Source organism: Mercenaria mercenaria, chromosome 12 (assembly GCF_021730395.1).
Source record: "Mercenaria mercenaria strain notata chromosome 12, MADL_Memer_1, whole genome shotgun sequence".
Lineage (NCBI taxonomy): Eukaryota > Metazoa > Mollusca > Bivalvia > Venerida > Veneridae > Mercenaria > Mercenaria mercenaria.
The window spans coordinates 81801079-81873167 of NC_069372.1; the positions used below are offsets into that span (position 1 = coordinate 81801079).

Genomic DNA, 72089 nt, shown 5'->3' on the forward strand with positions numbered 1-72089 from the left:
GTCTATGTTTGAATTTTCTTGTGTCTTCGTATCATATAGTCTTTTATAAAAAAAAAATGTTGTTTCTTTTAAAATTTCTGTTGCATCTGTGATTGTTTTGTTGTTTATTTGGAGCTTTTGAACATTTTTCCTTTCAGCATGTCTTTTTTTCTAAATTTGCAAAGTATTTTGTATTTTTTTCATTCATTTCTACTTGTACAGCTTTTGATCTTAGCATAATACCATTTATTTTTTTTGTCATAAAGTGTTTGCAATTCATTTTTCTTTTCATTTAGTTCTTGTGAGTATTGGAGTACATTTGGTGAATTAAAGATTAAAGTTTCTAGAGTATGAATTTCATTTTGTAGTTTTTCTTCTTGCTCCCTTTCTTTCTTTTTCTTACTTGTTGCATATTTGATGGTTACATTTCTTATGCTACTTTTAATAAGCTCCCACAATACCTCAGGACGTGCATCCTTGTTGAAATTCACTGTGTTGTTTATACAGTTTATTATATTTGTAGAGTAAACTTCATCCAGTATTAAACTATTATTTATTTTAAAATAACCAGGGCCTCTTTTTTGAACTATAGGATTTATAGTCAATGAAATTAATGAATGGTCACTTTTATATCCTTGTTGTATTTTACTACATTTAATTATGCTCCGAAAGGTGTCAGTTACCAAGAAATAATGTAGTCTGCAAAATATGAGTGGTTTACTATTTGAACTCCATGTATATTGAAGTTTTTGCGGGTTTGATACTCTCCAAATGTCAATTAAGTGAAATTTTTTAGTATACTCATTAACTTAGTTCTGCATCTTGTGTGGGTATTTGACAGTCCATTTCTTTTATCAAGATCATTATCTAAAACTGTATTAAAATCTCCGCCGATTATGATTTTTTTATCATTATTTAATTCTAGATATGTAGTTTTGAAAAAGTAAATAAATCATCCTTATTTGGGCCATATATGTTAATAAGAGTATATTTTTCCTCATTTATTTTAATATCAAGTGCTAACAGTCGCCCTTTGACTATATTTGTAGATTCTGTAACTGCAACTTGGTAAGTACCATCTGGATTTATTAATATGGCTACACCTTGACTATTTGAGTTAATGCCACTTAGGAACATTTCACCCTGCCAATCTTTTCTAAACTGATCAATTTTATCTTCAGTTAAATGTGTTTCCTGCAGCATAGCAATTATAGATTTCTTTTCTTTTAACCAACAAAAGACCTCTTTTCTTTTCTTCTTATCTGCAAGACCTTTGACATTAAGTGAACAGATTGTGTAAGACATATAGATTCTTGGATTTGTATGTGTAAGATGGTACAATCAAACATTTAAACCTTAAGTTTGTAGTATAGTATTTCATGATGATTTTCATACATAAAGAATAAGCTGTGTTTGTTTAATAATAAAAAAATACTACTTTTCATTTCAATTGCAAAAAAGGACCAAATTCCATGATTTTTTTTTTCAAACTGCAGTCAGGTACACATGAAACGATACCAACAAAGGAAGTCATAATAAAAGATTTTACTAAATCTTATAACTTAAAGACAAAAAAGTGCTTTTATTTAATATAAGTTTCATTAAATTCAAGTTTTTTTCGCTGTTAACTATATCCAAAAAGTTGTCATAGCTCTGCATTTGAAAAGTACTTTCTATCAAATTATTCTATTAAAGTGGAGAATTCATAATTATCTGTTTCTGTAACAGTTAATATGTGTCTAACTCTAAGCCAATATGAATATAAAATCACACTGTCATACATAATTTCAATCAGCAATAAAATTAGGTGTTTAACTCTACATGCAACTGAATGATAAAATGTTCTCTCCATTCTACATCAAAATAGAAGTCACAGTTGCTATAATAATACGATATACCCTTGAAAAAAAAATTTGTATATTGCAAAGTTTAACTCTATATGCAACTAAATGATAAAAAATGCTCTCAATTCTACCTGAAAATAGAAAGTCACAGTTGCTATAATAATACAATATACCCTTAAACAAATATATTGTTTTATATATTGCAAGATACATTTCTATCAAATTCTTTCCTATAAACGAATCAGTAAAATAGTTTAACAGAGTATAGCACGGACCAGTGTGCTTAATTCTACATGTAAATTTGAACAGCACAGTTGCTTTAGTAATACACTACACTCTTGAAAAAAAAATATATTGAATTATCATTCTGCATTACAAAATACATTTCTATCAAATTCAATTCTATAATCAAATCTGTAAAATAATTGTTTAACTTTATATTAAAAAACAGAGTGTAGCATCAGATTAAATAAGATATTTTAATCAAAAGTATGTAAGTTGTTTAATTCTACATTTAAAGTGAAATAGCATTTTATTTCTATCAAAAGTTTCTCCACAATAGCTAGACTAAGGTCTATAGAGAAAAATCAGTTTCAATATTTGCACATATGCAATCTTTTCTATCACACATTTTAATTTATTTTTAGTTAGGCTAAACCATTTTTTTCTTAAAAAACATTTACAGTATGTAATTACAAGAAAACGTAACATACTTAGCAAATATTTAGCAAATATCAGTAGTCAAATTATATAGGAAGTTCATGCTTGTCATTTGTAAAACAAAATCCACTGGTCACTGGTTGAAGATATGATATTAAAGGTAGTTTACCAGTTTTTTTTATTAATTTCTCATGTCTCTTGCTGGCCACTTAAGATTAAACCAAGTATCATATTCACGGAAGTGCACTGTATGTATATTTCCCACTTTATTTTTGTAGTATATTTGACCATTCCTCGTCCAGCCATAATCAACAAATTCCTGCTGCTTACGCTTAACACTCATAAGAACATTATGGTTCACTGCTGTTAAGTCATCTTTAACATAAATGGGTTTCCTTAGTGATTTTTTTGTTCTCATGATTTTTTCCTTCACTAGACGGGAGGCAAATTTTACTATTATTTGTCGTGGGTTTTTACCCTTCTTTCCCAGGCGGTGACACATATCAATATCCTGTTTAACTAGGTCTAACCCTGGAAGATTCCTGTTAAAGGTTTCAATGACTAGCTTGGTAGTCTCCTCTGGCGTTTCGGAATAAAAATCATTTTTATCGTCATTGCTTTTATAGATTACATCTTCTTCCTGATTTGTTTCATCAGCAACGGAGCTGTGCTCTGATTCTTGATCATCAGAGTTATCTATTCTTGTTTGTGTTTTCTCTTCTGTTAGCCCACTAATACGTATATTATTTGCTCTGCTGTACTGTTCTACATTGTTTTTATATTCTTCAAAACTAATTTCACTGTCCTTTATTTCTCTCATCAAATTTCCACTATATTCTTCTTGTTTTTTAAGGCGCATTTCCAGTGAATTTACACTTTCTTTTAGTTCATCCATTTCTTTTTCTTTTTCAAACAAATTGGACTCCAACACTTCAATTCTATGGTTAACAGAATTTAATAGCTCATCTTTCATTTGTTTTACAATTTCTTTTATCATTGATTTAATGCTGTCATCATCCTTTGTCATAACATTGGCAAGTTTTTTGTTTACTTCAACAATATGATATGCTATATCTTGTAGTTGTGCTTCTGTAGTTTCTTTTTGGGCAGCATGTTTTTCTTCAGTTATGTTTTTTGCTTTTTCTTCTTTTGTTTTTTTTGCATTTTTTGCTGATGGTTTTCCAATAGCTGAATCCTGCTCACTACCTGTACTACTTAATTCACTTCTGGTTCTTTTCCTCTCAGAGCCTCCTTCGTTATTTGACATTTTTGGTTATTATTTAATATTTTGGCTAAGCACCTTTAGTGTGTACAACAAATGTTAAAGTCTTGCATGAATACACACAGCTATCCTTTATGATTTCAAATCTTTTGTTCTACATTATTTCATAAAAAAGTTCATCTTCTCCAAATTTATTCTAGGTTTTGATATACAAAAAGTGTACCTCTGAATGTTATTCCTTTATAGTCCAGTTTTCAACACTTTATCACTTGATAGCACAGTTTTATTTTGAAAAATAAGCTCTGCATAAAGACATGTGTCTTCTCATTAAGGGGACACAACTCAAGTCTATAAGTTTATAATATTATCTTAGTACTGATGGACTGTGGTGTGTGAATTGTCAAAACATAACTGAACGTTATTGTCTGAGCCGCAAATTGTCAGCAATACCCTTGTGACCACTCTAACATATCCAATACAACTGATAAAGTGTTGTAAAGTAAAATACGCAAGTGGCAAGTTATGCTTTACAGAATACTTAAAAAGGAAAATAGATTTTTTTTTGCCCGGATGCCGTCATATCACGTTGCCATAAGGACTAGCATTTACTTATAAGTTTTGTCTATAGAACATTTTATTGACATATCAACTGAAAACTCCTTTACCTATAATATCTGAAAGTTTCATCATTTTTAGTTATTTGTGAAAAAAATGAGATTACTTTTCCGGGTAATTATTGAACAGCCCTTGAGTATGTTTCAAGAATTTAAAAGTGAATGTCTTTCATTTAATCATAGTAATAGTTTAAATAAGTTGTAATGTACATACCATTCCCTATTATGCATCACTTTATTTTTTATATTCATTTTTTACTGCAAAGCCTTCCTAGTTTTGAGACATCATGCATGCCAAAACGTTATTTATTTTCTATGATTTTCTGCCTCAATGGGGAGAGCACACATCTACGGATCGCGGGGTCGCGAGTTCATTCCCAGGCGGGGCAAATGTTCTCCGTGACGATTTGATAAAAGACATTGAAATCATTCGTCATCCACCTCTGATTTAGTTGTCACTTACTTGCGGAATACAGGTTTGTACTGGTACAGAATACTGGAACACTGGTTAGGTAAAGTACCCGCCGTTACATAACTGAAATACTGTTGCAAAACGTCGTTAAACCTAAAACAAACAAACATCTATGATTTTCTAGAAGGTTCCATCAACAGGATGTTAACATTATTTTAAAGTCTGTTTTTTTTTCAAGATCTTTTTATTCTTAGTGATACATGGATCTTCCGTAATGCTATCTGGGGTCAAAACCTAGGTAAGATCATAGTGGAAACTTTCCAGTATTTTGATAACAAAATATTACCAGTTTGGGCATTTAACATTTGATGGATTTACATTAACATTGTGGATACAAAATATCTTTAAGAAGAGGATTTATATTATTTGGATATACTAAATTTGATCAGGGCATGATTTTGGACTATTCTTGCATATTAGAATTGGACTTTATGGATAGTTAATATTTTTATGGTATTTGTTCTGTTAATGTTGAGTTTAAGGTCGCACATACACATTTATAGGTCATAGGGTGACTTTCCAGATTTGAGGAAGACCACAGGTACGTACACTATTTCATCACGGACGGGCAACAGGGTAGTTTGAATTGTTACTTTTAATTATAAATTTTGTTATTGTTATAGTTCCTTTTTATTTTGAAGGGTTTAACGTCGCTCCGACATAAATATAGGTTATATGGCGACTTTCGAGCTTTGACGGTGGAAGAAGACCCCAGGTGCCCTTCCGTGCATTACCTTATCACAAGCGGGCACCTGGGTAGAACCACCGATCTTCCACAAGCCAGCTGGATTTGTTTTTCTGTTACTTTATTAAGTATTGTATTTTAAAATATAAAAGTAATAATAAATTCATATCTGAATCTGCAAAATACACATTTTTATTATACAATAAAAAAGCAGTTTTGTTACAGATAAATTAACACTAATCAAATGCATGTTAATGTTTGGATACATTTATATAACTTTTTAATTCACATAGTAATTATAAAAACAAAACAATCAAAGCACTGAGAGCACTGATGTGGGCAGCGGTTGACAGCTTCTGGTAATGGGTATGAACAGTTAGCATAAGTTTGGTGATTCTAGTTAAACTATTTTTGATTAATAAGCATTTTCAACCTTTTTTTACCAGATCTTGACCTTTGACATACTTAACTCAAAACAATAATATTTACAATATACCCCTCCTCCTTCGAAGGTGGGCAACTAATTTTCAAATTAGAAGATGCCCATGTCTCCCCCAATGCATAGTTTTAAGAAGTCGCAAGAAGTCAATAGAGGATAGGAGCCAAAGACAAAGAGACACTGATTGTTGGTTGCAATAGAGATCTACTTAGCATGTCCAGTCACCCTATGAAGTTTCAAAATTCTGGGTCAAGTGGTTCTCAAGTAAACCGTTTTCCATGTTCATGCCCCTGTGACCTTGGTCTTTGATCGGGTGAGTCAAAAATCAGCAGGGGTCATCTATTCTGCATGTCCAATCATTCTATGAAGTTTCAACATTCTGGGAAACGATTCTTAAGTTATTGATCCAGAATGAGTTTTTCTATCTTCAGGCCTCTGTGACCTTTGCCTTAAGTCAAGTGACCCCAGAAACATTAAGGTTCATCTACTCTGTAATTTCTATCATCGTGATTGAAGGTTCTTGGTCAAATAATTCTAAAGTTATTGGTTGGAAACTGTTTTCAAAGTTCTTGTTCCTGTGACCTTACTTTTGATCAATTGTTTAAAAAATCAACAGGGGTCATCTACTCTTCATGTCCGACCATCCTATGAAGTTTCAACATTCTGGGTCAAGTGGTTCTTAAGTTATTGATCAGAAACGGGTTTCCATTTTCAAATGAGATCTCATCTTGGTTAAAGCAGGCTGTGAATATATTATACATAAATAACATAGATAAAAGACACTTCAGAATAGGTCTTAAAGTAAAAGCAACCATACAAGAATATTTGAAATGAAATTAAATGTTTCAGTCGATTTTAAAACAACCAAAACAACTACTGCTGTCTCCAATATCAGTACACATCATGATCTTCAGGTTGCATTCAGTCATTTTTCAACTGTAGATTAATGTAATATCCCTCATAATCACGACAACATGCATGTTTTAGTGTTGTTATATTTTCTGGTCCTTTGGGATCAAGGAGTCCATTCAACATATGTGTAATAGAGTTCCGCTTAAGCCGGTGCTAGAGGTCATTACCTCTCATGAACAGACTCAATCAAACCGAGTCTGTTATTATTCTTCTTGGTTGCATCTACATCTACATCTACTGTGTACTGCCCAACAATCAATTCTGATTATAGCTGGGAGGCGCTTTGTCTGGGACAGACTGTTAAAAGATGAGCAAGCTCATTAGGTGCAAAGTTATTTGTTTGTTTGTTTTGGGGTTAACGCCGTTTTTCAACAGTATTTCAGTCATGTAACGGCGGGCAGTTAACCTAACCAGTGTTCCTGGATTCTGTACCAGTACAACCCTGTTCTCTGCAAGTAACTGCCAACTTCCCCACATGAATCAGAGGTGGAGGACTAATGATTTCAGACACAATGTCGTTTATCAAATAGTCACAGAGAACATACGGCCCGCCCGAGGATCGAACTCGCGACCCCGCGATCCGTAGACCGACGCTCTACATACTGAGCTAAGCGGGCGGGTCTGGTGCAAAGTGAAAAAGAACTACTATTACTAAGATAAAAACATAGATATAGATTAGAAGGTTACAGTTGCCAGCCTCTCAGAGAATAGAATCAAACTGGGGCTGGACTGTATATGTAGGGGGAAACCATTCTAGGAACGAATTGTTCTTGGAAAAAAGGAGTTTGAATGGTATTGCGTGTGAGATTGTGGGATCAAGTGGTTCAGGTCCCTTGTAGGTGTGAGGTGGTTAAGGTCAACTGCAATAAGGTTCTGCCTTATTTTTAAAAATATCATAAGGGAATTTTGATGCGGCGTTGTTCAAGCGATTAATATCATTAAGCATTTGGTTGACACTGCTTGTTTGACCATAGTTGTTACATGCGTATCGAACTGTAGATCGTTGTACACGTTCAATTTTGTATGTGAGGGCTTTTTCCAAGGGTGCCATATAGTGGAACAGTATTCAAGCTGTGGGCGGACATAGCTGTTGTAAGCTGTTTCTTTTACTTTTCTGTTGTTTGTTTTGACATTTCTTTTGATGAATCTAAGTGAATTATTTGCTTTCGATGTGATGTTATCAATGTAATTGAGACAAGAATATGTTCCATTAATTTAGAGGCAATACATGTTAAGGATATGGGCCTATAGTTACTAGCCTTGGATTTTGGACCTTTTTTGTTCTATGCTACAATACAATACAAATTTACAATACAAATTTTATTTAAGTCAGTGCATATATATAAACAGGAAAACATTAGCTATGTATAGCTATTTACCGATATAACCCAAAGTTGTATTGTTAAAAATGCAAATATTGAAAATAGAAATTTTTCAAAATTAGTTTGAATTGTCCCAAATAATTTCATTGCATTCTTCGGAACCCCGCTATTGTATAAGGCGAAAAATTGGTTGTTTTCGGTATCCCGAACTACCCTAAATTTTTGGCCCGACCCTAAATCTTTTTATGGCCTTTTTTCAACTTTTTAACAAAAACTTGCATAACTGCACGTTTCTTGCTTTAAACACGCTCAGTCATGTTAGAAATCAACTTACTGATGCTCTAAAGGCATAACCCCCTTATTTGCATTCATTTTTTGACACAAAAATAATTTCCGAAAAGTCTAAAAAAGAATTTAAAAAAACAAAAAAAAAAAAAAGAACCCGACCTACCTACCTTACTTTTTTTAGCATGTTACCGGAAACAAAGAATTTTTATGCCTAATTATCCGAGAAGAATCGTACGCCAGTACGTAATTTTTTGGGGACGAAAACACCGCGAATCTACCGGCGATTAAAAAGCGAACTTGTTAAAAATAATGTTTCTTTCGAATTAATTATATCCTTTAATGATATGTCAATCACAAACACCATCTAGAATGTAAAATTAAATCAAATTGAAGTGCATATGTTCGTATTTTCGGGAAACAGTCGTGCAAATAAAAATTATTTACGTAAATGTTATGAAAGGATCGTATCTTTCTCTATGAAGAATAAATACGATAACACCTCTTCTGTTGATTACATGCAATATATCTTTCTATAAACCCATTTCTATGCTACAAACTTCGACGGATACACGGGTGCAATCCGTTCAGTATCGTCTCGAAATAGAACGCACGCTGTGGTAGTTAGATGTTTTCTGATCATATGACCAAAACAAGCTTTTAGGTGTTGTTAAAATAAAAAAACAAATTCAATGAACTTTTCAAGCAGGAACTGAGTTTTAATTTAAAATGTTTTCAAAAGACGCAACTTGATTTTAATTAAGCGGATGGTGCTGAAGCATTGTACTATTTTTGTAGGTTGTTTATAGTTTATTTTGGTCACGTAATGAAGAATGTGATCAAAGCAAGCATGGTCATTTTCATACGCTTTGTTTTTGTTATATAATACAGATTACGACAAATATGTACTTAAGCAATGCATTTTTTGATAAAGTTGAATCTCAGAAGCTTTCTGAAAGTTATAAAGACTTTAATTACGTAAAAATTTTAGAGGACATGGAACTACTTGTTGTTCGGTTTCGGATAAGCGACCGAAATTTGTGGTATTTCGCTGCCCACAATATGAGCAAAATGTACGAATGCGCATCGCAACGCACGTATGAGCTTTAAAACGAATGTGTTAACTCCATTTTGAGACCTCTAGTTGTGTTTTGTTGTAGGCAATGAAGTGGGATTTTCTAAAATATCGATACTCTAAGATTTCTTAATGCCGTCTGTTGTTTTGTTGCTTGAAGTTCTGTTGCTGGACCCTCGAACAACTGGACCTTGGTCGATAGAATGACAAAAATATGTTTGATCTATTTTAAGAACAATATCTCTAAAAGAACTTTAAGGAGACTTATCTTTCTTGTATGTAGAACTCAAATTATCTTCCGGCGGATCGACCGACATGAGTATGAAATTATACTCACACACCTCGTTGTGGCTTGACCGGGATTCGAATCCAGGACAGTCAAGTGTGTTACCACTAGAAAACCAGGCCATTCGTTCCAATTACTGGCCCGATACATGTTTTATTGTTTAATTCAATCTGCAAATTCTATACTTGATTCTCCAAAGTCCAAAAGGCGTAAATATATTACTAATAACTTTCTAAAACCTATGGATGAAAAACATCACCGGTTACAATCCAGCTGTTACTAACTTCAGTTGTGAACATTTGATCGAAAACATAATTATATCTCAATGCATCGGCATGATATACACCGGAACAGTAGTTTATTAGCGCGTTTGCCTATGAAGATGCCCGCCCGTGACTGATATTAGGCAAAGTCTTCCTCCGCTATAAAAAAATGGGAAGTCGCGATATGACCTGCAGTTGTGATGGCAGGACGTTCATCCCAATAAACAAATAAATAAAAATTAGCACGTTTGTAATGCATCATAGATGAAACTGATTTGTAACCATAAACACATCATGCTGCAAATTTACTAAAATGGGTTCTGGCGACTCGCTAATGCATTCGTAACGGCAGCGTTAACTGTTCTTGTTATTACATTCTCAAAGTGCTCTTCCATTTCTCTAAAACGTCTCTCAATCTGCTCCCAAGTGAAAGTTGGTACAAACGACTTGAGTTTAGTAACTTTCAGTTCTTCAAGTATAGCTGTAATAGGCGTGACAGCACACGAATTGTCGTTCAGTACTCCTACTACCATACCAATGCACCGTAAATCATTTTCTTTGCCAGTATTGTCTCTCATAAATACAAGAGCCCCATGAATCTCCTAATTTACTAAACGGAAGATTAACGTCGTTTGATTTGATATGATATTGGTTATATAGTGTTGTTGTATACTTTGTGGTTTCTAATTCCATTTCACTGTGGAACGGTATCTCTTTGACAACTCCATTGTCGAACTGAATTTCTCCATATGTTAGCCCTGTTACGACGCCGAATTTTTATACCTGTTGTTGATTAGGTTGGACTCCTTCCTTTCCCCAGACTTTACCAGAGTCGTACCGAATTCCTGTAAAAACAGTGTCATAAGATGTATCTTATATTTGTTCACTTAAATTATGAATTAATATTGCTTATATAAAACGTTTTTAATCGCAATAATAATAAATTGAAGAGATTTGCAATACATGTATTTTTACAATATGCATGTATTTGATAACATTAGGCGTAAAACAATGTTTGTTTCCGGTATATGGACCTACCCAAAATTTTTGGCCCGACCTTAAATGTTTATATGGCCTTTGAGAATCTTTTTTTTCTTCAACTTTTAGGCCACACCAAATTGATTACTTGGTCAACGGATTTCCCTCTCAATTTTTTTTTCATTATAAAAAAAAATGTTGTTATTTTTAAATCAGCTTCCGCTCGCTTCATTTTTTTTTCAATCTGATTTCAAAATTTCAGAGCGGGCCTTTTTTTACTGTGTAGCGACAGGGATTCATAAAATTTAATACTTTTAATCATAATTGCCCATTAAAACACCAAGAGAACATGTTTTAACCTCTGTAATTGTCTCCATAATTGCAACAGTATGCAAAATTGGCAGCCGATATGGCATTTAGATTGTGTTAATACATTTGGGAAAGATCATTTCAACTTTTTGTACAGATGGAAAAAAGCAAGTTCTCTTTGATACCTTCCCTCAGTCCATGATGTGCATAAATTACCTAGAGACCGAAAATGGGTAAAAACATGTGATAAAAATTGAACAAGTCTATTGTCTAGTTAGTACATTTTAGGACAAATATAGTAAGGGCAATGGAACTACATGTATGTGTTTGTAAAATACAATCTGATATTTGTAAAATACATGCTTTTGAGTTTATTAAGGGTTCAGGCATTTGACATCCGCTCATTCACCTATTCCAAAAGTTATGTAAAGCCAGAGACATAAAATATTTCATGTTTGTCCTGTTTTTTACGCTCATAACTTGTAAGAAACAAAGACTTAGTATTGTTGACATAGCTTTTTCACGATGGGTATATGTCATTAATCTGACATACGGGCCTTATTGTATCTGTAGTGTAAATGCAGGTATTGCATCATCTTTTTGTAAAATTTTGAGTTATTGAGGTAACTGTCAGATTTTACGCATAAAATGCATGTAATGTTTTTCTGTATTTCATAACTTAAATTTCCATGTAAATTTCATTAAATTCGGTTCAGTAATAAGAAAGTTGATATTTTATAAACTTCAGTAATTTATGTTTTTATCCCCAAAACCACTATAACGGGCCTCAAATTGTCAATTTCAATCCGCGCCAAAGTAGTTAGATTCCCAAGCTATATCGTGAATCCCGTGGAAATACAAATAGTCGGAGTTCACGGCTTAGCCGTGAGTCCCATGAAATTTAGTATTTGGCGGGACATTACCCTTTAAATAAATTGGACTAGATATGCCTTGCGCACACCACCTTCCGACATTATAGACGAATCTATGTCTGATTAATTTTTCTTGCTAGAAATTTATGCTCGATCGAGGTAAGAAATTCATTTGTTAGATTTTTGTATGATTTTTGCATTACAATTTTAATTTGGTAAATTTTTGTGCATTCTACAGAATTCTGTAACATTAATTTTTCGGCATGTGATTTTGGCTAGTTTCAGTATGTCAGGATAATTTATTAAATTTTTCAGACTTTTGTAAATTATTTCGAAAGAGGAGTCTAAAATGTTTCGTTTATATAAGATATAAGATTTGTACTAAATTTGTAACATGATATTTGTAAAGTACTCTGTTTCAAAAACATATGTCAAACATTTCGTTGTTATGGAACGCAGATACTGCATTGCACTGTAATGTATAAATCTATATGGCAAGTCTAGTGCCATGTATGTAATATATTATTGCAATATGAAATTGTGTGCCAGTCTATTGCATATACTTAAAATGTCCGTTTTAATGTATGGCATTAGATATTATATGGATGCCAACTATGATATAACGTTTGATTTACATTGAATTTTGTTAATTTGTAGTTGTAAATAATAGCTGCAGTTTATCATTTCCATTACTATATTTTTTCATCATAAACTTTTCATACCTTTTTCATACTTTAACTTTAGTCTTTTAAGAAAGTAAGTTTTGTAATAATGGGAGTAATAAGTGACGTATTTTAATCACGTTACGTATGAACTTAGTAGCACATATATTTTGTATAAGTAGCGGAGGTATGGTGTTTTATGCCCTGACTTATTTGTTTTGTTATGGTGCTTACCATATGTTATATATTTTAGCTTCTTCCGCCAGACGATTTTTCCTGGTGATGTCATAACCCGGAAGTACAATGCCCGAGGTTCACTTGTCTTCACTCGCCTGGATGTGATTTTCCCAGCGCAGAGCTTTCGTCCCATTGTTGTGGCCGTAAACCGCAAAGACGCTGATTTTTGTTATCCTCTGAAGTCAGCTCAGGGATGCAATCACCTACCACCATAGGGAGCCAAAACGGAATCAACGTATTCACGGTTTAAAGGGACTTGATTTCAAGATACGTTTTATATTGTTTGTGCTACTTAAAGTTCGCAATTAAATGAAAGAACTGTGCCACGTCACATTAAAAATGGAAGTGTCGGACTTTGTATCTAGAGATACTGAACTTTGATTATTTTTTCTTTCTTTCTTATAATCAGTTTTTTTTTCATATCATCTATTCATTGTTAATAATCATCTTATGTAAATAAATTTGTAAATATTGTAAAGGGTGTTGATTTGTTCTGATGGTTACTGTCGCCGGTACGGCCAGTCCTGTCACAATGTTGTCAGAAGTGGGATTGGTCGACCAGACACAGTAGCTATTCGAACATTATTAACACCCATTTAACTGCAGCAATAATTTGTTAAGATTCCTCTTGTTTTGTTCTATTGGTACACATATAATAGTTTATTCATTTTTCAGTGTGACGTCTTACCTCAGACAAGACAAGACAGATCCATAGCTTCAGCTAACCAGCTTTAGTGGTCACAGACTGATAGACATTTGCTTACGACACTTGGATTCTGGGGTGAGTTCGTTCCTTTTATTTTTCTTTTGGGTTTATTTTGTGTCACTCTATCATTAAGCCACCATATATCTGTGCTGAGAGTGACCGCCCTTGACAAGGAGAGTTATCCTACTCACTCTTAATTGTGCGTTGTCCTACTTCTCCCAGTGATCCTAATATGTATAAGTGTACTGTATACATACTAGATACAGTATTATTTTTATTTGTGTGTTAGCAAGCTTGTTTACTTGCATATACTTTTAACCTACTCTTATGTTTTAGTGCCACACAGTTGTGTTATACCTATACTTTATCTTAAGATAAAGCACTTTGGTTTATTTTTGTTTTATTTGTTACACTAAAGTGTTAACACTAGTTACAGTTGATTGATATTTGATAAGGCTATGGTATTTTTGCAGCCTACTGTCACTGTACATTGTTGATTGTTGCCTATGCAACCTTGAATGAACATAGTACTGTTGCGCAACATAGTGTATTATTATTTTAGTGAGGACGCTTTGTGTAGTATATACGTAGAGTATAGTATTTTGTGTTGGCTCCAGTGGTAACTGTAGAGCTTTAGTGTAAACTAGTGTAGTCGAGTATTCCCTCACGATTGTTTAACTAGTGTCTCAGGTTGTTATAGTAGCTGTTGTACTGTAGTATTATATAGTGTTAACGTAGTGTACTCATTTAAACATGACTAGTGTACTAGAGTTAACGAAGGTAGGGCAGGAGTTAGGTTATGAAGGACAGGAGTTACGTAACTTTGTTAAGGAAGAGCAGGCTAGGGAACGTGAGGAAAGACATAGTAGATTAGAAGCAGAGAAAGATAGGTTAGAAGCAGAAAAATTAAGAGTAGAAGCAGAGAGAGAAAGAAAAAAAGATAGGTTAGAAGCAGAAAGATTAAGAGTAGAAGCAGATAAGGAAAGATTAGAGTTAGAGGCTAGGTTGCAGAAGGAAAAGATAGAATATGAACGACAAAGTAGTTTAGAAGCTGAGAAGGAAAGATTAGAGGTAGAGGCTGGGTTGCAGAAGGAAAAGATAGAATTAGATAAGTTAGAATACGGACGTAAGTTAGAACAGGATAAGTTAGAAATGGAAAAGGAGAAGTTAATGTTAGCTAGGAAGTTAGAAACAGAGACGGAGGAAGCAGAAAGTAGGAAATTAGAAACAGAGCATAAGTTTAAGACAGACTTAGAAAAGATGAGTAAGAAAAAGGTAAAGGTTAAGATGTCTCCCTTTGATGAGAAAATTGATTCCATGGATGCGTACTTGAATGTGTACGAAACGTACGCTGTTGCGCAGGATTGGGATAAAGAGATATGGTCACTTAACTTACCGTTCCTTCTAAAGGGTACGGCAAGAGAGGTTTTTGATAGGCTTCCGTTGGAAGATAGGAAGGATTATGATAAACTGAAAGCCGCTTTGCTACGTCAATTCGAACTCACTGACGATGGCTATAAGAAAAAGTTTAGAACTGAAAGGCCTCGTGATAATGAGACCTTTGTGATGTTTCTAGCCAGAATAAGTAGATATTTAGATGGTTGGCTTAGATTGAGTAAGGTAGAGAAAACGTACGAAGGATTGTTAGATTTTATACTTAGGGACCAATTTTTAGATGTATGTAATAGAGAACTATACCAGAATTTGAGTAGTAAGAGGTTAGTTAAAGCTAGGGATGTAGCAGAAGATGCAGATTTGTTTGCAAAGACTCGTGGAGGTCCCAAGTATGTCGTGAATAGAACCAATAAGGACCGGAGCCATAAACCATATGAAATACCTCAGAGACAGTATCCTAGTAGTCGTAATGTAGGCACTAGTAATAGAGGTAGTAGCAATGTTGCTAATAGAGGTAGAGGTTATCAACCCTTTGGTGTACTAAAGTGTACCAATTGTGGTCGTATAGGGCATAGCTCTTATAACTGTAGGAGTGGAAAGTACGGTAATAGTGCTAATGTAGCAGCAGATATAGAGATAGAGCAGGAACAGGAAAGTAGTAAAGGGGAGAATAGAAATAGTAAGGAAAATAGAAATAGAGGTAGAGACCGTGACCGATCTTGGAGTAGAGGTAGAGGAAGAAATAGAGATAGAGATAGGAGTAAGTCAAGTAGGTCAGAGAGTGGAAATAGTATTACACAACTCAGTGATGTTGAGGAGTTAGGTATGCTTAGTGTAAGTACATGTCCTACAAAACCCGGTACTTGTAATGGTAGGGATGTAATCGCTATGCGAGATACAGGTTGTACATGTGTGATAGTAAAACGGGACTTAGTAGAAGCAAGTCAGTTTTAAGAGAAAACACGTAGATGTAAGTACATAGATGGGAGTGAACATAGGCTAGATGTAGCTAGAATAGATATTGATTGTCCGTATTTCAAGGGTACAGTAGAGGCGTTGGTTGTAGATAATCCTACCAATGATGTTATAATTGGTAATATAGAGGGAGCTGTAGAACCTCAGTTTAGTAGTTTAGCGTCAGCAGTAGAAACTAGGGCGCAAGCCAAAGTTAAGAAGCAAGTAAAGCTTAAATTCCATCTCGGATTTTAGATATGTCTAGAGAGGAATTCTTAGAAAAACAACAGACAGATAGCACTTTAGATTTGTGTAGAAAGAAGGCTGAGGAAAGTACGATTAAGCAGTGTAGAGGTAAAGGTTCAGTTAGGTTTGAGAGTAGGAATAGATTGCTATATAGAGAGTATACCGCCCAGAATTTAGACAAAAGTAGACAGTTGATTGTACCTAAATGTCTTAGAGAAACTGTGATGAAAGTTGCACATGATTCGTTACTATCAGGCCATTTAGGTGTAAGGAAAACTAGTGATAGGGTATTAGGCGAATTTTACTGGCCAGGAGTAATGGCAGAGGTTAGAAGGTACTGTCAGTCATGTAGTATTTGTCAACGTACTATAGCTAAGGGTAGAGTAAGTAAAGTTCCGTTAGGAAAAATGCCTTTGCTGTCGACATCGTTGGTCCGATCGAACATATGACTGATAGGAAAAACAGATACATTTTGACTATGGTAGATTATGCTACTAGATATCCGGAAGCCATAGCACTACCTAGTATTGAAACTGAGAGAGTAGCAGAGGCATTAGTAGATATGTATAGTAGATTAGGAGTGCCAGAGGAAATGCTTACCGATTGTGGATCGCAGTTTATATCAGAACTTATGGCAGAAGTTAGTAGATTATTGTCATTAAGGCAGTTAACTACAACACCGTATCACCCTATGTGTAACGGTTTAGTAGAGAAGTTTAACGGTAGTTTGAAGTAAATGTTGAAGCGTATGTGTAGTGAGAGACCTAGAGATTGGGATAGGTATTTGAATGCTATGTTGTTTGCTTATCGTGAAGTTCAGCAAGAAAGTTTGGGATTTTCTCCCTTTGAGTTACTTTACGGTAGAACAATCCGTGGACCGATAACTGTGCTAAGAGAGTTATGGGCTGGTAAGACGGAGAATGATGAGGTTAAAACGACTTACCAGTATGTTATGGATTTGCAAGAAAAATTGGAGGATACGTGTAAGATAGCTCAGCAACAGTTAGCAAAAAGTAGTGCTAGATACAAGAAGTATTACATGAGGAAGGCTAGAAATAGGAGGTTTAAGGCAGGTAGTAAGGTACTTGTATTGTTACCTACGAAACATTATAAGTTGTTGTTACATTGGAAGGGTCCTTACGAGGTGGTAGAGATAGTAAATAGACTAGATTACAGGATAGATGTAGACGGAAAGTTGAAAACTTTTCACGCAAACATGCTGAAACAGTACTGTGAAAGGAAGGATGATAGTAAGTCTATACCAGATAAGGGTATATTAAGTAAGGTTGGAGCAGCTATTGTAGAGGAGGATCAGAGAGATTATGACAGATTAGATCCGAATGAAAGTACTGACGAGTTTTCGAGTAGAGTAGAAAAGGATATAGTTTTATGTCCTATAAAGCAGGGTACAGAAACGTACAAAGATGTAGAGATAAATCCAGAGTAACCAGTAGAATATAAACAGGAAGTTGTAGATTTGTTAGAAAAATTCTCAGATGTACTGACAGATATTCCTGGGAATACTAACTTAGTTGAACATGATATTCAGTTGTCAACTACAGTTCTGATAAGAGTAAAGGGTTATCCTATTCCTTTTCATTCGCAGTCAGTAGTGAAAGAGGAAGTAGATAAAATGTTGGAGTTGGGAGTAATCGAACCATCAAATGCTCCATTTTCCTCCCCTATTGTCCTCATAAGGAAAAAAGATAACAGTATTAGGTTCTGTATAGATTTTCGCCAGGTCAACAAACTGACGGTTTTCGATGCTGAACTTAGGAGATGTTTTCAAAATTATCTAAGTATAGATATTTTTCAAAACTAGACTTGAGCAAAGGTTACTGGCAGGTTCCTTTGTCTGAAAAGGCTAAACCCATGACTGCTTTTGAAACCCCGAAAGTTTTGTTCCAGTTCCGTAAGATGCCCTTTGGATTAGTTAACGCACCTGCAACGTTTTGTAGACTGATGCGGAAGGTTTTGAAGGACCTAGGGCACTCAGATAGCTTCATTGATGATATCCTGGTGTATACAATCACATGGCCAGAACATGTAGTAGCACTTTCTGAGTTGTTAACCAGACTAAGAGAGGCTAAGTTAACCGCAAGACCGACTAAGTGTTTTATATGGGTTTTCAGAAGTTAGAATGTTTAGGGCACATGATAGGAGATGTCCAGACCCTTGAACCAGTTCTAAATAAGGTACAGGCCATACAGGATGCCGAAAGACCAAAAACCAAGAAGGCAATACGTTCATTCTTAGGTGTAGTCGGATTTTACAGAAAGTTTATCCCAAATTTTGCCGCCATTGCAGTTCCGCTCACAGATTTGACGAAAAAGGGTCAGCCAAATCTTGTAGAGTGGGGTGAAAGTCAAGAAAAGGCTTTCCAGACTTTGAAGGCTAGCTTAATGGGTCCGCCTATTTTGAAGTTGCCAGATTTAGATCAGACTTTTATATTGAGAGTAGATGCTTCAGATGTAGGTTTAGGCTCAGTATTGCTTCAGGAAAGTGATGGAGAGAAATTACCTGTAGCAAATGCTAGTAGGAAATTGCTACATAGGGAGCAAAAGTACTCAGTGATAGAGAAGGAGTGTTTAGCGATAGTATGGGCAGTAGCTAAGTTTCACCGGTATTTGTTCGGTAAAGACTTTGTATTAGAGACAGATCATCAGCTGCTCACTTATTTGAATAAAGCGAAACTTAGCAACTCCAGGCTGATGAGATGGGCATTGGCATTGCAGCCATATAGGATCAGTATAAGAGCAATTCCTGGTAGAGAAAATGTAGGCGCAGATTATTTGAGTAGAGTGTAGACAGGTGGCTATATTATATAGTGTACAGATAGTGACAGTGTATTTTTTGTTGTGTTTGCTATTTTCAGTATGTCAATTTGTTTTCATTTAAGAAAATTATAAATTTTCTTTTTAAGAGGGGACGTGTGTCACAAACTGGCATACGGGCCTTATTGTATCTGTAATGTAAATGCAGGTATTGCATCATCATTTTGTAAAATTTTGAGTTATTGAGGTAACTGTCAGATTTTACGCATAAAATACATGTAATGTTTTTCTGTACTTCATAACTTAAATTTCCATGTAAATTTCATTAAATTCGGTTCAGTAATAAGAAAGTTGATATTTTATAAACTTCAGTAATTTATGTTTTTATCATCAAAACCACTTTAACGGGCCTCAAATTGTCAATTTCAATCCGCGCAAAAGTAGTTAGATTCCCCGGCTATATCGTGAATCCCGTGGAAATACAAATATTCGGAGTTCACGGCTTAGCCGTGAGTCTCATGAAATTTAGTATTTGGCGGGACATTACCCTTTAAATAGACTGGACTAGATATGCCTTGCGCACACCACCTTCCGACATTATAGACGAATCTATGTCTGATTAATTTTTCTTGCTAGAAATTTATGCTCGATCGAGGTAAGAAATTTATTTGTTAGATTTTTTTATGATTTATGCATTACAATTTTTATTTGGTAAATTTTTTTGCATTCTACAGAATTCAGTAACATTTACTTTTCGGCAAGTGATTTTGGCTAGTTTCGGTATGTCAGGATAATTTATTAAATTTTTCAGACTTTTGTAAATTATTTCGAAAGAGGAGTCTAAAATGTTTCGTTTATATAAGATATAAGATTTGTACTAAATTTGTAACATGATATTTGTAAGGTAATCTGTTTCAAAAACATATGTCAAACATTTCGTTGTTATGGAACGCAGATACTGCATTGCATATATTCCATATCCTGCTTGTACATTTCAGATATGAATTTTGATTAAAACAAAATACAAAATTACTACATTATAGCATGTGAGTAAAGGGTAGTCAGCAAGATAAAATCGTTACACAGCTTGTTGGTGACAGGAAACGGGATATACGCTGTCTCGAAAGTCCATATCAGGCTCGAGCTTCGCTCTCGCCCGATATGGATTTTCTCGACAGCGTATATCCCGTATCATGTCACCAACAAGCAGTGTAACTAATAATATGGCAAGTCTGGTGCCATGTATGTAATATATTATTGCAATATGAAATTGTGTGCCAGTCTATTGCATATACTTACAATGTCCGTTTTAATGTATGGCATTAGATATTATATGGATGCCAACTATGATATAACGTTTGATTTACATTGAATTTTGTTATTTTGTAGTTGTAAATAATAGCTGCAGTTTATCATTTCCATTACTATATTTTTTCATCGGAAACTTTTCATACCTTTTTCATACTTTAACTTTAGTCTTTTAAGTAAGTAAGTTTTGCAATAATGGGAGTAATAAGTGACGTATTTTAATCACGTGACGTATGAACTTAGTAGCACATATATTTTGTATAAGTAGCACGTATTATTTATGGGAGCCTACGGAGGTATGGTGTACCCAAAGGAGCAGTTTTATGCCCTGACTTATTTGTTTTGTTATATATTTTAGCTTCTTCCGCCAGACGATTTTTCCTGGTGATGTCATAACCCGGAAGTACAATGCCCGAGGTTCACTTGTCTTCACTCGCCTGGATGTGATTTTCCCAGCGCAGAGCTTTCGTCCCATGGTTGTGGCCGTAAACCGCAAAGACGCTGATTTTTGTTATCCTCTGAAGTCAGCTCAGGGATGCAATCACTTACCTGCATAGGGAGCCAAAACGGAATCAACGTATTCACGGTTTAAAGGGACTTGATTTGAAGATATGTTTTATATTTTTTGTGCTACTTAAAGTTTGCAATTAAATGAAAAATCTGTGCCACGTCACATTAAAAATGGAAGTGTCGGACTTTGTATCTAGAGATACTGAACTTTGATTTTTCTTTCTTTCTTTCTTATAATCAGTTTTTTTTTCATATCATCTATTCATTGTTAATAATCATCTTATGTAAATAAATTTGTAAATATTGTAAAGGGTGTTGATTTGTTCTGATGGTTACTGTCGCCGGTACGGCCAGTCCTGTCACAAATAGGGCTAGTATTGCTTCTATCAGCTATGTAAAATAAACGTAATTGTTCGGCGGAAAAGGGGTACGCACATGGAACTTAATCAGGGAAAAATAATCGTACTAGTAAAGAGCTTACAAACTCTCCATCCAAGAAAACATGCATTAAAAGCTAACTTTTTATTATGTCTAAGTAAAATTGAAATACAAAATAATTATGATAATTATGATACTGTTTATAGATAATGTTTTTTCTGATTTCTTTAATCGGTATCATCAGATTTATATATATATAAAATGAACATGGTAATGCATTTATTGTTATGACTTGTAGAATCAAAAGTATGTCTTTCCTTATCTGCCAAAGTTAAATGTTAACACAAAGAACAACAGAAACTGCAAAACTTAGTCATTGAATTTACAAGTGAATAGGGCCATCAGCGGATGATGGGTTTCCTGGCATCTGGCGAAATTGCATTGAACGTTGACAGATACTATAATATACAGATGATGAGTATCTAATGTACTGGTGAGGTGATTGTAGTGTTTTCCATATATGAAATGTTTTCTGTTCTATACTACATGAGAGTAACAACTTTCTTATTCTTATGTAGTGCGATAAAATCCCAGGAGAAACACTGTTAATGTGGCTAGGGCACTGGTTTGCCTAGGACACAAACGTAGCCAGCACATTAGTTCTATACACAAGGCATAATAACGAACCCCTGACTCTATTCGCTAGAAGTATTGTTAAATTGTCAGATTTTCTTGTATCCTCCTGCTGTCACTTCAGCTATTGTACATTTCTCATTGCTTGTAAACATTACAATATAGGGTGTTCCGATAAACATACAGATAGATATACTGGAGTCAGGTGTTGAGTGGCTGTCATGTAATTTTGGGGAAGTGTCATTATACCTTCAATATTTAAAGGTCCACTACTAACAACCGAACGAGTATTATATGAAAACCAGAGTTTGTTGCTGAGACTTCATATTTACTGAAAATACCCGCTGCATCGGATCTGACCAAATACCCATGAATATGTTCAAGAATAATCAACAAATAAACAAAAACCTTTCGCCTATTTCAAACCGAAAGTATGTTTTCCAACTGCTTACGAACCTGTCGCGCATTTTCGGATTTTTTCGGAAGAATGTTCCGAAACGAGGCTATAATTTATAAATAGATGCAAAATATAATATATGCCCCAACGATAACGTGATGTTACAAACATAGCATAGGGAATTCAACAGTTTTGTAACTCACGAAAACTTCATGAAAATCATTCTTATAATACAGGTAATATACAGATGTACTGGGAATTTTCGGGTGGACAATTTAGGCCCTTCCCGAATAAATGTGTTTTCACAATGTCATCTGCAAACTTATTCAGTCAATCTCTTTTCAGCATAGTTTTAAGAATATAGATGAATAGCTATCTTACACTGTAGAAACAAAATGTGATTGAAATTTACCTACATATTGCTACATTAATTAAAAAAAATTAAACATTAAACACATTGAAACTAAAATTTTGTTTCGCACTGTGTTGCAAATTTTAAACTACTTTTACCGTGTCGTATTTTTTTTATTATAAATTTTGTATAATTTATGGTATTTCCTCAAGCTCAAGTAGAGAAAAATTTCAAAGTGATGGCCACTATCCAAATTGTTTGCAGAAAATTCATTATACCATTAAACTTGATAAAAGAAACATCAAACTATTGGTAACAATTGCAGAACACAAACTTAAACCTTTTCTAGGGTGCCTCAAGTAAACGGATCTAATGAGACAGAACTCTAACTCCAACATTGAAAAATTAAGGTCGAATCCTGCGGGTCTGTTTTGAATGTTGCTCCCTTCATTCAAAAATAACCTTGGGGCAGAAGTAAAACCTACCTACATTTCTTCCACAATATGCAATCTTAAGAGTGAAGGCAAAATAGAGAACTTTTACCGCATGTAGCTCAGTATTTTTGAAGATGTCTAACTCTTCCCCTTCTGTTTCAGAGGTAAATTCACTTTGAACAGCAAGAAATTGTTTATCAAATGCTTTTTTTCCCAATTATTGTACAATAAATCAATAACAAGTATTGAAAGAAGTAAAATCTTATTAGATAAAAGGAAAATAAGGAGAAAAAATGGTCCCAGTAGGGCTTGAACCTACGCCCCCTAGAAAATTGCAGTTAAAGTAAGTTTATGGTAGGAATTCAATACTCTTGAAAAAGGAAGTACTCTATTACCGGTCTAATACCTTAATACTTGATGTTACGTTTTAAGTAAGTATATAAGTTAGCATGCACTTCCTATGTGCTCATTAATATAGATTTGTATTTTCTTATTAACAATTTGTCAATAAACTTACTTGTTGTTGTTCCCTGAATATCTGGAAAAGTTCCTTCTGATGGTGGCCGTTTGTCAATCTTTAACAAGGCAAGATCTATCCCTGGTTTTCCGTTTCCCCCTTCCTTGTATGTAACTTCTACAAGCCGTCCAATTTGATTTTGTTCTTGGGTATCATACGAAGGCTGAAACAGTGCACATGGTTCCATTTCTTTCTCTTTGACTTTCATTTTCTCCTTAAGTGCGAATTTCAATTTATCATTCAGTACAACATGCGCACATGCACACAAGCCATAATCCGGATGTTCAACAAAGCCACCCAATGTGCCATGCTTTTGAGGCTGAAATTTAGACGTTATTTTACATCCCATCCGCACCTGATCGTAAAAATCTTCAGCAGAGGCTCCACAGAACTGTACCCCACCTTCTCTTACATCGACCGGAATTCCGTCTAACATCTGTGGAAACGGTTCTTCATTGATTGGTATAAAATGTTTGACTATAACATACAAAGCAATGCAGGACACAGATTCAGTTTTATAGTTGCTTGTTCCATAGTGTTTTGATACGACTGGTGAAGCAGAAATAACAGAGAGATATGTATGATTATGCATCAGTTCCATGGAATACTTGTCAATTATCTTTTCAATTTTTCTTGATGATTCCGTTGAAAGAGGATTATTATTTGCACAATACATAGCATATTTACTTTCGTCACTATACTGGTATACAATTCGTACTTCTAATTTCCAGCGCGTTTCTAGTGTTATTTTACTTTGAGCAAAATCAACAAAAATAATTTTTGTCTCATCATTCGTTTTGTATGCCGGCACGACATGGACAATTTTGTCCGATTTTGTTTTGATAGCAGTACAAATTTTGTCACATTCCTTCTTTACATTTGGCGAAGTTCTACCTTCATTTGTACAGAGCTTGTTTAATTCGATCATACGAAGGCTGAAACAGTGCACATGGTTCCATTTCTTTCTCTTTGACTTTCATTTTCTCCTTAAGTGCGAATTTCCATTTATCATTCAGTACAACATGCGCACATGTGATTCCACACAAGCCATAATCCGGATGTTCAACAAAGCCACCCAATGTGCCATGCTTTTGAGGCTGAAATGTAGACGTAATTTTACATCCCATCCGCACCTGATCGTGAAAATCTTCAGCAGAGGCTCCACAGAACTGTACCCCACCTTCTCTTACATCGACCGGAATTCCGTCTAACATCTGTGGAAACGGTTCTTCATTGATTGGTATAAAATGTTTGACTATAACATATAAAGCAATGCAGGACACAGATTCAGTTTTATAGTTGCTTGTTCCATAGTGTTTTGATACGACTGGTGAAGCAGAAATAACAGAGAGATATGTATGATTATGCATCAGTTCCATGGAATACTTGTCAATTATCTTTCCAATTTTTCTTGATGATTCCGTTGAAAGTGGATTATTATTTGCACAATACATAGCACATTTACTTTCGTCACTATACTGGTATACAATTCGTACTTCTAATTTCCAGCGCGTTTCTAGTGTTATTTCACTTTGAGCAAAAACAACAAAAATAATTTTTGTCTCATCATTCGTTTTGTATGCCGGCACGACATGGACAATTTTGTCCGATTTTGTTTTGATAGCAGTACAAATTTTGTCACATTCCTTCTTTACATTTGGCGAAGTTCTACCTTCATTTGTACAGAGCTTGTTTAATTCAATATTGTCCAATAAATATTCTTCGTCCAGACCTTTAGACTTTTCGATATTGTCTTCAGCATCAACGTCTGAAAACAGATTTGTTGTTTTTTTTTAAATGATCAGTAAGTGATATCAGAAAAAATGAATGTTAAAGCTACCAGTATTTTCTACAGTAGTAAGCATATTGCCAGTGGTATTGGTTACCGGCCGTTGTTAGGTAAGGCGATGCCGTTATTTAAAATATCTCTTGTTTGTTGTTCTGTATGGAAACACTCTACACAGTTTGTACCATACCATAAACATAACTTTGTGACTTTAAAACATGAGTCCTTGTGGTTTGTTACACTTTTCTTAACCTCCAATTAACAGACTCGATCAAACTGTGTATATTATTATCTTGCTAGATTGCAATTTATGTTTCTAAAGCACCTTCTTTTAAGTTTTATCCTAAATTGCCGTTTGGTGACTATACAAAGGACCGCCATCTGATGTTGGAAGAACTTGTGGTCCGGCTCCTTTAGAGATTTTATGGTGTGTTGCACTTTTCTTTACCTCTAATGAACAGACTAATTCAAACCGTGTATGATATCATTATCTAGCTAGATTGCGATTTATGTTTCCAAATGGCATTCATTTAGGTTTAATCTTTAACTGTTTTGGCCAGGCACCTTTGCTTTTCTATTTGTGTCTGTATTTGTGCTCTGAATATAAATATAACATAATTGATTAAACTAAAGTGTCTCTTCTTATATTTTCTGGTTCTTTGGAATCATTGAGTCTATTCAATGTACAAATTAATAGAATTCCTTTTGAGCCGGTGTTGGAGGGAGAGGGGGTAGAATGGCGTACGGAGGAATGTTGCGTAATTCATTATCTTTCATGACGGACTGTCATACCGACTCTACTATTGGCTGCGTTCTATGTGTTTTATGCATTGTTAATGTTAGAATTTAAAACTCTTTCGTTCGGCTATGAACAGACTGTTCAGTGTAGGGTTGACGCACGTCTTTTTGTGTAACAACATCTACACAATCCCGAGGGATTGTGTAGTGCACCAACATAGCCCGAGGGATCCTTTAGATGTTGTTTCAAGAAACAAAATTGTGTTATCGCTATTCTTGCATAAAACACAACAAAAGTGCTGAATATATATATATATATATATATATATATATATATATATATATATATATATATATATATATATATATATATATAAAAAAAGACAATTAAGCAGATTTTAGCCGATCGAAGTAGGTCGTTTCACGTTGTTATGGACACATGTTTTATTTATGTATTTCCGGGGCCTACACTAACTGTGCATAATTTATACATGTCGAACAGACATTTACAAATGTAGCATTCCTTGACATGTGGTAATTTCTAAAATAGGTGTGAGTCCCCTTTCTTCGATATAATCGGTATTCAATAACAAGTGTAGCTTAACACGGCACCACACCATCCTGTCCTGGGTGATTTACTTAAATTGGTACTGTTTCCAGCAGTATCGGCCTAGACTGGATGCTGGGGAGGTAAATATGACACCTGCCGTGGGCTCGGCTGGAAATAAGTTGTTCCATCTATTCCAGGTGGGGATTTTCGTCGACTACCTACGTTAAACAAGAAACTTTACCTTTACCTTTAATTAAATACCTCTCGTTCATCAAATGTTCACTAAATATGGAACGATCCTTCAAACTTAAAGTCTACAGTCAACCCTTACAGCTTCGACATGTTTATGCCAGACATTACATATCAGTAGGCTGCATAGATGTGTAAAATATTAAGAAATATGTTTAAAAGTATTAGTGTAAGATTTTAAGTTAGCATGTCAACTTTCTCGATTAAAATTAATTTAAAACACGAATTGTTGCTTTTTCATCATTTTCAGGATTAAATCGCTTTAAAAACTTACTTTGAGTCACATACGCGCTATAATACAATAATATGGAACGTCAATGCAGTCGCGTATCAAGAGAGGTAGCACTTGTTACAACATGTACAAGTTGAAGTTAAGTTAGGTTGAAAAATGATAATATTTAATAAAAGATAAAAAGGCAAACGAAAAGATTTCTTAAGTCTCAGACTATTCGACTTCAGCCAAAACTGATTTGCTTATGCTGGACCAGTAACAGCATATCGAAAACGTTCACAAACAGCGCGTGCTCGCGAGAATCTCTTTGTTAGTACACGTTTTTCCTTGTTGGTGCATGCTCGAAATCGGCATAAAATACAGGTTTTATGTAAGAATGTGTATTTATTTCAAATATTAAATACAACATACATTCAAAATGGTAAGTATAGTCAAACATTTTCATGCTTTTGAGATGTATGATAATCTATAATACCGATAGGGAAGCGTTTCAAACTATACTTATAGTTTCTGTACGTTTACCACCAGACAGAAATCATGGCTGGCCATTTTGATCAGTCCTGTCCTATATTTTATGGAAGCAAAGTCTAGGTAACTAAGTCGGGTGGATATTAAAGGGGATACGTCAGCCTGAATCATATGCTTTATCAAGCATATATTTTACGAAGTGTTCAACAGCTAAGACCAAAACCAGTAATTGCGTAGACACAACATTTACATTCAGCACAGAGTATCCATTCTCTGTATGACAGACAAAATATAGTGATTACCCATGTAAGTTGAAAAGACCTCTTTTTGGAATGGGAATGTAACGTCTTCTGTGAATGATCTGGCATCGTCCAAGTCTCTTGAGATATCCATATAGTTGTCATCCTGAAATTAACATCAACAGTTAATATTAGTTCTAAAGGTAAATTTGCTGATTAAACCATGAATCACCACTATAAAAAGGAAAAAAAAAGGAAGAGAAATGAAATAAATGTAAGACCGTTGTTAATGCTGCTGCAACCTGAAAATCACCTGAAGCATCGTAATTTTATATAAAATACGCCAAGTAACGTTTATTTACTGACAGTCCTATCAATGTTTCTGTCTTTCTCAACATTAAGTATGATAATACAACTATTTGCAGTAATTCAAATGTTTTGTGATTGTCTTCAATGTAATATTTAACTAAAAGAACGAAAACATGTCATCTTATTTGTCCGTATGATGGAAAATAGGTCAATTCGCGACATAAAAAAATGTAGGATGTGTTTCAATTATCGAGCATGTCAACAACATTGTAATTTCCGAATTATTAAAACTTGCATGATATCCTTTTTTCAATTCAGCCAAGCAAATTATCAAACACACCATTCACAAGCGTTTTAATTGGCCAAATCAGTATAAAGCCAAAGTCAACATGATAGAAAATAGATTGATCCTATTTACACGCAAAATATATTAGCATGCAAAAGGGAAACATCTTTACATGCAAAACTGTCACAAATTTTGTGACTAAAAAGAAGACATAACTTTGACAAAATCAACTCATGATGCCATGCAGCTTTAAAGGTTGAACGCATTTTATCATTTTAATCTGATCTTTTATCAATGTGGATGGTACATTTGTGTCCTGATATTAAACTCAAGTTTACTTCATAGTAACATACTTCTGTTTTATTTCATTTTGTTGGGTTTAACGTCACGACGACACAATTATATGTCATATGGCGACTTTCCAGCTTTGATGGTGGAGGAAGACCCCCCAGGTGCCCCACCGTGCATTATTTCATCACGGGCGGGCAACTGGGTAGAACCATCGACCTTCCGTAAGCCAGCTTGATGGCTTCCTCTCATGAAGAATTCATTGCCCGGAGTGAGGCTCGAACTCATTTCGATAAGGGGCAAGTTATTTGACGTCAGCGACCTGTAGTGGGATATATCGGGCGAAGATTCAGGGGAAGGGGGACAGACAAGCTGAATGACAAGGCCGCAACTGTATGTCCCCCACCCTCCCTAAAATTGTTTGGGGACTATACAAATAACGAGACTGAACTGATCGTCTATAGTGTTAAGTTAGAGCATACGGTAAATGAGGAGTATAAATATTACCATCGTTGCTATAGACTCTGTGGGGCCACTGTCGGAAAATAGTTCTGCATCTGGTTTAGGAAGATTTTATCCTAACAAATCACGGAAAAGTCGTGTTGTTTCACGCATATTAGAATCATATTCTTCTTCTCCACTGGATGCAACACCTGTATTAAAGAACATTACCATTATATTAATGTGTATGTATTATGTAATATTTACACTAATTTGACTTTTTTTTTACAAGAGCTGTCTAATGAAAATGTGCCCTTCAATATAACAACGGTTCAATTTTACATAGAAAAGTTTTGTTTTTTTCAAAATATAATCATAAAAATCGGTATAATTCTGTTAAAATATATGATACCTGGCTCTAATGTCATTTGATAATACCAAAATTTCATGTTGAGATGCAAATATTTAGACCAGAGAATGCTGAGTTATCAGCCTATATGTAAAGATTTCACTAAAATTTCTTTCTTAGTTAAAAATAGGGCATAATTTTGTGATATGTAAGTTTAACTTAGTTACGAAACCTTCCTCAGTGTGCTAAATGACTTTTCTTGCATACCGGACGGGGATTTTCGGTGCTGGAAAACTCCATCTTACACTCCGGGGTGTAAGATGACTCTCGTGCTTTAAATGATGTATTACAAACTACATATATGTAGAAGATTTATGTACATTGTAGTAACTTATATTTTATTTCAAAAACGGAACAAAAGTCCAATACCTTGACAGTTCCTCTTTGTTCCTGATAGTATATTTCTCGATTCAAAACACGTTATCTTATCAAAAATTCATAACGTTACGCTGCAACTGATAAAACAATACCGGAACTAAACTTTGTTATTTGTCTTTGAAACGTCATGACGTCTTTCCTGTTTACGTACGTTGGTTTCCCGCACATTTTTAAATACGCTGCTATAAGAAATAGTTCTAAAAAGAAAGCCGTTCGATTGGTTTTATCTTTATTCTTATATCTTGATATCGGTATGCAAGAAAAAGATTCTGTCACTGGTTATAGGTGCAGATAGGAATATCCGGCTCTCGGGTAACTGTTTAGGCGGTAACTCGGCAGGAGACTCGTTACCGCCTAAACAGTTACCCCTAAGGCCGGAAATTCCAATCTGCACCTACAACCGTTTTAAACGTTTATTAGTTTCTGTGAAGCATGCTTATGTGCTGAACCTTCACTAAAATTTATATTGAAACCGGAACATAATTCTGAGAAAATATTTGCAAGAATTACGTAAACTGTGAGGTCGTTTTTATGATATCAAATGATATCAAACTTCTGTAGACTTTGACAGCATTTTGACATCTTTAACTAACATGGTTTGGTAAAAAGTGACATATTATAATAAAATAGAAGTTAAGAGTTATGACAAATATCTCACGATGCCAAATACTTCTATTGAGATTAAAAGCACCAAGTCAAATAGTATTTGAGAGAAAAGCTTATGTCAAAACGTTTATGTTAGAAAGGGGAACAATTCTTTTACAAACCGTTAGCTAAGTTTATGTGACCATTCCTGTGAGTTTATCTCATAACGACCAAACATCATCAGGATTTCGAAAATATTTAGTCAAATAGTTGAGAAACCCTGTACATGTGATGTAGACGCAGACGTCGATGCCTAAGAAGAAACGTAAGTGTATACATAATTAATTTTAGGTCGATTACGAAGCAAGTTCTACAACTTATGTTAATCACCCTCGACACCACCTCATTCCTGATTGAATTTATCGCCAAAAGGGTATGAGAGATGAGAAGGCAGTTTCCCTTTTAATGCTGAGCGTCAAGCAAGGAAGCTACTGTCACCATTTTTCACGTCTTTGGTATGACGCGGCCGAGGATCGAACACACGATCTCCTGCGCGCGAAGCTGACGCTCTGCCACTAGGCTATCGAGGCGGTTAGAAACAGCGTGGATAATAAATTATCACATCTTGTCCCCGGAGAGATATTTTGGAAGATAACGCAATATGAAACTAAAATTTATATATCCTGTACTGTCCGCATGTATTTCGCGGTCTGTAATACCGTCAATCAGCATTTCAACGCTCTTTCGTAAATTTGGAGTATCTGCTTTTGGTCCCATTTGCTGTTTTGCTTGTTGTATAAGTCGAAGTCCCATTTCTTCAATAAGCTGGTCTGTGTCTTTCTCTAGCTTATCTCGATGGGGTGTTGTTCTTTTTTCTTCGTAAAATAGAAAGACGATTTCAGAATCTAGTCCTTGCGAGAGTATACTTTTAATATCATTAACGATCAAGTAATAAATTTACCATATGTTTTGGACTATGTCAATATTTAAAATCACTATGTTTGGTGCAAGCATTTAACTCATAACACAGCACATTTGTACATTTCCCACTTAATAACTTTTGACACCAATAAATGCATTTTTAAATAACAAGAAATAAAGACAGATTATAGTGAGAGCATCGACAGGAAGTGTTGATCACTATAAAACAACCGCACTATCCGTTATAAATTAAGAATAATCTCTGTTTTTACAGTTAATGTTATACCCAAATTGTTTAACCTTGGAAAGAAAACCTTTAAATCTATACAATGATAACCTGAAATGAAACGAAGTGTTGAGCGCTAAACATCACTTTTTCAATAGTACTTTTAGAATTATCTCCTTTGTACTCCGTTTTTCAAATGTTGTGACATGAAAGATAAAAAAACTTTAAATTATTTGAAGGGAATGCATTATTAGTTTTGAAAACAAATGAAGATTGTAAGAGAACGGTACAACAGTCTTGGAAGTATTAGATTAATCTTCTTTGGTTGCTCTTAAGACAATAAGTTAGATTTCACAAAAAGGAATTCAGCGTAACCTGAAATATAATATATTACGACAGACAGTGAACATCAGAAAACTTCTAGAATGTTTTAATTATCTTCCTTATTGTACTGAATCATATACGCTTCAGGTAAAAACTTGAAACCCCCTAACAGAATTTTGATGTAAATTGTACCTAAAGGAAAGGACAGCATATGTAGTTCAATATATATATTTCTTTCTGTGTTGAATATTTAATAACTTTTAACGCCAATTCCTATTTTCTCTCTTATTCTACAATAGATTTATACAACTTAACCGACCGCCCCCGTACGTAAATAATATTTTACAGCTTACCGTTTGATGATTTAATCGTTTGCATTTCTCTGTCCAATATCTCCATTGTTTTAGATTTCAATACTTCCGATGTGCGTCTTTCTATATCTTCTAAAACCTTGACATTACCGGTTTTGTATTTGGAGCACAGTTCCGCGTTTCTTAATCTGAAATTAAGACGTTTTCCATATCGGATCATTTATGTTACCCACAACTATCCCCAAATGCTCATATCAGCTAGTATTGAAAAAACTGAATACAACTCGTGACTGATTGATAAATGGGCTTTATTAAGCTATAAACTAAGTTACATCATCTAAATATCACACGTAAATGGATTAAGACTAACATGTAAAAACAATTTTTGAAATATCTGGGGGTGTTAAACCGCCCATAAAAACAAATGTATATGGACTAGATTTTGACTAGATTTGTGTCTAATTGGGTACATGTACTACGTACCAAAACTGACAACATTGTAAATTCAAAAATATACAAAACATGTAAAATGATAGTCACATCAATATAATCATATAAAAATAGAAATAAAATACAATTGCAGAAATGAAGCGCAGAAATGTTGGGTCTAAATGGATGGATCGAGGGAGGAGGTGGGTTGACCAAAATCACGTTTTTCTTTGTTTGATAAAAATAGGTTTGAGATGACTAAATTGCTCATCAATTATGCAGCGGTTTACTTTCCGGCTTATCGCCAACATTTCTGCGTCACTAATTTAACATAGAAGGGAGTCTAGTTTGGCACATAAATCATTTTATGGGACATAAAATACAAATATATTCTATTTAAAGAGTGAGCCTATAACAAATGTTTTATTGCCAGATTTTCAAAAAAAAAAAAATCCAGCATGTCCGTTTTTAGCATAAATATATAGGCTAGGCATAGCAGAATTCTGGCAAAACTAAATCCTTCTCAGATCATTATAAAAACGCCCTAAATGTAACTTCTTGCAAATTTCTTTGTGAATGATTTTATGAACAAAATGTGTATATATTATATACAAATGAAAATAAGGGAATGACAAGAATATTTTCGCGATTTTATGTCATTTGTTGACTTAAAATTACTGACATATTACTATTCTTTTTTTTAATAGTTGCAGTTAAAGACTGTGGTAAGCATATTGCTAAATTTTGAAAAAGCAACACTTTGCAAGGATAATTTCGATTTTTGTTCGCCGTAACCGTGTTCTTGACATTATTTGCCCCTTGCCACCGGGGTGTGGGGGATAGAAAATTCCGGCTGTATGTATACAGAGGGTTACGACTTTCTTAGAAATGGAGCCACTCATTTGCCGTTGGTTGCGGCCCTACGGAGAGAAGGGTCCTGGAAGGTGAGATACCTCAAAGCACCCTGGGGAGGTGATGAATATTTGTTTTCATAAGTACATTCTCTTTTCAGGGTGTGTGTGCCAGTACACATCTAATTTTGTGTACGTCTTTATTCGGTGGTCGTATTGGCACGATAGATAAATGGTCATACAAAGCCCTAGGAAATCTCACGTTCATGTTTACATTTCGTTCGCTTCATGTTCTGTTGCATCAATGTGACTCATTCGTTGTCCTGGTCTCGGTGGAGTATCTGAGACGGAAATTGCGCAAGTCCGTTCTGCACAACATGTCACTGCTGCTAGACACATCAAAATCAAAAGACTCGGAAAATAAATCAACATAAACACTCATTTTTTTTTTTCAATTTGCTTTCTTTTTCTACTTTATAAATCTTGACGGATCTGCGTACAAAAGTCACTACTTTGATACCAAGTTCTCTTCAGTGCTACAATTGTTTTACGATTGGGCGCAATGAGAAGAACTGCAAAGAGGAGTAAATTTGCCCGACGTGGGGCAAAATTACCATTTTTATGAAAATAACTTTCTGTCGTCTATTGTATTGTGTGAATGGTATTGAACCTATTCCAGGCAAGTCTGTTGATGAGTCTGATTCTGAGCTTGTCCCAGATATCCTTACAAGCTGAAAATTACAACTAAACCTACGCAGCTGTTTGTTCAAAATTCATCAGCTATATCAACATTACAACTAGTAGTACAAAATATACCAAAGATGTGTTGTCGTCAAAGTTAAAAAGTACGTAAAATACAGTGTAGTTGGGGTGAGTCAAACACCCAAACAAAACATTTTCTAGCAAACTGACGGGTTTTAAAAGGGATTTCATGATCCAATAAAAAAACCCTTTTATACCGATTTACTCTCGATTTCAACCGGTTGACGGGGAGGATGACGACAATACGCCTTTTCCCTTCACCAAGTTTAACTTGTACAAATGAAGTGGAGATCAAAAGGGTCCCATCTCTCTCTCGAGTCAATGCAGTACTAATATACCATTTCAATTTCCAATCTTACAATTTTGTTTACCATATTAAACAAATATTGTTAAATGGAAAGAAAAATTGTCTAGTGGTATCGCCGTGTACCTAAGGCAAATATAATGAAATTCTCGACATCTTATCAAAATAGGAAATTTCACTTAATATTCCTTAGTGAAAGGTTTTTTAATAGGAAAAGGACAAATATAGCAATAGTAACTCTCTTAAAGCGACCAACCCACGCATTGTGAATTCTAATTTTTAAAATAATTTATCTCCTTATTTAGGTAAAAACCACTAAATCGTACCGAATAACACTACCTAAATAACGGACCGTTCCATTCTTAAAAGTACACAAACATGGCTCACCGCAAAGACGAACTACAGGTAGCGCACAGTATTATGGCGATTAGAGGTGAAAACAAAACAATAACATAAAATTAAGTCAATACAAAACGTTTACGATTTAGTCAGTGATTCCTGCTTGGCCAAGCGGTTACGGTATTTGTATTATACCTTTTCGCTGGGAGTTCGATCACCATTTTTTTCAGTTTGCATTACATAATTTGTGTAAGTTTGTTTTTCTCTGTTTTTTTTTTTTATTTTCGTACAAATATGAAAGTATCTATAAATAAATTAATCCTCAAATTATGGCCTGGCAATGCTTGTATTAAAGTGAAGTGTAAGATTATTATAAAACTAATTAAACTAACCCGTGCAGGTTTGAAAATATCACAGGAAAGCTTAAAAAGATTAGATCATATTAAAGGTGGAGTGTATTTAGACCTAATTACGTGTAAATTGTAACATATAATTTTAGTGAACATGTTAGAACTAGATTTACTAACTCGTTTTGTCGTGAAGAAAATATTAAAGACAAAATTCAACAGGTCTGGGAATCGAACTCACGTCGAAAAAGTATAATACGAATATCGTAACCGCACTAGGCCGACGATGAATCACTGACTGCATCGTAAACGTACTAATTTTATATTATTGTCTTTTTTTTACAGTGAGCAATACCTATACGTGCGCGCTCTATTGATAATCACGTGATGTTTCTGTCTTAAATGTATTAGGAAAACAACGATTTCAACAGAATTTGATGAAAAATACATTGTAAGAATATCCAAAATACATCATACAGGTGAATATAGCAAACGTTTGATTTTTTTTTTTAAAATCTGACACCACGATGTGTGGGTTAGTCGCTTTAAAAAAAATAAAAGGAAAGGTTAATACCTGAATGCAGAAAGAGAATTCTGGCGGGTTACCAATTATCAATAATAATATCAACCATGTATAATGATGATTATAAGACGCAGAGCGGTCATAAAGCCTACATACACATTAAACTGCCAACTGAAGAAAATCTACTATCAGTAAAGATTTTAAGAACAAAAGCGCGCAGAACAAGTAAGCACTTTTGGTGACCATTGTTCAGAAAACCCTCTAGCAAAACAAAATATCAAATTAACTACAAACTTAAGCCTTTAAATCTAATTCAAATGATGAAGATTAAAGTGAGTCTTTTTTCTCTTCTCTCTTGGGAAATGTCATGATACTGCAGCTCGTCAAGACCAAATTCATTATCATCTCTTAAAACACTAACCGCAAGAATCATTAGAACACCTAGAAATTAACAACTAAAAATTTAAAATTTTCGAATCCCAGTAATTGCAGACCGGTTGCCCTACTAGATTTTTTAAAGAATGATTAATACTAAATTACTTTGGTACTTACACTCAGTAAATTGAAAAACGCACACCAATAGTTTTTTGTTTGTTTCAGAATACAATAAGTAAAAATAACCAAATTCTGCGCATTTATTTTACCCTTTCATGACAATTATGCCTAAAAATCATGAATATCGTCAGATACTTCATATTAAAATTAACGTTCAAATATTTTTAAGACATCAGAAAACCGTCGAACGTGTTATACTATGACTTTATATAAGAATACCTTTCCTTTAAGAAAAAAAAATAAACTGATAAAAATCCAAATTAGACAAAGACAGTTCAAAAAGGAATGAATATCCTACAGGGTAATTCACGTTCTATAAACGCAGCCTTCCAAAACTTAAAACACAGCACGCGGACGCGCACATGACCAACACATACACACATACAAAACAAAGAAATAAAGTAACACAGTGGGGCCCCTCCTTTGAGCGGTCAGTGGCAAAACCACCACTGGGGATCTTAACCCGGTTAATGGTGAACCTAATCTCACTCTTACCCCCACCATGTTCCAAAGTCACAGGACAGAGCAAATGAAAATTATCCCCGACGGGTGAAACCATAACATACGAAAAGGCAACAGAAGGCATGTAATATAAAACACAAAAATGCTCTTATATATAAATATAATAGATCAGAAGACAGAAATCAAAATAGCTTAATCCTTGGTGTGATTTAAGAACTACCTATCATAGAGTCCTCTGCCTTTTCTGTCAGATACAAATAGAGAGCAAAGCATACCGTAAAACTGCAAAAGGGCTGAACACCGAACATGCGGTGTGTCTCAAAACAGTTCGCAACCTCTTTAAATAAAACGTTTAATGACATTACTAAATACAATTGGAAAATTGCCATGACCCAAAAATGTACGAAGTTTGTAAACCACATCCCCATAAAAAACGGGTTTTGATATACGTTCTCGCAGAAGTGTCTATAAATTGCTATTGTATCTTAAAACCAAATGTGAATTACGATAGTAAAACTCAGCAAAGTATTTACGTAATTTATAATAACGCTAGCCCTGTTGAAAAAGCTTACTTGTAATATATTGATTACGTTCATTGAAATCCTCAACATAACTGTACGCTCTTTCAAACCGTATTTACTGAGAAATATATATCTCAAAATATGTAGCGTGGGGTACATCCCCATCCAAATGTGGAAAATTTACAATAATAAAATGAAACTTAAGCATGTATAAAATTGTCTTTAATAGAGAGATGTAAATTTAGAAATGAAGCAGTAGTATCCGAATTGTTTGCTTCAACTGCAGCTACCGGGGATAAATAGTATCCGCCAACTGAGCCCAAAACGGAATATTCATATAATTTAAAAGTATATCATCTAGATAGTATGATGCACTATTAAATGCAGTAATAACGTCTGCATGTGAATCTTGAGGCCCAACATAAGTAGACGTTTTAAAATCCTATTGGTAAATTTATGAAAAAAGCAAAGTGTCAAAACTATCAAAATGAAACGTTTTTCTCCAACAATATTGTTAAAAAGGAATTCACTTTATAATTATTACTGTAGTTTGGAGGTTATATTCCTAGTTGAAATGTTCAACAGTTTAATTACTTAAACGTGCTGTTTGCGCATGCGTAAACTGAAATTTCAAACCTGCGTTTTTATAAGATTTACGTAATTTTGCACTCGTGCCTTGGTTTTTGTAAAAAAAATCATCTCATGGCTTTACTTATAATTTGAGTTCACGGAATTGAGAAGCGACCCTGCATTTTCCTTAAATACGCATGCATTACACATCTGCAGGTACTAGACTATTCAAAAAGAAAATCAAATCTTACTTTCTTTAGGCTTTTAACAGCGTGTGCAGCATCATTATCACCGGTCAAACTCTTGTCGTTTAGTACGGCTGTCATCTGATCAATATAGTCACAAAGCTGCTTGTCTGTGATTCTAGATTCCGAATGAAGGATCTGATTGTGTAAAGCACGACACTGGTAAGAGATAATTTAAAGCATAAAGCGGATGTAGCCTTGTCGCTGTGTATAATAAACAGGTTTGACGTTTTTTGAATGACATCAAGCTTTGTCTTTTTGTTGATTTTACACAAATATTGTTGGTAATACAACCTGTCTAAAAAGGGTTAACAATGATTAACTGAAAAAGATTTAATGTGATTAAAAGAATTTAACATTTGTGCCTCTTCGTTTAATATATTAAAATCGTTGCATAAAAATAATAAAATGCATATTTTGTTATCTCCATGAATTACAATCCGTCTTTTACTGAGAAGCGAGCAACTGAGGTGCTTTTATTCTATAAGACACGTTGAGAAATTGTTAAGTTGTTATTCAAATGCTCAAACCTGCTCGAAGTTTCCTGGATTATCAATAACATGTCTTATTGCACAGTTGTTGCAACATATGTTGAGGAGGGCAGTTATATCACATTCTCCGATTGAGTGAACATCTTTGTTAGCAGAGGAATCTATAAAACACTTTGCATATTCCCAATAATCACAACACCATTTTTGGGGGTCTGTATTAGACCAGTCAGGATCGCTAAGGATGTAATCACTAATAATTAAATCATAGAGTTTACTACAAATCCCGTGTGGACATTTTCTACGCCCTTTAGGTCTTTTGCAAAAGCATAGCGTTTTACTGAATTTAAGACGGCAATCTTGTCCAAAGTGATCGGGAAGTAAATTATCTTTTGTACATAATGAACATGTCCTTTGGGTATCAACAACTACGCCAAGTTCCTGTAGGTGGTTTTGGTGTCTTCTCCGAGTCTGAATAGAGACAAATGGAGCCAGTCCGTCTCTCATATACTTTAATGCGACTGCTGCTTTGTACAAGTTTGGTTCGTCCGACATTCTAAAATATTTTAATAATGATTAAAATTGAGGTAAAACATAATGTACCATAAACTTACAACACAAAAAAACAAGCATCACCTCTGCTTCAATGACGCCACATATTTCTTTTATCATCTTAAAAATGTTTTATGGTATATCAAAAAATATGATGATATTAGAAAAGGGCATTCAACATACAACAGATGAAACCAAAAATAAAGTTACATTGACAGCAGGAATAGCAAACATTTTTAGGTCGCGCGCGAAGGACAAAACTCTGGTACATTAAGGTATCGACGTATGTGAAAATATTATCTAATTTAATACAATAACTGCAAGTGTGTGTGTGTGCGTGTCGGTGCGCGCGCGTGTGTGTGTGTGTGTGTGTGTGTGTGTGCGTGCCTGTGTGGATATAGTAGACGCTCCAATTCCGTTTTTTACCGTGCTATAGAATGAAGGTTCACACTATCCACAACTATACCGTAATATTTATACCTTACCGTCTGTCTGTCTGTCTGTCCGCGTAAAAAGTGTGACCACTTATTGCCCGTCAGTCCCAGCTTTTAAAGTGTGTTGTTATTCATAGAAACTGACCACAATTACATATATACCATTATGAAAAGGAAAAGAAATAATATATTGCACCGAAAGCTTATGTAAGTAATAAACTGCTTAATTATCAGTATTATAATTATTCATATTTACGATATATTTTATCGTATCAATTGATTGTCAACATTAAATATCTAGACTCAAAGTTTTATTTTTCGTAAAATGATAAACTGATATAGTTTTAGAAAATTAATGCAATATACATATTGTTATTATGTGTTCCAGATCTTTCGAAAACATTGTTCGGATCTATCAGTAAAGGCAGAGAAAATACGACGTCACTTCTGGTGACAACATTCAAAATTGAGATAAATAGAAAAATGATTTAAAACAGTTTATAAAACAGTTTCATCGAAGCCCGTACAGATTGTGTACAGCAGTGTTGAATGAACTGACATGGGGTACATTTAAAGGCTTGAAATCTAATTTCAAAATCACCAAAATATTATCATAGTAAGCAAAACTGACTTCGAAAGTCGGTACCAGTTGACAACTGCTATCTAAACGTATGAACACTTCGTCGATAAAATAAACAACTGAGTAATAAATAGAGACTAGTCATACTAAGTAACAATGCTAGAGTGTAATGGGGTCTAATTTACCTAGATCAAAGTGAAAATGACAAATGAAATGTATAGTTGGGCCGGTGGTCTAGTGGTAACACGCTTGACTGTCAATCCACGGGTCCGGGGTTCGAATCTCGGTCCAGGATGTGGAAATTTCTGAGATGCTCTTGAGTGTCTCCCATCTAAATACAGGCCTGTACTGGTTCTTCCCAGGAAAGACGGCACGTTAAAGAACCAGACTAGCTCTATTCAAAACGAGCTAGGCTAAGTTAGCCGGACACGTCTGTATCTGAAAAGTTCTCTCTGTCTGTTCTGACGGCTTTAACTCACTCTGTCCCTCTGGTCAGATCGCTCTGTGTCTGTACTAGTAGAGGATGATTTCGCGCCCTGTGTGGCTTCAGTTGCGATATGTAAAGCGCCTTTTAACGTATTTATCATGAAAAGGGCGCTATATAAATCTGGTATAATAATAACAATAATGATATTGATCTGACAACAGACTTAATAAAACTAAACGAAGGGAAAATAGTGATAAAATCAATACTTGTACTGCTATGGATGAGATGATTTATAATAAAGCAGGTGATGGCTCTTTCATACACCCAAGTAAGGCCATACGTAGTCCTGTCCAAAACATACCTCAGTTTATAGGGCATATGCCTGGCCTAGATATGCCTTTCAAGATAATCCCTCACATGCACCCGGGTGTAATGCCACAAATGATACAGTCATAAACGACTAACCTAAGTGGGGAATAGCAGGGGTGTTAAAAATGCCCATAGAGAGGAAATAAACAAAGTAGATATAGAAGCAGCCAAATTTAATGTCACAATAAATATAATAAATGTTCTTAAAAAGAAATACATGAACTGAAGGCCAACAATAACCAAATTAGGCAGACGTGAGATGATGCTGAACAATATTCCAGGAAGAACAATGTGGGAATATGGAATTATGAAGGAAAAGAAAATGAAAATACTACCAATATTGCGTTAGGCATAGCAACAAATCATGGTGCAGAATAAAATAAGAGTGATAACTCTCACAGATAAGGCAGGAAGAAAGACGTTGCAGGAAGAGACATAATAGTGAGGTTTACTCCCTTCAGGGCAAAAGGAGAAGTTTTTAAGTGCAGAATGTCATTGAAAAACAACAAAGTAAAATATACCTGAATGATGACCTAACAAAGACAAGAAGTAACACAGCCTATATTGCTAGACAGATGAAGATTAATCCTGAAACCAATGTTGATGGATCATTGGCATTTAATGGAAATATCTTTATAAAACTCTACATGAGCGGATATATAACATCACAATTGTGTGTCAGATTTTTGTTTTGTAGCAGTCTTATTAAACCATTGTATAGATGTGCATCTTGTATACATGTATACATATTTTTAATAAAGTAATATAGTGTTATACATGTTATGAAATATTCTATGTAATTTCAATTTATATGTATGTAAATGTATATAGTTTTCTATATAAACTCATTGTACATGTATATAAATACAAACACTACTTTGTTTTGAAACAGACTTAAAATTTTGTTTAAAAAAAACTATTCCTTATTTTGATCATGCGTCCAAGTTACATGTATGTATCTCCCTTTATAACTTTAATGCACATGCATGTAAATAGATCATCACAATTTGTGTCAGATACATGTGTATATCTCTCTACATATTTCTAACAAAAGCATTATAACAAAATGCTTCCACAATAACACAACATAGTAGTGCTACTCTATTTTGACAATGGTCACTTGCTTTGCAAGGGTAGCACCTTATACTCTTATTTTTACACTTTCTATACCAATGAACCCCAACATCATTCAAATACATTTTTTCTATAAATTCATCCAAAGAAGATGTATGATTTCTTTTTAGAATATTTGATTCATAACATCATTTTGCTTTATACATGTAGAAAATATCATTGGATATTCAAAATTAAACTACTGTAATATACAACCATTAAAAATTGATTAGATAGTTATTCATTAGTTTGTCATTGTTTTAAAACAAATACTGTATATTAACTGTTGTTCAGGTGACAATGCACCAGCTAATATTATTCTACTGTTTCATTTTCTACGTATTTTTCTATCCATGCAAATAGTGTATTTGTATCTAGAGTTAACGGTACAAGTAATACACGAAGACTTGCAATCCTTATTTTGAGTACAAAGTAATTTCCATATTATCATGTCTCAGAATAAAGTTTTATAGACATTAATGCTATAATTACATTCGACCTTTATGACCTAAAGATATTGTTTTGGGGTGATGGGGTCGGTATGAGGATGATGGACTTTTTTGGACTTTAAGTTGATAAAATTCAAGTTTGCATACTTGGGAAAATTATGACTAAATACGAATATAATCTATTATACTCGCAACACTGTTTAAAGTACAAGCTACCCTCTTCTTCTGCGTGGTGTAATATTGATATTTTATATTCCAATTGAAACCCATATTCCAACTGTAAACGATTAACACTTTAAAAAATCCTTTAATCCGTATTATTGAATAATTAAACATTTTAAAAAGGAAATGCAGGACTCAGAAATCTCTGACACAATAAGCTAAAAACTAAACACGCGTGGTCAATAATGCACGAATTACACGTATTAAACTTGATGGACTTGATTGACAGATATAGGTCAAATGTAATATATTCATTAAACTGTTAAATGTACTGTACCCAAAAGTAGAGATATCCAGTCTTGCCCTCATTAAGATTGATAGATGTAGTGTATTATTTATATATTTATGTTTCTCATGTTTTTGTACTTTACGCCTTCCTATCTGATGGTGCGATGATTAATGAAGTGTAAGACTCCATGATGCTTTTCTCCTAAATCCTATATAAAACGGGCGGAGGGAGTGGAATTTTGTCTTGCAGCTTTCTTAGTCGTGCCCTTAAAAGTTAGGCTCTTGGTGCTCTGACTTCAGACAAGTTGTTGAGTATATTGGTGTATTTATACTTTAGATTTACCTTAATTTTATGTTTTACTTAATATCGTCTGGTATTTTGTTCGCTAATACTAGAGCCTTTGTCTGACTTGTTAAATATAGGATAAGTGCGAGGTTGGCATGCCCTAAACGCGTTCAAACCCCTAGTTTTCTTTATATAGGCTAATGACCGTTCCAATACGGTGCACCTATTTTCAACTGGATTTCTGTCTGTCTTGTTTTATGTTGCGTATGTTGTCTTGTTTGTTATAAGCATTTGTCACAGGATGAGAAAAATGTGCAGTCAGTTCGGGGCTCGAACCCGGGACCCTTCGCTTACAGGGTGAGTGCTCTACCGACCGAGCTAACCGGCTGCCTGACACATCTTCTCCCCTACTGTGACCAAGTCCGTCCCGTGACATAAACCCCCACAAATTGGAAACTCGTCCATGAGTTCCGGAGGTACTAATATTGCAGGCGTCGTAAGACTGACCAAGCAAGCATGCCACGGTCCCATGCTGGGCGCCAAATGTCACAGGCTGAGGAAAATGTGCAGTCAGTCCGGGGCTCGAACCCGGGACCCCTCGCTTACAGGGCGAGTGCTCTACCGACTGAGCTGATCTGACCCTGAGACATATTTTTTCGTCCTTCTCCCCCTATCGCCCCAATTTTTTCCCCTTGGAAATGCGTTCCTTGCATTTCAACTCCTTCAACTATGACTTAGTCGCCCCGACTTCATCTCAGTGTTGTTATATTTTCTGGTCCTTCGGGATCATTGATTTCAACTCATTTAGATTTGAAGATTGAATACTGCTTAAGCCGGTGCTAGGGGGCGTGGGCAGTGTTGCATTTTCCATTACTGCTCATGAACAGACTCAATCAAACCGAGTCTGCAATTTTCACTGTTTGCTTTGTTTTCGGTGCTTCCGAGGGATCTAATTTCCAGATTTTATTTACTTCACAACAGCGGGTGTTAAGTGCTGTGTGGCGGCCGTAAAAAGTCGCCCCGACTTCATCTCAGTGTTGTTATATTTTCTGGTCCTTCGGGATCATTGATTTCAACTCATTTAGATTTGAAGATTGAATACTGCTTAAGCCGGTGCTAGGGGGCGTGGGCAGTGTTGCATTTTCCATTACTGCTCATGAATAGACTCAAACAAACCGAGTCTGCAATTTTCACTGTTTGCTTTGTTTTCGGTGCTTCCGAGGGATCTAATTTCCAGATTTTAATTAGTTCTCGTGCCCCCTTTATTTTGCCTGCCGGAATCCTAAGGCGGTACAAGATTTTTTTTCTTGCTTATATTTGTGCGTTTGTGTGCTTGTGTGTCTAAAGCGGTGCCCTACAGGTTTGTTGTATCTTACTTGTCTGTTGAGCTAAGCTAGTTAGTTGGGTGTGATTGTGTGTATTTATCTTTGGTACATGAATGCCTGTGCTATTGTGGTTGACGTTGAAGTGTAACTGAGCTTAAGGTACGTAGCATTCTCTTTGTATATTCATCTTTGTCCTACCTTCTCCTTCAACCTCATCCCCAACTCCCTTTCTACCCCTTACCCCTCCCCTCTCTATCTATATTTTGCATAAAATTTAAATATACTTGTTGGATTTTTGAAGCAACCCGTCTGTAATATTCTTCAGTTAAAAAGTGTCATTTTGTTTTGTTCATGAAGGGTAAAATATATAAGACATTTTCTTTCTCTATTTTTTTTTTATTTCAACCGTCAGCATCTACATTCATACATCAAAACCAGGCCATTTGATATTATGTTGGTTTATTTTGTCATTTGAGAATGCAATTTCTTTTCAAGTTTAATCCTGATTTTTAGATATACATAATATAAAACTTTCAAAACGGACTGTCTGTGTTCTATTTTAGACTTGAAATATATAAGATTGCATTAGGAATACTATAAAGTTTATCACATGTTTTCTTTTTTCGTTTTACGTTTCTTTCAGCGATACCAAAACTGACTACCTCTAAACTGAATTGTGTTTTTAGATTTTCCTTGTCAAGATTAATATGTAGTTTATTCCATAGTTGTTGCACGCAGTTACATCCCCCACCAAAAACATGTGCTCTAGTGTTTCAACATGCATATTGCAGAAATAACATAAATTTGATTCTGTTAATTTGTATTTAAATAATGACTTGTTTGTTGGAAGAATTTTCATGAGATGTTTGTATTGAAAACTTCGTATTTTTGTATCTATTGTTGCTTTCTGTGGTTGCATGTATATATTTGACCAACAAGACGGGTTCTCTGATATAATCGCTGCCTATTTCATTTCTGACTTAATAATTGATTTTGGTCCGTTTCTTATTTGCGTGTCGTCAAGCATTTTATTTGGTTCTTTTGACTTTCTTAATTTGTCTACAAGTAATTCACTTCGTGTATGAGAAATATTTTCTTGCTCAAGCGCCTGTTTAACAGTTAGTGGGATGTTTGATATAAGACTGTAATGCTTTAAGAATTGTCTATTTTCTATATTATATAAAAGTTTGAATTCGTCAAACTTATAGAAAGCCTTTGTTCTATAATCAAATAAATGATCCAAATGCTTTATTCCCTTTTCGTACCAGTCTTTATAAAAAAAATGTTTTATTTTCAAGTTTTATGCTTGTGCTTTTCCGTATTACCTGTTTACTTATACTCTTATTGTTGTCCTGTGTATTAATATTTACCCAAGCTGTCAATAAATCTTTGAAGCAAATGTTGTATTCACATATAGTATCAATTTCATTTTTAGAATAATTGTATTCAAATAGAAGTACTCGTCCAACATTTGACAATAATATACTATAAAAGATTTTCCATTGTCCTTGGTTACTTTTATCTATTATCCTTCTGATCCAACAAGCTTTTAAAGCATTTATGAAGTAATCTAGATTTATTATTTTTATTCCACCCATGTTGTAGTCTTTGATAATAGTCTCCCTGTTAATCTTATCCGATTAATTACCCCACAAGAATTGTGTTTTGATCTTTTTCATTACTTCATTTGATTGGTTTGGTAACACTGTAAGACGGTAAATTAGTTTTCGTAATGCGAATGATTTTATAACAGTTACTCTTCCAAGTAGTGTTAGTTTTCTATGTTCCAACTGTTTTCTTTATTATAATAAAACTTTTGAATCTTAGGCATCGGGTTTAAAATTATGCTGTCTTTTTTACTATTTGTAAATATCATTGCTGACTTGGATGTCCAATTAAACATTTTATATTTACAGTAATAGAGGTTTGTATCTTTTAATGATCCTATCCTTATAATGTTAGTTTCAATCCAGACACACACTCGAAGTTCGAAATAACATCTAACTGTTGTTCAAGTTACATAAATGATATTAGATACCAAGTTAATTTTCAAAAAAAATATATTCAAAATATAGTATACATCAACATTATAGGTACATGTACATGTAGCATGAAATAAATGCATAGAGGATATTTGTTTGTTTTTGTGTAACACAAAATTTTATTTTATCAAGTGAGCTTCGAAAATAGTATTCTCACGAGTGGCGAAGTTCACGCTATATTTATTTTTAACAAATCTTTTAACAGAGATACAGAACCATGTAAAGCAAAATAATGAATTTGAAGACGATTTCTTACATTTGGCCTGTCAGTTGTTTGTTTTGATCGGTCGCAACATGAAGAGGGGGAGTACAGTCGTTTATATGGGGTAGATACTATATACCCATTGTGTTCAAATTTAATCAGCACAACAGACCGTAAACTTAACACAATGGGAATAGAGTATCGAGATGTGTTTGTGTTGAATATTTTAAGGTGATGCTTTTTGTAGTAAAATATATTTAGGCACATGTTTGTTGCATTTTCATATCTCATCAGTGTACTGTGTATGTTAAACTATGTGTGTGTAATACATTTACTGCCGATATATATTTGTTTAAAAATGCATGAATATATTTGTTTACATTTTCATGATGTTTTGCCAATGTATGCAATGCTTGCATTTCATTCTTTAAAAAACATCTTAAATATATATACACACATGTGGGTGAAATAGCATCTACTAAAATGAATATGTCAATTAAGCTATCAAACTACAAATACGTAATAAACAAATCTATCATCACTGTACACAATCGCGTATGGAGAAAAATGTGTTACTCTCCATACAGTGCTAATAGAAATCTCTCGCTTTGTCTTTTCCTTCTACTTTCACTCTCATCTTCGACTAAATCTTTGTCTTTGTGGTTGCTTAGGGTCACGGGTTACCCCACCCTTACACTGGTTTCGTACTGCTATCACAAAATGTCGATTGACCAGCACTTGTACAGGGTGACAGTGGAATTGTTCTGTTCAGTCCAGCATAAACTGAATGGAATCAAACAGTTCAATAGCTTTGAACTCGTAACCTGGAGGGCTATGATGCTTCTGCTTGGAGGTGATCTACAGAAAAATCCTGGCCCCTAGGTCCGAAAGCTCTGCTTCTTCTTCCGACTTCTCTTTTACCATGACAAATGAATTTTCTAAAACTTTCTCCTTTGTTCACTATAATGTCCAAAGATTTCTGAGAAGAAGGGCATCCTAGAAGGTGAACTGGGTCTCTTTGATATCATTTCTCTCACGGAAACCTGGTCTTAGGCGAACGTTTCCAGCTTTCCCTGGGAAACACTCCAACACGACAACATTGACACATATGCTGGCAACATTACTGATTTTATTAAAAATAACTAAAGAACATTTTTCATACAAAATAGTTACAAGAAGACAGTCATCACCACCATGGATCCACAATGAGATAAAAAAAAACAGAAAACGTAAGAGAGCATAAGGCAAAACATATCAAAGGCCTGAAGGGCCTGAGTCGGCTAATGATTGATGTACTGACAGTATAGTCTACCAGTTTCAGTTTGTTTTTAGTTTTTTTCTTAAAATTTCATAACACAGCTCGATATTTACCCAAAATATTATATCCGGGTACGATTACACTTTCCTCCAATTTCAACAATATATTTTATAAATTGTGATGATACGAAGACATTTAGCAGCAATTGACAGTATCTGACATTGAAGTTTACGGTTAAATTACCTCTTATTTAAATCTTTTCATAAAAAAGTTGTTTCGTTTCGTGAAAGCAGCCAAACATAGACGATCTACTTTCGATTTCAAAAACTACAAGAAAATACAATTTAATGTTTCGCCGATTTGTTTATTTCTCGAAAAATAAGAATTAAAATCATTTTTAATATCAGTAGTAACTAAACAAACCAGTAAGAGCTTCTTCTTCCGATAATTTATCCGTTTACTGACTGCAAAATTCAACCCACGCAAAGTTTATAGAAATCATACGATGCGTGTTTACGTTCAATGTGGGAGAATTAAGGCTGATCGGCTATGTTACCTAACGCATCCAGACGATTCAGATTTTGTTTTTAAAAAAGCATTGTGTGCGTTTCTGTAATTTTATATACGTTTTTATACGCTTAGAAATTATTAGACATGCGAATTAGCATTATTTCTATACGTAATTTACGCTAATACGCATCTTATCTGGAGCCCTGTGGAACTATTTTTTGTCTTTCGCTGGATGTTACCCAAGCTTTGTAAGCCTGCGCAGTTCTTAAAATGCACATTTATGCTTAATGAGTTACATTCGAGTATTGCACAATTACAAGTCATAAATATGACAGATTACATCGTATATTGGTCATAGCAAAGGGAATTGACACAACTTAACTTCATTCATGCAGTGAACTGTTTGAAGTTTGAGAAATCTAATGGAACTACATCCCTTCACGTGTTATTCGGTCCATTTAGAGAATCGCGGAACAGCAAGGACTCGTCAAAAGGCTTTTAGCCGACTCAAAAAATCACAAAATCCACAACACTGGCAAACGTACAAACAAATCAGAAACAAAACAGCAACTTCCCTAGGTAATGCCAGACAAAACCTATCTGTGAAACTCGCAGACAAACTGAAAACAGAGGGGTTAACTCCATCAGACTTCTTAAAAACACTCAAACATTTCATTCAGAAATATAGGCGTACAAATACTAAAAATCAACGGGACATACTAGTATGTAACTTCAGATACAGACAAAGCAAATCTATTAATCATTTTCCTTCACTCTTTGACAGAACTTACACTCCAAAGGTAAACAGAAATATAGACACACCACAGTCAAACAACATCGAAATAACACCACAAGAAGTAACGCCAGTACTAAATTCTTTGTCAACAGGTAACTGGTACGGCATCGGGGCCAGACTCAATAAACAACAGAATACTACTAAAAGATATTGCGCAAGAACTAGCACATCCACTCAGTCATCTCTTCAACTAATCCTTATAAACTGGAAAAGTACCTTCTCGGTTGAAACTAGCACATGTCTGTGCAATCTTCAAGAAAAATGACCCTACCAGAGTTTCTAATTACAGATCAATTTCTCTTCTAAGCACTATCAATAAAGCTCTTGAACGCATTATACACAAACATGTTTTCAACTTCTTTATTGCAAACAACACTATTACATCTCTTTAATCCGGCTTTGTCCCCAATGATTCTGCAACAAATCAGCTCATCTCCAAATATAATACATTCTGCCAGGCTCTAGATGAAGGAAATGAGGTACGTGCTGTCTTATGTGACATTTACAAGGCTTTTGACCGCCTCTGGCATCGCGGTCTCATTCATAAATTGCAAGAAACAGGTATAGCTGGTCAACCACTTACTGTTTCTGTGACTATACCCCTGGGAGAAAGCAAAGAGTTGTCTTTTCTGGGGTCTTTTCAGATATCCTACCTATAAACGCGTGCGTACCACAAGGCTCGTTTCTTGGTCCTCTACTCTTCCTTGTATATATTAATGATATTGCCCATGACATCAACTCTACTATCCGCCTCTTTGCAGACAATACCAGTCATATATATCATCGTTGAAAATCCATATAACTCTGCAGTCATACTTAACTCTTAAAACTATCAAGCTTCAACCCATCCAACACAGAATCTCTATTACAATATCGTAAAATTTGCAAAGCTTTACATCCACCACTTACTATGAATGGAGTTCCAATTCAAGAGGTAGTGTCACTTTTGCCAACGATGGATTCCTGGCATGAGTATATTGAAAACATCATAATAAAGGCATGGCAGACTGTTAACATCATAAGAAGGCTTAAATTTGTTTTGGGTAGACTATCATTGGAAACTATCTATACTGTTTTATTTTGGGTAGAATATCATTGGAAACTATCTATACTGATTTTATTAGACCCCTTCTCAAGTACTCTATCATTGTCTGGAACAACATCACTACCAAGGAGGAATTCGAGTAGAAAAGTTCCAACTGGAAGCCCTTCGAATCATATCAGGGACTACAAAATTAGACTCCTTAATATCTATCGTCATTAGTACCTAATCTCGTTGGGAACGCTACTGTTTATAACCTAAGAAATACTCAAGACATCAGACCTATACATTGTAACACACAATTCTATTCTAATTCATTTCTGCCTCAACAATATCTGATTGGAAGCTACTACCCCCTGAACATAGACAAGCTTCCAGTCTCAGCAGCTTTAAAAATACACTAAACACGGATGTCAGAAAGGTACCAAGTCATTACTTCTTTGGTGATCGAAAGTCCTAAATTCTCCATACTAGACTAAGAATACAGTGTAGCTCATTAAATGAACGCCTCTATTAATAAAAACATTCTTTATAGCCCTCTTTGTCTATTTAGGGAGATTGGAACGACGCACAAATTACTTTCTCAAGTGCTCTATTCTAGAGGCGGCGATCTCAGTTACAAGATAAAATTAGTCCTATCACAAATATTACATTACCCCTCCTCCTTTTCGGTGATGCAAATAGGCCTAAAGTCAATATACAATATATCTGTCGTCTCTTATATTCGTAAATACATACATCAAACCAGGAGATTCGTTTAACAGCTCGCTCGTTCTCCCCATCTCTCACTCTACAGTAATGTTAATTTAACTTAAACATTCAATAGTCCAAAACGTAATAAATATCACATGTCTATTTTATGTCTACAATTTACTAGTGTATATTTTAAACTTAAACGTTTTGTAAAAGATTGACTACAAGCATGCATAAATTTTACAATTAATTGTTGTCACTGTAATCTAGTATGTACCTGTGTGGTATTAGCTTACTGCTTGATCCCTTAACAAAGAAAATATTATTTAAACTAAACTAAATGTTTAGATATAGTTTCAAACAAACTGAACAATTTTTCTAGTGTTGTGCTGATTATGCAAAGCAAGATATTTAGAAAACCATGAAATGGTTTTAATTCAAAAGCATACTTTTGTCGGGCATTAATCATGATTTCCATAATGACCACTTCTCCCACATGACTTAGAAAATACAAATAGTAATAACAAAAATATCCAATCAAGTTCTCCAGATCTATGGTTTCAGTGAAAATACTAAACAAGTTCCCAAGTGATAATTTCCACACAGTAATGACCAAACTGAATAACAAATTAAGATAAATTCTATAACAGGTGTCTGTATAACAATATGAAATGTAATACAGAAGCGAAATTTTGCAACCTTATACATAAATTACGAAATACTTATATAGTACAATTTGCTTTATTAAACACGCAAGGGAAGGACAATAAACGTTCTATTAACAAAACTGGTCTCTTAATGTGACATAATTTGGTCTTTTCTTAATACAAATGGAAACTGACAAAGTCGTCTCTTAATGCAAGTGTCTCTTAATAGAGGTGGTCTCTTGAGCACGTTTGTCTGTAACTACTTGAACACATTCAGAAATCGAGTTACCGAAAACATGCACGTCTTCAGGATTAAAGTTCACTCGTCAATTTAGTAAAAAATTAAACATTATGTTTGTTTTGACGCAAAACTAACATAGAGCTACCCATTTCTTTTTCAAATGGTATTCACAATAGTTTTAAACAAAACTTCATAATTATGTTATAAAGTGTTACAAATAACTAGACATAACTAGAAAGAGGTTCTACCATTCCAGGTATGGATAAGTTTTTCTTTGACTAAACTATACATGTTAATGCCATTTCAAAACTTCACATATTTAGACATAACTAGAAAGGGGTTCTACCTTTCCAGGTAAGGATAAGTTTTTCTTTAACTAAACTAAACACGTTAATGCAATTTTGGATTTTTTAATTGTAGTATATTTGTGAAACAGACTATAGCAGAGACTTCTTATAATCGTAACTAGCAGATTGTCCCGCCAGTCGGAGAGTGACCACGCTTGTGGATAGTTTAATACAACATGTATTCATATAGTTAATACAACATGTATTCCTAACTCCTTCATGTATTTCTGTAAATAAATTGTAAATATGTATGCTTTGGATTTATTTTAATATGTACAATTAACGACAAAACATATATCACAACATGGTGTCAGAATAAATGGACTATTAATTTGCGGAGTTTTGAACGGACTATCCACTGTGCATATTGTGATTAAAATCAAAATGGATATGTCAGGAATTACACCGCCCAGAATGGAATGGGAAAGTTCTTACTTGCCAGAGGCATGGACACGGTTCTAAAGACATGTTGAATTGATTTTTGAGGGACCGCTAAAATCGAAAACAGAAGAACGACTGGCATATCCTCTCATTTGGGTTGACGATAAAGGCAGAAATATCCAGCAATCATGGAATTTGACGGGGACGCTAAAAGAATAGTTACAAACACATTTTGACAAATTCAAGAAACACGTGCAGACGACATTAACCCTGTATTTGCTCGATATAAGTTTAACAAAGAAACGCAAGGAATTTACTCAATTGACCAATTCGTTACCAGGTTAAGAATATGTGCTATAAATTGCGAATATAAAGAAAACGAAATGATTTGAGATATGAGGTTAAAAATGCCAGTCACGCGCCAGCAACTATAAACGTTTCTCGGTATGATAAATTACACGGCTAAATTCGCGCCAAACTTAGTTGGGGTTACTGCCCCTCTACGGAACCTCCTTTAGAAAGATGTGGAGTTTGTAAGGGACGATCCCCAGACGCTCGCTTTTCAAGAGGTCAAGAAAATAATTACCAATGTCCCAGTTCTTGGTTACTTTGACCCAAACAAGCAGCTTGTCCTTGAGTGCGATTCGAGCCAACATGAGACTGGCTGTTGTCTTATGCAAGAAGGTAGACCTATCGCGTATGCCTCAAAAAGTTTCACAAAAAAGTGAAAACATGTACGCGCAGATAGAGAAAGGGCTCTTAGCTATCGTACTTGGCTGTAAGCGTTTCCACCAGTATACGTATGGTAGAGACATAGTGGTGCATAACGACCATAAGCCTATCATTTCAATCATGATCTCTGTAGCCCTCTCAGACTGTAGAGAATGTTACTGCAGCTGCAGAAGTACAAGCTTACTGTAGTACATATAAGCGGTAAAGATATTCCAGTAAGTGACTTTTTATCACGGCAGTCATTACCGGACACAATGCCGACACTGATAGAAGGCTAAAATTTGCATGTACATTCCATCAAAAATCAACTGTTTGTTACCTAATAGGCGGTTAGATAGTACAAGACAAGTTATAGCGCAATACAAATCTAAGCAAATCTTGAAACAAATCATATTCGAAGGCTGGCCAGCAGAAAGGTCATTTTGTAAAGCAGAAATACTCAACTTCTGGAATCACCGCTACGAATTGTCAGATTGTGGATAATTTAATACAACATGTATTCCTAACTCTTGTATGTATTTCTGTAAATATATACAATGTACTGTAAATATGTATGCTTTGGATTTATTTCAATATGTAACCCATATCACAATAAAATACCTGTATCCCGATCATTGATCAAATAAAGAGAAAAAGTACTCTGTGTCACATACACTGGTACTTTGTAATCAAGATAAAAATCATATCACGTACCTCTTTCCATGGATTTTCTACTAATAGACATTTTACACCATAAAGCAATGCATTCCGTAAAACATAATATCACTGTCGTTATTAAATTAAGGCATATGGTTATCTGTGTGATAATACACACCTTATAAAACAGGAAGTACGGCGTCAATGACATGATACTATCGGTATCTACTGATGTAGAACAGTGTACGAATTTTTGTTTCACGTTAAGTGATATTCTTTGTAAAATAAGATCTTAACTTTGACGTATGAATGTGCAATTTTGCAGACCATAGCAATGTATACCATCTAAAATGGCTATAAATATCATATTTTACTTTTATATTTTTTTTACCTTAACCTAACGGACAACATAATGTTATTCTAGTTTGATTGTCCGATCATTACTGAAAGTTCTGTCACATTCACATCTAAACTTTTCATAGGAAGAGTCAATTTATCTCTTTCATAATTGTTGAAGACATTTAAATTACACTATTTTGTGATTTATTTTTGGTGAATTATTTAAACATAAGACCTCTATAAATAAGATATGTCGACTTTGCTTTAGTGAAATGGTTGTACAGTATTTTCGGTGTTGTTGAAAAGGTTGTTTTGGTTAAATCGATATACTTTAAACTTGAATGATACTTTATGTGCTTTAATTTCTAGCAGGTACACTCGGGAAAATTAAATACGCAACATATATAAACATTTCATTTTTCCGCTTTTATGTAGATAATTTGGTACCGTGTATGAATTAAAAGATAAGTTCCCAAGAGTGGTTTATCGTAGAATTAGGCATTTTCAGTCTATCCCGATGACGAGTTGTATACCGGATTAAGGACGTATTTACCTGTTTAGCTGTGTAAGGGGACATCTCAAAATACTCAAGTGAGATAACGTTGTGTAAGAGTAGCATTAATGCCACGACTTTATTTATTTATTTCATACCAGTCTAGCGGTTAATATCTTATTCTGGGTATGTCATCGTTTAGTTTTTTTAACGTTTTAGAGTGAAGCTGTACACGTATATGAATTTCCCGTCAGGAAGTCGTTTTGAATCCAGACTTTTCTAACCATGTTTTCAATAAAGATAAATGTTAAAAAATTAAACATAAATGTAAAATAATGGATAAACGTAGAATAGATAGATAAACTATAGAATTTTAGGCGTACTGAAAAGGCTGCATTATACGAAACGAAAGAGCATTAATGCCAGCTACGTGTTATTTAATAAAGTATGTAACCCTTAATTTCGAGTTACGTACCTTTCTAGCCCTATATTTTTAATGTTTTATATACCTTACTAGAAATTTCGTTTTACTACATTGACAATTCGAATTAAATAACAAATACTAAACCAATGCCAAGCCCAAAAACGTCCATAATTCAGCTAAAATACTTGCCAGCTTGACAGTGAAAAGAGGGCAAAATTCATGAAATATTGGTGCATGAGTTATGAACCTTGTGTTGTATGACGTTGGTGATGATGTAGATTCATTTCTTCTTTTTTTTTTTTAGACGGAATCAAATCCATTTAGTAATTACAAAGACTGAGTGAAAATGCATCAAAACTTTATTTGAAAAAAAAAAGTTGGAAAAATTGGATTTTCTAAAACCTAATACTCAAAATGTCGACTTAGTATCTCGAGATTTCGTCTAAACAATTCTATGATAAAACTGAATTGCGATAGTAGGCATTGCAAGTTCCATCTCCAGATTTCGCACTGTCCACGCAAAATGCCACTTACGTAGCCATAATATGGTGACCGCACGATACTTTGGTCGTAGTATTTATTTGAAAGCCTTATGGCTGATCGACCGACCGTCTGTATTTTCATTATTTGGAAGTCACATGACAGGCCGATCGAGCGACATTCACAAGTTATATAGCTCCAACCCATGCTAAATATTTCGTATCACGCGCTGACCGCATATCCGTATTCGACATAAGAAAAGTGGAATCACTTTATCACAGTATATCACTGTATTTTCTGCTACCATTCTTTTTTGTATGGTGTTTGCTCTGTCGCAGCAACATAACAACAAACGTCATTATGGCACCATGCCAAAGATCGCCCCGCAGAACATCGTTATGGCGCACATTCAAATGTCGCCTCTCCGAACGTCTCGTCTCGCCAAATATGCCCCGCTGAATGTTCCACCACAGACCTTCGCCCCGCATAACGTCACCCCGCCAAACATCGTTATAGCGCCCCGCCGACTGTAACCCCGCCGAATGACCCACTGCCGAAAGTCGCCCTACTAAACGTCGCCCGCCTTGACTTCAGGGCCTTTGTAGCGTATCATTGAGGAAGTAATACAGATTTCAGTATTAAAGTTACTGCTCGGATAATATTTGCCATAATCTTTGCTAAACCCACTCACTCAAGTGTAGCATTGATCTTTCGGAGACGGGCCTGGTGCTCGCACGACAATTCATCTGGCTGAGATAAGAGTAAGGTGCATTTCCGATGTTAGACAATTTTATAATCTGGATAAAGATAAGACGGACGCACGGACGCACGCACACACGTACGCGCGAAAATTGCCTTTTATCTATATTCCAAGAAAAATCGTGTATTTTAAGATCGTATGGTGAGAAAGTTAACGCAGGGGAATGGTGGTGAGATTGAGCAATATTCTTTGGTAACACTTCTTAAAGGACATACAAATATTCCATCAGGTTAAAATGTTATAATCTTTTATCTCCAATTTATTCCGGAAGGCGGAAACGACGTTTGACTGGACAACACTTGGCGGGCTGACGTTCGGCGGGGCGCTATATCAACGTTTGTCGGTGTGACATTTATAGGGGCGACATTCGGTTGGGCGACGTTTGGCAGGGCTACATTACGACGTTCGGCGGAGCGACGTTCGTCCGGGCGCCATAACGACTTTCGGCAGGGCGACATTATGCGTGGCGACGTTCGGCAGGACTCCATAGCGACGTTTGTCATTGTATCGCTGCGACAAATCAAAATAACGAAATATCACAAATCTGCCACCATATTTCATTTCAAGTCATTTTGCCAAAGATCGCCCCGCAGAACATCGTTATAGCGCACATAAATATATAAATCCTTTAATGTCGATAATAAAACCAACAACTGAAGTCATTTAAACATACAGTTGTTCTAATATAATATAATTATAAACGCAAACAATATATGTACAAAAGTATTGGAAAGCACCGAACTTAAAACATGCATCGAGGCACCCTACAAACAGTGATTCTAACACGACATACTTGAAACAACAGTGTTAGAAAAAATGGAAACTACTTTCTACGACATGAACTACACTTCGTGTTACGCATCTGGATTTGACTGTTGAAATTTCCTCCATGTATTTTCCCGATTACGTAAGGATTGCAATAAATATTGTGTACTATGGCCATCAGACCTTTCATCAATTACCCTCAAGTCCGCAAAAACACGGCGAATCTCACAGATTGTTCCCATATGCCATTTTGCAGCTGTACTTTGTCGTTGTTTTTGTACGCAGATACCTCGATTTTTACGCTAGTATCTATATCACGTGACTTTCATTCATAAAAAAATTGCACGGGGTGGGTGGGGGAGGGAGGTGAGAGGTTGCGGTATACGGAACAGCTAAAACAATCCTTTGCACGCGAATGTGTCATCGCAAAATAAACCTTTATTTATTTTCTTCATGCATTACAGGTTATTTGATGATCATGTTTAAATGTTATTTAAATTCGCTTTGATGTTGTGGTTTCTTTTGTGACACCTGTACAAATTGATCCAGTTTTGTAATTCGTTTACAAAAGTCAATGTTATTGATAACTAGCAATTCGTCAACAGTGACAGAGTTTTCTAAAATATAACGAATGTTTATTAAAATTTGTCTCGACCTTTATTCCTGTCAAAGGACCAATCACCATTTAGTAATTTCCATACGAGAGAATCACAGGAAGTGTACCGAACAGACCGCTATATAAAGCACCTTATGTGAACCTACGCTGATTTCATTATTGCGTACTTGAACAAATGGGTCATACAAGTTAAAGCATACCAAAAGTTCCTTCAAGCAACCAGCTCAGTGAAGTATCTGGGTGCTACATTAGACCAAAATCTTTCCGGTGATGAAATTGCACGTTCAGTGGTCACAAAGTCTAATGCTCAGTTAAAATTCCTTCATAGAAAGAACCAGTTCTTGAATCTACATACTAAGAAGCTTTTGGTTATGTCTCTGATACAGTGTCATTTTGATTATGTATGCTCTAGTTGGTATCCAAGTTTGACCAAGTATTGGAAAAATAGGCTTCAAACTACTCAAAACAAAATGATCAGATTTGTTTTGAACATGGATAGTAGGTCTCATGTTGGGTCAGAGCAATTCAAGTCTCTAAATTGGTTGCCTGTCTCAAAGAGAGAGTAGATCAGATGACTCTCTGTCATGTCCATAGAATAAAGTCAGGCACTGCACCGGAATATCTTAAAAAGCATTTTACATCCCATTTTCCAGCCCATGATCATTTAACTAGATCTAAAGTGTCTGCACTTCCATCATCAAATTCTTTTGATTCTAATTATTCCTTTGTTGATACTGGTCGGTTTTCTTTGCCAGAGAGGATAGGTAGCTTTGGTAGAAAGTCTTTTGCTTACAATGGGATTGTTTTGTGGAATGGTCTCCCTCAACATCTTAGGGATATTGAATCCTCCCATTCATTTAAGCATGCCATCAAATCCTTTTTAATGCCTAATTGATTTTAATAGTCTTTTAGTTGTAGCATATTAAAATCTTTTAATTGATTTAAACAGACAATATAATTCTTATCTGTCATTTATATTTTTTTATTTTTGCTGCTGTACTGATTTCATTTAAATGTAGCTATACTTACATTTTTAAAGTATAAATATTTTTATTTTCGTCAGAAGTAGTGAGTTTTCTATTTTGGCTGACAACTTTTTGATCATCTTATCCTTCACTGATCATTCCTCATGAAATATTATGTGATAAATCCTTTACTGTGATACATATATGTGATCTCAATTAGCTTTCATAAATTATTCAGTATTTAAGATTATGTATCTTGATTTATTACTCAAAATATAACAGTTAAACATGATTTTTTGTGTCATACCGCCAATAACAGGGACCACAATGGAAATAAGAGGAATCATTTCATCTTTTTTGTGTTATCCCTGGTATTGGTGAGCATTACATGGCTTTGCTGAGTAATATGATATAACTGTCTAATGATTTGTTGGTTTGTCACTATGTAATATTTATTATGCATTGATTTGTCATTTGTTTTATCGCTATATTGCCATGTCATGTACACTTGTGCCAAATAAAACTTACTTACTTACTTACTGTTGCTTGAAATGGATCTAGAATGTAATACATGAATAATGAATGAAAATATTAAAGACTTATAAATTATTTGAAAAGAACCAAGTATATTTGAACTGAAATATTATCAGAAAAAGCCCTGAAAATGTTCAATGACACACTTCACATGCAATTTGAACCCATTTTGTTCAGATCCTGACTGCTTTACCTTATGATGTGACCAGTCATTTTACTGTCAGTCGAATTAATAAATAAGGTGTTCTACATACAACTGTATGAAGACAGTCAGAATAATCGTACGACTATTCGTTCAAAATAACATCTCTTATACTTACACTTTATTTATTAGGCATAAAAGATAAATGCCCAATTTAATGACTTGCACAAGGTTAGCTTTCTTTTAAAAAAATGTCAGTGACCCATTTGTTATGCTCAACATATCTAACGACCTGTAATGAGTGATATACAATAGAGTCTTTATACAAAATGGAAACAAATATCATTTAGAGAGAATCTCTTTATGTTTATTTGTTCTCAACTTGCCAATGCAATTGTTAATTATTGAGAACTAGACTTTTAAATCAAGCACATCTCGTTTTATTATAAAGCATATAAGGATGTTGCAGTTTTATTTTTGGCTTAGTTTTACTGCTTATCGTATTGAGATAATTCAAGACAATTTTACAGTGCTAAACAGCAAACTTTTCGGAGCATTTTTTGAGGATGTTTTCGCAACTTTGACATAACCCCTCAATATTATTTTATTTGTGGTAAGAAAACATTTCATACTAACTGATTATATAATTCTTATTTTCATAACATTGAAATGCTTAAAAGTACTGAAAATGAGATCTAAAGGTTTACTTGTTTACTTGAAATAAAGAAGGAACTGAAATGTAACCTACAAACAGAAAAGTTGTCTTTCAATTTACACTCTGTATTTATAGTTCACTGAAATCATGTACAAATTGGCGAGGCTTTTCGGAAACATATTGGACGTTTCCAGTTATCTAAAAACATTTCATTATTGAACCAAATTCCTGATGCCTTCATCAGAAAATGAAAATATAAAGTCGACAGATTATAAAACATAGTTTATAATAAGTGAACGACGAAGGGTTTGAAAGTAGCACGAATGAGATTTCTTCCTGCAGCTCAAGAAGACACTGGTTATCAGCTTGCAAAGCAATCACAATTGCTCGCACAGTAAGCAAGATAAAAACTGCCTCAATGGGATTGGATAGCTTCAGTCTTTTGTCGTTGCTTTCAAACAAAAGACATATGGTAAAACCGTCCCGTCGAGACAGACCAGAATAAAGCGTTTTTCAATTTCCTTAGTGTAATCGATATTATTAAATCTTTTAAATTAAAAAAAAAATGCAAACTGTTTAAAAATTTACATGATCAATTCGCTTGTACATTTTAATAGGGCGGCCTTTAGTGTGTTCAATACTAATGATTAAAAAGGTGAGGTCATTCTAGTTGAAAGTAACATTTCTGACATGACAGGTAAAATAATACAGAAAAGAGATACATGATAGAGGTCACTATGTTTATATGGTTTATTATCTACAGTTTTCATTTCGAAAGGTATGTGCAACATTACGCGAAATACCAGCTCTATCAGTAACGGCCCCAGGATGGGTGTGTGGAATGTAGACTATTATTACATGTTTATGAGTGAATTATCGAAATATTTGAGTGAAATATGTCTGGAAGTCTCACAGTAAAAATAACAAATATATTTTATACTGGTAAGAAACTGTAAAATAGGTTAATTTAGTCAAGACATTAAATAAAAAGAAAATGTGTTTGTTTTATATGTAAGATGAAACTATCATTTAATCTTAACAACATGTCTTACATTTTCAATCGTAGCTCTGCCTCTCGCTCGTGAAAATATTTCATCTGATGTTCACTTGTGAAAGATATTTCAATCTTACATTGAAACAAAAGGGCGCCTTTATATAACGAAACTATAAAAAAGAGTTTGTTAGCTGTTTCTATTTAACAATAATAAAACATGTAACTTTTTTCACACAGGTACACACCCTTCTACCCGATGTCCTCCATGCTAAGTGAAGTGTCTACTACAGAGTTAAAAAATACTACGCTGAGCAGTGGTGTTAGTTTTGAACTGTTATTGTTTTCTTCGACTTCCCTTGGAAATATTCTAGCGCATGCACAAACGTAAATGTCTAAATGTATAATATAATTATTCGATATCTTTACTAAATAAAAAATAATTCAACTGTTAATTTCTGGACGTTTTCTAAAAACTTTGAACATTTTTACCCCACACGTCAAACGAGCAATCATCTGAAGATAAACCTGGCAAGTTTCAAGTCTGTTCCTACTTCTACGCCGGCGTTCTGGCCGTCCAAAGTGACCTGAGTACGGACAGTTATGATAAACCTTACCACAGAGTGTTTTCAAATGTTATCCATCATGTCGAGGGGCCAAAATACAGGATGTCGTTTACGACGGAGGAAAAGTTGCTGCAAAAACGTCGATTCTGGCTGTTTGTTTCGCTTTTTAGACCTGGAAGGTCATAGAATCATTTGTAGTTTATGCCCTTTTCTCGTTATTACGAGCTCCTTAACTAGTGTTTCAGCTCATGTCAGTAAATCTAATGAATAATCTAGGCTTTCATATGATGACCATCAACCTCTGTGTACTAGCTCTCAAAGATTAAGGGTTTGTTTTCTTTAAAAAAAGTTCACTTTCAAAATTAGAACAGATATACAATTGTGTTTGTAGACAATAAAACTACAATATATTGTTACTGTTTCCTATAAGAAAGTTATATATTACTCCAGTGATTTTAGATTAGCAAATTTTGTGTCAAAATTTTGTCTTGTGTATATTTCTATCTTAATGTGAATATTTCTTTTTATCCTTTTTTAAAACTGTCAAATGGTTTGCCGCAATATGCATAAATTTAAGAAACAGAAAATAATTTTATAAAGACTTGGGTCAATTAGAATGCCCGGAATTACGAGAAAGAGGCGTACATTGTTCATACCTACGATTTTCAATGCCGATTTTATAACAAAGTGATAGTGGGCGGGGAGGAAAGTAATTCCAACAACAAACAAGACAATATACATAAAACATATAATATGAAACGGATCGAAAGCAAGTTTAAAATATGTGAACGGTCAGTTATTTATATGAAGGAAACGCGTTTAGGACATGCTAACCTCGTACGTACCCTATTTTCAAAATGCTATAGAGAGAATAACTACCCAAGAAGATCTGAGGGAAACAAATCCGAATTTACTAAAAAAACTAAAGCCAACACACACAAAAAACAGTGGTCAAAAATGAAACAAAACCTTAATAGGCTCTAATCTTAACAACAGATCAGGCAGACAAAATATAACCTTCATTTGTTTGAAACTCATAGACATATAATGTAATTTTAATATCTTAATGATAAAAGATTAAAGATTGTGTATTCCCGTAAGCAATTTGGCGTTCTTCGAACTTAACTATTGCTCAAAGAGCTCCTTGCTGTCCGTAAAATCGGAAAAATACCGAAATAGCAAACGAATATACAAAATTTGCTGATTTTCATTAAGGGTCTAATAAATTAACGTTATTTTTTTTTTGCAAACGAAGAAAGCGGTTACTTAAGAAAGTTATACCAATTTACAGCCTAAATTGTTTACACAGCTTGAAAAAAGTTTCAACTGGGGCCTCACATTTAGGATTATACCGGCATAATCAATTATAACGATTATCTCCTGCATTGAGTACATTCAAAGTGGGGAAAATATTGACAGTAAAATGTTGTACAGGTTTGTTTACACTATCACACTCGATAACCGGCTAAAAAACGCTGCTGTAAATGGGTAGGTAAAGTTTTTGATTTACTTCTATTGATACGATGTGCAATCAGTGTATGGTAAGGAATGGGCATCCCCAGTGGTGTTTTTGCCACTGACCGTTCCAAGGCGGTGCTCCACTGTGTTCCTTTGTTTATTCGTTTCGTTTCGTCCTCGTATGTTGGCTTTGTTTGCTAGTGTGTGTGTGTGCGTGAGTGCGTGCGTGCGTGCGCGTGTGTGTGTGGTGTACACGTCTGCGTGCTGTGGGTTTCGTTTTGGGGGAGGTTGCGTGTTTGGTACGTGACATTCCCTGTTTGATATTTGTCTTTGTTTGTTTTTTTTTGTACATTTACAACTTTTGGTCTCAAAATAATCGTATTCCATTTAGAAATTCCCTAACAATTTCTCCAGTCTGAAAAATATGACAAAAGTTTATGCAAACGTCTTTGTAAATGAAGAATCTATGAAAACTTTAATCATTTAGTTTGGCAGAGGCATCTTTTCGGAACGCAGAACATCTGTGTGAAGTTTCCGGGTTTTACGTTCTTTCTGGAAAACTAAAGTAGCCATTAAACATGTATGGATAAGAAATATGACTGTCGAAAAGGGCCTGTCTTATTTGCAATTGGCAGTCTTTGAACTCGGATTTAAAAATGTCTTCTTGTTATTTTATACTCTACTGTGTCCCTTTTATGTATGTTTTGTTTCTGTTTAATCTACTAATATTTCTGGTGTTTTTTTTTTGTTTTGCAATTTTTCGTCTTTTATTTGTGTACAGCTATTTGTACACATGAATTCAGTGTGCACATTTATAAATACTTATATATAATTCATTAATGCCATGACGAGCAATTCTGATTTAAGGACGCTCGCTACAGTTTCGTTTTTTTTTCCTCAATAATAGATTTTGATGAAATGTTTTGTATTAAATGATCGTGTTATGATGTATTGAAAAATGAAATAAAAATACTAGGTCACCAGCTTTGTTTCAATTTAATTTGCCCATAGATATGGTGCTATTTTAAACATTTTTCAAAATTTCTGTAACCCTAAAATATATTTCAGTAAAGTACAATAATCAGCATAAATTTGATTATCTAAGCATTTTTATATCGGAAAACAATGTATGTATTTGAAACATGCTCAGAGAAATCAAAAGAACATGATTTTGTAAAGAAAGGAATACTTGTTCAGCAGACCCAAGGGCTATTTTTGCATATTTTTGTCAGTTTTAAGTTGGTACTTCTGCTATTTTATCGAGTTTTACATAATAGAATTTAATCAATCTCTGTACATACCTTTGGTTATGTCTACCCAATCTAAAACAAAAAGAAAATTGATAGGTCACCATATATGATTTCGCTTAAATTAAATTACAACAAGGTGGGGTGTGGTGGGCATTTATACAACGCAGATTGGTACGAAATACTCTTTCAGTGTTTGAGCAAATGACTTAGAAATATATATATAAAATAATCAAATAACAGATTTCTTAATAAGCGGATTTTAAGGTGTTTCTGAAGCATTTTGATGGCTTAGAACGATGAAAATTTCCGCCTTTTTTTAACAAAACCTATAGTTTACGAATGTACGGTACGGGTACAGTACGGGATTAGAAACAGCTGTGACTCAATGCAGAGTTTGAGCGCTGGTATAAATAACAGACTCCAGTATAATTATGTCGGGTTGAAGCTATTTGAACTAAAAGTACTTTAAATGTATATATTTTGTAACCATTGTGATACTTACCCTAACCTTTAGTCAGTATATTATACATTTTTTACATTAAATGCATGCGAACAAACAATAATTTGCGATTTTTTGCCGTACGCGACATTAGATAATCACTTCCGGGCATGCGCAGAGGACCGCACCACCTCTGCAGTGAGCTACATCGAGGTTATAATGCAGTAATTCGGTCAAAAATGTGCTTCCGTGGTGTAGTCGAAAGAAGCCCCTAATAAATAGATCCTATTTTTTCCATTTTTCGCGCATTTGCGCGTGAATCGGGGGCCAAATGGGCATTTTTTCACTCGTGGAATGAATTTTACATAAAATAGGACACTTTTCATGCTAATATTCGCATGTTTTCGAGTTGTTTACTTGAAAACGAAAGTAGGGTGCGGACCGCTTTCTGGAATGCGGCAATATGAGGGTACCTGACTTCAGTTGACTTGCATTTCACTGCATACTATTCAACATCCCTTTTTTCTTTTCGTTTCCTTGAAGCAAATGTATGGATATCTTGTGGAAAATAGGTTTACGACGGAGTGAAAATCTAGAAATTGTAACAAAATTGTTCTGAAGTAGCTGAATTTTACATGAAACAAAGAACAATTTCTTTTATTGGTATATAGCCTATAACGATTAGAAGGCTGATCACAACCAAATACAGTGTAAGCTTCCGAGGTCTAGTCACAAGTAGACCCAATTAAAATATAGTGCAACTTTTTCCCCTTATTTTTTTATTGGACATTGATTGATGCCACTGATGTTGATTGTTACAAGTAATATAGGTTGTGTAGATGACATAAATTCACTTTGGGTAAGTTTAATTGTCAATTATAAAAACAAGAAGTGGTGCAAGAATACCACTGTCAACAAGCCGGAACCGGTGTAAATGTTGCTGTATTTTGGATGGTGAGTTTTCAGCTGCTCACAGTTTTCTTATATAAAAGTTAACACCATATTTTCTTTTGATTTTTTTTTGTTGCACTAACATTTAGCTTTTGAAAGATGGTAGGCTGCCAAGACCTGATATATTAGAAAATAGATTTGCAGAGCTGGTTTTGAAGTGTGGTTTATATAGAGTTATATAGGGGCTGCATTTAATAGTAACACAACCAAATTGGCAATGTGTTGGGGTAAATATCGACCCGTACGGAAAAACTGTTGCGAGTGCCTTTAAGTACAAGTATTTTGTGTCTGAACTTGTATTTCTACATACACGGACCAGTTGTCAAATATCTTCATGTTATTCCATAGGTTGAAAATGCAATATTGCTTAAACGTAAATGTCGTACTTTCATGTTAAAACTGACAACAGAAGTCTAACATCTACAGGGGTAAACGGGGATCGCCCTACAGTAAAAAAATCACAAATAATTACTGTAAAAAAGAAAATATAAGGAACTGTATAATTGTTATTTCTGCATATATTGATTTACAATGACTTGATTACACATCATTTGTTGCACGTTCATTCAAATGAAGGTAAAGTACATAAAACTTGAATTGATAAAAGAGGTTCTTTTTCAACATATGTCAACATTAAAGGTAGAAATGTAGAAGATATAATCCTCTCGTCTTAGTATATTAATTGAAACGAATTGTAATGTTAAATGTATGACATTATGAATTAAATACTTAATTTATCAAAACATATTTTTTTCAAAGAATTGACTACCGGATGCAATCATTTTCATTTGCAAAACCGCTGTAAAAGTACTTTCTAGAGTAGCCCGGAGGGGCACCTGGGATCTTCCTCCACTGCCGAAAGCTGAAAAAGTCGCCATACGATCTACATTACGTACTTGTGACTGTAAACCCAACAAACTAACAAAATTTCTATAGTATCTTTCGCATGGTGAAGAAATGGCAATAATGCGAGTGCTTGGTAAAATTTCAGTCAGGGTGAGAAGGAATATAATCACATTTGACAAAACCGCTTAAAATAAAACAAAGTAATTTCTGTAATTGACTAGGTTTTGGTCAAATCGCTACCAATAATACGTTTAACATACAAAGGTCATCGGGATTCACAGATAGTCCGTTAACGTTAACAGCCGAGTTCAGCGACAGTATCAACGGCTGTTTTCGACACTCAATTTTTTTCATCGTCTAATACAAATGTATTGATTTTCAGAAAGAACGTAGAGCCAAGAATATCCACACAGACGCTCCAAAAAGATACATCTGTCAAATCAAACTATTACAGTTTTCACAGATTGTTCATAAACAAAGACATTTGCAAGAGTTTGGAATTTTTAAAAAGTTTTCATAACTATATATTTAATAACTAAAATAGTATAATAGTATAATAGTTATAATGAGAGACAATTTATACTATCAGTATTATATATCTCGACAAAATTTCAATTTCAAAAGATTTCAGGCGTTCAAATTAAGTTTTCCGATTTCCTCAATATTATTTCCAACCTTTACCGTGTGGCGGCCGTAAAAAGTCTCCCCGTACATTCAATCAGGGCTGTTATATTTCGATCTTCTCAGATCGTTCAGCACGACTTTTATGTCGTGTTATTGGTACTGTTTAGTTTCTCAACATGACCATTTCGGCCTGGGAGGTTCCAATACTCCCGCTTTCATAGCCTTGGGTATTGTTTATTCACCCCTTGGATATGGTGCCTGCTTTTTAATTTTGTCTTTTGACAGTTCTTGTGATACGCAGGCTCCATAACCTCAGATCCACTTTCTAAATTCCAGTTTGTTTATTTCTGCCCATTGTTTTCTCGTTTGGGGCGAACCCTTTACTTTATCTGGGGACCAAACGCCGCTCTTCATGGAATTACACGCCTCAACTCATGTATCATTGAAGGTTCCATGTTCACTGCCGTTTGAATACATCTGCGGATGTCTCTAAATTGTTTTTCGTACTTTTAGCATGTGTTAATGTTGAGTTCTGCTCAACCCGGGGCTAGAGGGCGTGGACGGTAGCATGCATTTCCATTACCGTCCATGAACAGGTTCAATCAAACCGAGCCTGCAACATTTTCATTTTTGTCGTGTTGAGCGACCTGTGAAGTTTTCACTTTTCTCTATTTTTGTAATATACTTTTATCATTTAAAATATGTTATCAAAGTCGGTGTATGATTATATTGAACATGATTGTTACAAAACAATGAAATAATAGGATAATGAAATAAAGTGCGAAATTGCAATTTATTGCCAAAAGTTAAGGACAATCGATGTAATTCACACACGTTCGATCAGCTATTTATACCAGTTGGTTTGCTATTCAAATGATGCTTATAAGGAACTTGTGCACTATACGTTTTATGCACCATCCAGCTGACTGATTCTACCAAGGTGCCGCCATGAAATGATGCTCAAAGGGGCATCTGGGATCATCCTCCATCATAAAAAGCTGGAAGGCCGCTATATGACCTAAACTTTTATCGGTGTGGCGTTTACCCCCAACAAAAGATTCTTTTTAAAAATATGAAGCCTTTCAACTGCCGAAAAGATTGAAAGTGTCCATTGAATATGTACTAATAGGGTGGTAAATAGATATAAAAATGTCTACCAGCAGTTTAGCTATGTTAACGATGGTATATAAACTTGAAAAGGCAGTATTTTAGAAAATAGTTTAACTTGTTTATAATTCTTGTTGCTTTATACAGTTTTTGTTTGTTGTTCTTTATTTTTGCTACAAGAAGGAAATTTAGTTATATGCTTCTGTGCTATGATAATATAAGAATGGGGATAAAAGCTACTCGCCCACAGTTTGAGTGAAAATTTTTAACATGCTCATTTTTCCTAAGTTTGGCATATAATGTATATATGACACTGAATAATGATAAAGAGGGTGAAAGTAAAAAATAAATATTGTAACAAAACAAAAAATAATGTTTCTGCATTGTTTCAAAAGCGCTGCAATAGTTTTACTACCTTCACAATATTTTTGGTTATTTACTCGTATAAGAATATCTTGCAAACAATCTTATATCAAAAGGTTTGTACTACTACACTGTAAAAAATGAAGTGTTACTTTACACCAAAATGGGTGGCAACTCTGCTGCTACCCATTTTGGTGTAACGTTTCCTAAAATGTCCAAACACCAACTCTTGTGTAGGCCTCCACCTATTGTAGTATTTAACATTGCACTTAAAGTAGTGTAAATTACATTCATGTTACACTGATCAAACTATAAATGTAACACTCAATGTAGTGTTACCATACACTTAGTCTTATGTTTAACGTAACACTTAAGACTTGTGTAAGCTTACTCTGATCCAAGTGTAAATATAAACACCCTTTCTTGTGTAAGATTAGCACATGAATTGATGTGAAAAGGAAACAAAACACTACTAGAGGCAGCAGAGTTGCCATCCATTTAGGTGTAAACTCATATTGATGGGCCGACACCCAATTTGTAAATTATAAATTATTTCTGCCATACATGGCAGACAAAGGTGCAGTGACAAGTGACAGTTTACTCGTTGCAGGGCTTCACTAAAACCTAGACCTATGTCTGAGTCGCCCAAGATGCGTCGTAAAATCTTATCTGAATTATCAATAGAGTAAGATATATATAGAAGTAGTCAGTCTTAACCCTTATCATGCTTAGAAATGATTTGATTTGCCTTTGCGACCAGTGTAGATCATCATCAGCCTGCACATCCATGCAGTCTGATCATGATCTGCACTGTTTGCTATTCAGCCAGTATCTTTTTGGTAAGTACCCCTTTTAACTGTTAATGGTACTGCCCAAATTGGAAGATGGACAAGTTCATTATAGAAAATCAGCAGGGTGGGGGTTAATTTTACATTAAAATTCGATTTAGATTTGAAGTAAGTTTACTACTTACAACGCAAAAACACAGCAAGTTCTGCATACATTAATTTTACTTAACAAACTGGGCTCTGAATAGACTGTGTAATGAACTAAGACTGCTGAATGTTTTATCTAAAACTGTAATGCCAGTTATTTTTTTCCTTTTGTTTGAGATAAATTTGTATTGCAATTTGAAATTAAATTTAATTAATAGGATTTGTATGCATGTATATACATAAATTCTAAGAGAAGATATTTAACATAAATGTGTCCAATAATAACTTTTCTGACTTGCCAATGAGGCAAAAATGCACAAAATCTCAATTTGTGACTTTTATTTTGAGTTACTAAATGTAACTTTACTAAGTAGCACTGACAACTTTTCAATCTTATTACAGCACTGATGAGAACCATGCACCAAGCCAACATCAGCCATCTTCCTATAATGGTAAAACACATGATCAATCTGAAAACAGCACCATCTCAGGTCAGTTAAATCACTATTTCAGAAAGTCTATATACACCCTGTTCAGTTTTGCCAACATGGAAATCATGGGGTTGGAGTCTATATAGATTCTCACAATAAATAAATCATTTTTTGTGAAAGTGACAAAATCACAAAAGCTAGCCCCAGTTACAAGTAGCTGACCCTGAACCTGGTACCAGTGTTTATGAGTCCGTTTCAGTCTCAAACTGCCATCATTTTCTCCGAGAAACAAGTTTTCGTTCTTGTCGTATGACTGCATAGCTTCCTTAATGTTCCAGTCTCTTATGGAGAAATGGCACTTAATTTCTAATATCCCAGACTGATCATCATCACAAATCTTGCCATCAGGGGTAGCGCCCAGAAATGGAAATACTTGGTTGACGACAAGGCCACACTCGTGTACAAGGTTGTTTCCTTCTCCTTTATCAATATTTAGCTTATATTAATATGTACTTATTGGATGTTTGAAGCAACCCATCTGAAATAATTTTCCATTACAGCTTCTTTGCGTTGTGGGCCTACTATGTAAATACGTGGCTCTGAGGCTGTGTTTTTGGTGCTCTATGCTTCCGAGAAATCTACCCTTACCTATTATCTTTCGTTCTGTACATATTTACAGCAACTTTTTCACTGTTTACTCCATATGTAGTTAACACCGACTTAAACGGCTTTGGCATAATATTGTCACAATTTTTCTGTCATTTCAGTATTCATAAAGGAGCCAAACGTGGATGCTGTAATTCTGTTAGCTCTCTCCTTATGCCAAACATCGGACCGGCTCTGGTCTCGGGTGTTAACGCCCTCAGCTTCAGCTTGTGTCACATGTAATGAAGTCCCTTTGTCGGATTCATACAGAGTAAAATATGTGATTTGTAGACTTGGCTGAGCTGGCATAGTTAGGTTGCCACAGTCTGTCTTGCTTCCATGTAACTCTACTGGCTGCATAAGTGGTATCTGCAAAAAGAGGAAGATCTTTATCATTGAATTTGTTGATATATAATTACGAAAAAAAAACTAGATAGAGTGACTTGAATCTTATTTATTTCATTGCAGAAGCACAGGTTTCACCACTTGACTGCTGGCGCTAGCTGCTGAAAACATGGAACTTAAGTACACATACACTAGTTTGTAGTTTCTTATTTCTTATTGTCTCGAAGACAAATGCGAGTTATTGTCATAGCATTGATGTCGCGAGATTGTGCATGTATAAAAAATTTAATATCCGTCATAACTTACCAAACTGACACCAAAAGTTAACCAGTGCTTCATTTCTAGTATGTAAATGCAAGTGTTGGAACTAGTTTACATACTAGTCTACTTGGGCTGAAGAGCAGATCTGATTAAATCCTGTTCACAATGCTATGTGTACTTGATAACAATATGCATAATTTATGTAATCATACATGATAAAAATCAAGTGCATTACTTGAGAAATGTTTTGATAGGTTTTTTGCTAACTTTCTTATCACACAATGTTTATAACCATTTAAAATATATGTTGATGAATAAAATGTTGAGCATTTGACC

At 34.7% G+C, this 72089-nt stretch overlaps 2 protein-coding genes across 2 annotated transcripts; both read right to left on the reverse strand.

Moving 5' to 3' along the window:
* Positions 1 to 7047: 7047 nt before the first annotated feature.
* LOC128547485 (uncharacterized) lies at positions 7048 to 24600 on the reverse strand. Its single transcript, XM_053520419.1, has 2 exons — positions 23721 to 24600; positions 7048 to 10903 (listed from the first exon to the last, which is right to left on the reverse strand). Exons 1-2 carry the CDS (start codon positions 24394 to 24396, stop codon positions 10836 to 10838), a joined length of 744 nt encoding a protein of 247 aa, XP_053376394.1. The 5' UTR covers positions 24397 to 24600; the 3' UTR covers positions 7048 to 10835.
* Positions 24601 to 24616: 16 nt separating this feature from the next.
* LOC123540928 (uncharacterized) lies at positions 24617 to 54556 on the reverse strand. The gene is made up of 7 exons (XM_053520671.1): positions 54426 to 54556; positions 38899 to 39412; positions 38375 to 38527; positions 32503 to 32648; positions 29373 to 31553; positions 28046 to 28148; positions 24617 to 25488 (listed from the first exon to the last, which is right to left on the reverse strand). Exons 5-7 carry the CDS (start codon positions 29373 to 29375, stop codon positions 24617 to 24619), a joined length of 978 nt encoding a protein of 325 aa, XP_053376646.1. The 5' UTR covers positions 29376 to 31553; positions 32503 to 32648; positions 38375 to 38527; positions 38899 to 39412; positions 54426 to 54556.
* Between the last annotated feature and the right edge of the window lie 17533 nt (positions 54557 to 72089).

Bases quoted from the DNA above. Each gene is read 5' to 3' on its own strand.
- LOC128547485 (XM_053520419.1), bottom strand. From the start codon at position 24,396: ATGTATTGTGCAAATAATAATCCTCTTTCAACGGAATCATCAAGAAAA. The intron at 10,904-23,720 runs GTAAGTTTATTG...CTGTTTTTACAG, and splicing joins TATTCAGGGAACAACAACAA to GAATTCGGTACGACTCTGGT.
- LOC123540928 (XM_053520671.1), bottom strand. The intron at 25,489-28,045 runs GTAATCACTATA...ATCTGTTTTCAG, and splicing joins GGTCTTTTCAACTTACATGG to ACGTTGATGCTGAAGACAAT.